This window comes from Oncorhynchus mykiss, chromosome 4 (assembly GCF_057628025.1).
Source record: "Oncorhynchus mykiss isolate SJ-2025 chromosome 4, ASM5762802v1, whole genome shotgun sequence".
NCBI classification, from domain to species: Eukaryota; Metazoa; Chordata; class Actinopteri; order Salmoniformes; family Salmonidae; genus Oncorhynchus; species Oncorhynchus mykiss.
Window position 1 is genome coordinate 34,060,007 of NC_143025.1, and position 72,089 is coordinate 34,132,095.

General features: G+C 42.7%; 2 protein-coding genes across 2 annotated transcripts; one reads left to right on the forward strand and one right to left on the reverse strand.

Annotated features, from left to right (window-relative positions):
• Positions 1 to 35,927: 35,927 nt before the first annotated feature.
• gs01 (glutamine synthetase) lies at positions 35,928 to 40,332 on the reverse strand. The gene is given in 7 exon segments (NM_001124313.1): positions 35,928 to 36,631; positions 36,857 to 37,056; positions 38,291 to 38,418; positions 38,565 to 38,711; positions 38,957 to 39,118; positions 39,390 to 39,577; positions 40,196 to 40,332. Coding segments are annotated over 6 exon segments (1,122 nt in total). The 5' UTR covers positions 39,556 to 39,577; positions 40,196 to 40,332; the 3' UTR covers positions 35,928 to 36,312.
• On the forward strand, positions 40,310 to 58,781 carry LOC110521730 (regulator of G protein signaling protein-like). The gene is made up of 21 exons (XM_090231891.1): positions 40,310 to 41,350; positions 41,525 to 41,599; positions 42,008 to 42,137; positions 45,138 to 45,236; positions 45,369 to 45,530; positions 45,757 to 46,639; positions 46,913 to 47,102; positions 47,212 to 47,274; positions 47,446 to 47,665; positions 49,616 to 49,829; positions 50,053 to 50,243; positions 50,492 to 50,609; positions 50,893 to 50,980; positions 51,133 to 51,262; positions 51,496 to 51,625; positions 57,173 to 57,311; positions 57,488 to 57,612; positions 57,800 to 57,945; positions 58,139 to 58,298; positions 58,440 to 58,481; positions 58,674 to 58,781. The coding sequence occupies exons 4-21, from the start codon at positions 45,200 to 45,202 to the stop codon at positions 58,726 to 58,728; spliced, it is 3,093 nt and encodes a 1,030-aa protein (XP_090088017.1). The 5' UTR covers positions 40,310 to 41,350; positions 41,525 to 41,599; positions 42,008 to 42,137; positions 45,138 to 45,199; the 3' UTR covers positions 58,729 to 58,781.
• The last annotated feature ends 13,308 nt before the right edge of the window (positions 58,782 to 72,089 follow it).

The following is a 72,089-nucleotide window of genomic DNA, read 5'->3' on the forward strand; positions in this document are numbered from 1 at the left end:
CTTCTTGCAGTCTCCTCCTGTCTGCGCACCTCCTCGACCACCAGCTTCCTGCGTTCAGATGTTGTTGCCTTATGGAACGTTGGTTTGCTTGCTGCCAGGCCAAAACCTCCTCTTCCATGCTGGATATTACCCACAATATCTAGGTGTCTCAGGGCTGATGTTGCTTGCTGCACAGCCTTGGATTATGTCAATTTCCGTCCAGTTTGTAGGGGAGGTGCAGCCCTGCTAATGGTCTGGTCTTTGGAGTCCTTTAATGTCATCTGAAGTCTTACTTTAGAGCACTCGTACTCCTCCGTTAGACTTGTAAGAGGTAGTTCAAGGACCCCTTTGCCATAGAGGCCGATGTTACTCAGGCATCGTGGGACACCCATTCATTTCTTCATGTAGGAGGTAATGGTTCGCTCCATCTTCTCCACTGTTGTTATTGGGACCTCATAGACGGTGAGCGGCCACATTACCTGGGGGAGAAGTCCAAACTTTAGGCACCAAAGCTTGAGCTTCCCAGGCAGTAGGGTCTTGTTGATGTTCTCAAGACTGTCGGCGATGTCCAGCCTTACTTGCTGCACTTGATCTTTAACCTGGAGGCTTTCGTTGTACCATCTACCCAGGCTCTTGACGGGTTGCTCAGACATCGTCTGGTATCGGGTCATTCCTGATGATGACTTCCATGGCCATAGTGAAGGACAGAGGTGAAATTGTACAGCCTGCCATTATGCCTACTTCCAAGCACTGTAATGTTGTTGTGAAGTCAGGTGCAATTGCAGGTCTTGGAAATAGGCCTTTACCAGTGTAGTGATGGGTTCTGGTACGTGGAAAATGTTCATGGGGAACTGAGCCAAAGGCATTGGCCAGGTCTAGGAAGATGACATAGAGGTCTGTCTTATCCTTCTTAGCTATTTGGATATGGTGCCAAATCATACTAGTATGTTCCAGTTACCCAGAGAAACCAGGAATGTCTGCTTTCTGTACAGATGTATCAATGTACTTGTTCCTTTCCAGGTAAGTGGACAGCCTCTGTGCTATTATACTGAAAAATATCTTCCCTTCGACATTGAGAAGGGAGATTGGTCGGAATTGACTGATGTCTGTCGCATCCTTCTCTTTCGGGATTAGCACACCACCAGCCCTTCGCCATGCCTTTGGTATTATTTCCTTCTGCCACACTATCCTCATGAGCCTTCAAAGAAAGCATAGAACATCCGGGGCGTTCTTGTAGAGCTTGTATGGTACTCCATTAGGCCCAGGAGCTGAGGCCGCTCTTGCTCGTCGGACAACGTTCTCTACTTCCTTCCATTTTGGAGGGTCAGTGTCCAGATTGAATTCTGGTGGTTGAATAGGTGGGATGTCATGTGGGATGATTATCTGCTCATGCCTTTTCGTGTCCTTTGTGAAGAGGTCTTTGACAAACTTTATTTTTTTAATAGAACTGTGTTCTTGAGTGTTCCTTCTTCCTACGTAGTTTCCTTAAATGTTCCGCTCTTCGCAAGGTTGCCAGCCGACATTTGATGTCTGCTTGGAGTAGCATGAGACCTTCTCTCTCTGCATCAGAGGCTTTCTTCCACTGCTTTCTCAGCTGCCTTCTCTCTCTGACAAGTATCTCGATCTCTTGCTGCCCCCTAGATTTGGCTGGCGCGGGTGTTGTCTTGCCACTTCTCCTTTCGTTTACTCCAAAGCGCTCTCTCCTTAGTGGTAGATAATGTCTCCCATCCTTTCAAGCTTTTTCTCTGCTGTTCCTACCTGTTGTTCCAAGATTTGTGTCAGATCGTTGTTGATTATTTCCCACTCTCTCTTTTCAACAGCTTTGGGCAACTTCACATTCGGTCTGTGCCCTTTGATCTTTTCCTCTTTTCGAGGTCTCTGTGGTTTGGTGAGTTCATTCACCGGCATTTCTGTACTTGTGTTATCCTCCTCCGTTACAGGGGTGCTGATGCTCTGCGAACTTTGGTTTGCGTCCCGTCGCTGTGCTTCATTCGACTGATTTGACTGGCTGCTTCGTAGGAAGTACTGGTCAATGCGAGGTCCCTGTCTCTGCTCTCCCAAGCACCTTTTCCTCCCTTGATGGATCCTTAACCCCCTTGCCGATGTTACTCTATCCCAACCACAGCTGCACACCTGAAGTGTGTGTCCTGCTGCTGTTATGGTTGTCTCATGTGCTGTGTTCCTACTCGTAGTAATTTCCGTTCCTGGGTCCGTAGCCGTGTGATCAGTCGTTGAGCCATCTTGCGCCCCAGCTCTCGCAGGTTCTAGGGGTATGTTCCTTTGTTGACTTTCAGCAGCACTTAGCGGGTGTCTCCAACATACTGAAGCAGCGTCAGAGACTGACAACATGGGTAGCTAGCCCATGACAGCCCCAGTGGGGTCTATTCCCTCCGGTCAGCTGTCTCTCCAAGCTGTCACACAGACTTTCCTATGTTGCCAGCTGTCCTTTCACAGCAGTCACTGGACTGGTCCAGATAATCAGAATCATAAAACACGGGACGAGATGTTAAAAACGGTCCATTGTGCCAATAGATGGTATGCACTCACATGAGATTTGCCGTGATGTTGACAGAGTGGCATGGGAGGTTTATTTCTTAGACTGGGTTAAGATGTCAATTTTGGGATACATCCTCAGTAGTGTGCCTTCGAATCAGTGGGTGTTTCGGCCTTTAATCACTAAACATCCTCATCATCATCAAAGGTGGCCAGCTAAAGGGTGATCAAGCCTTAGCTTGTGTCCCATGCCCAAATAAGATTTCCCACGGGACTATGCAAGGCAGGGGCGTCCTCTTCCCTGAGCCAGCCCTACAGCTGACCGCATACCTCAGACCTATATCCATATCTTACAGACCTATATCCATCCGCCCTGCATTTCTAAAGTTTTTGAAAGCCAAGTTAACAAACCGATCACCGACCATTTCGAATCCCACCGTACCTTCTCCGCTGTGCAATCCGGTTTCTGAGCTGGTCACGGGTGCACCTCAGCCACGCTCAAGGTACTAAACGATATCATAACCGCCATCGATAAAAGACAAGGCTTTCGACTCTATCAATCACCATATTCTTTTCGGCAGACTCAACAGCCTTGTTTTCTCAAATGACTGCCTCGCCTGGTTCACCAACTCCTTCTCAGACAGATTTCAGTGTGTCAAATCGGAGGGCCTCTTGTCCGGACCTCTCGCAATCTCTATGGGGGTACCACAGGGTTCAATTCTCTGGCCGACTCTTTTCTCTGTGTATATCAACGATGTCGCTCTTGCTGCTGGTGATTCCTTGATCCACCTGTACGCAGACGACATAATTCTGTATACATCTGGCCCTTCTTTGGACACTGTGTTAACAAACCTCCAAACAAGCTTCAATGCCATACAACACTCCTTCCGTGGCCTCCAACTGCTCTTAAACGCTAGTAAAACTAAATGCATGCTCTTCAATTGGATGCAGTCTATCATAGTGCCATCTGTTTTGTCACCAAAGCCCCATATACCACCCACCACTGCGACCTGTAGGTTCTCGTCGGCTGGCCCTCGCTACATATTCGTCGCCAGACCCACTGGCTCCAGGTCATCTATAAGTCTCTGCTAGGTAAAGCTCTGCCTTATCTCAGCTCACTGGTCACCATAACAACACCCACCGTAGCATGTGCACCAGCAGGTATATCTCACCCCCTTTGGCCGTCTTTCCTTCCAGTTCTCTGCTGCCAATGACTGGAACGAATTGCAAAAATCACTGAAGTTGGAGACTTATATCTCCCTCACTAACTTTAAGCATCAGCATTGTTAATTTGCTAAATTGTAATTCCTTCGCTACTATGGCCTATTTATTGCCTTACCTCCTGACGCCATTTGCACACAATGTATATAGACTTTTTCTACTTTGTTATTGACTGTACGTTTGTTTATTCCATGTGTAACTCTGTGTTGTTGTTTTAGTCACACTGCTTCGCTTTATCTTGGCCAGGTCGAAGTTGTCAACTTGTTCTCAACTGGCCTACCAGGTTAAATAAAGGTACAATTAAAATAAAATAAGTTACTTATAAATTACACAATATAAAGTATGATGCACTGACATTAAGGTGATGTAACATGGGTCTATACAACCGTGTGTTGCTACTGGGATATTTCCATGTGTTTCACCCTTTAATCAATGGGACAGGGCTCTATCACCCATAGTTAGAATGCCAAGTAACTAATGACTAGAGTTAGATGCCAGTCTTTTTCTCTCATACAGAAGATTCCAGAGAGGTGTGTCTTGAGAGGATTGGAGAGGTCCATTCTCCTTCTTCCATTGACATTTTGTGTGTGTGTGTGTGAATGTGTGTGCATACAGTTTGTGTGCATTACAACGTGAGTTTTCCACCACCTATCTCTTGTCCCTTATCTCCCAGTCAGTCAGCTACACATGCTGGTCTGTGGTGCAGTCAGTCAACTGTGTGTGTGTGTGTGTGTGTGTGTGTGTCGCGTGCGTGTCGCGTGCGTGCGTGGTCAGTCAATAGATTCCCAGCATGACACAGAGTTTCTCCATGGGATCAACACAAACACAAAGCATTTATTTATCTTAACATTCCTTCATCCTCCCTTGTAGATGTTTACAGCAGTACAACTGAGGAAAAAACAAAAAGGGATCCGGGGGTTGGTTGTCACACTTTTTTACTCTCATGTGTATTTCTCAGCACCAGTATATCTTAAATGTCTCTCTTCAATATTAGGAGAAAGGCCAAAGTATTGGGTTGACATGGAGTTATTAGCCATCAAACACTCTGTCCACTTGTGACAACCAGCCCCATCGCAGGGTTGGATTGTCACACTGTATTTTTTATTTCGACAGGGAGTCATGCTGAGACCAAGGTCTCTTTTACAGATGAGCCCTGTATACACATTAATATACATCAACAGACACAATATAGACCCATTCACTTTTTCTACATATTGTTACATTACAGCCTTTCTCTAAAATGTATTAAATTGTTTGTGTTTTATCATCCATCTACACACAATACCCCATAATGACAAAGCAAAAATAGTTTTTTAGAAATGTTTGCACATTTATTAAAAATAAAAAATGTAAATATCACATTTCCATAAGTATTCAGACCATTTATTCAGTACTTTGTTGAAGCACCTCTGGGAGCAATTACAGCCTTCGAGTCTTCTTGGGTATGGCGCTACAAGCTTGTCACACCTATATTTGGGGAGTTTCTCTCATTCTTCTTTGCAGATCCTCTCAAGCTCTGTCAGGTTGGATGGGGAGCGTCGCTGCTGCACAGCTATTTTCAGGTCTCTACAGAGATGTTTGATCGGGTTCAACACCGTGCTTTGGACATTCAGAGACTTGTCCTGAAGCCGCTCCTGCGTTGTCTTGGCTGTGTTCCTAGGATCTTTGTCCTGTTGGAAGGTGAAACTTCGCCCAGTCTGAGGTCCTGAGCGCTCTGGAGCAGGTTTTCATCAAGAATCTCTCTGTAAAAAAACATCCCCACAGCATGATGCTGCCACCACCATGCTTCACCGTAGGGATGGTATCGGGCAGGTGATTAGCGGTGTCTGGTTTCCTCCAGATGTGACGCTTGGCATTCAGGCCAAAGAATGCCAATTCAATCTATGTTTCATCAGACCAGAGAATCTTGTTTCTCATGGTCTGTTAGTCTTTAGGTGCATTTTGGCAAACTCAAAGCGGGCAGTCATGTACTGAGGAGTGTCTTCCGTCTGCTCTGACATGCACTGTCAACTGTGGGACCTTATATAGATATGTGTGTGCCTTTCCAAATCATGTCCAATCAATTGAATTTACCACAGGTGGACTCCAATCAAGTTGTAGAAAACATCTGAAGGAGGATCAATGGAAACAGGATGCACTTGAGCTGAACTTGAGCTGAATATTTATGTAAATAAGGTATTTCAGTTTTTAATTTTTAGAACATTTGCACAAAAAAAAAACTTTTCGCTTCGTCATTATGGGGTTTTGTGTGTAGATTGATGAGGGAAAAATAGGTCTGAAAACTTTCCTGCGTTAAGTATCAATTTCTGTTCATCAAAGGCTTTTTCCAAAGCAATGAAGTCAGATTGAAGCTCCGAAAGAGCCTGGTCAACCGCGGGGCAATAGCATGCACAACAGTGCCATCTGCATACAGGTGTATGGTAAACAATTCTGCTGATAGACCAACATTGTTTATATAAACAGTCAAAAGTACAGGACCTAAAATCAATCCCTGTGGGACACTTTTCATAATATTAAGGAAACCTGACTTAACACCCATCAGAAAAAAACACATTGTGTCCAGACTATCAAGTAATTTTCTAACCAATTACATGTTGCCTGATCCATACCCATTGCAGACAATCTTTGAATCAAAGAGTGTTTATGTCCTCTGTTACATAATCTAAAGCCTTTTATAAATGACCAGACATGATTGATTGTTTATGAGAAGCACATTTATTTATTGATAATGTGGGTTAGAGATGCCCTCTTGATCACCTGTTAAAGATGAGAAACATATATTAGAGTTTGAGTTTGGAGCGTCGACATATGGTTTGGCACCGAAACCAACTGTTGGTCTTCTCCTGGTAAAATGTTACTCTTCTTAATACGTTTGTAACGTTCAACAGTTCCAACTATGATGTGACCATGTTTATCAACTGAACGTTTAGGTTAAGCTGTAGAATGTTAAAGACTTACCTTGTATTTGCTTGTTTATTGAATAGGGTTGCGTCTTCTTCTTCTTCTTTGGTATTATGGCGGTCTACAAACAAATGTTATGGGTGCATGCCGCCACCTTCTGTACTGTATTCTGTAATATGAATTCATTACACTTTGTGAAAAAATTGCCCTTCCAGCTAACCCTGCACCCATTAAAACCTCACCATTATTTGACTACTTTGGCCCCATCTGATCCTGCACCAGGTCAGCAGTCTGGGAGGAGGGAACACTGTCGTTCAACACACCTTGTAACTCTTCTGCAGTAAAATCTTATACACCCAAGTACTTCTCTGCAGCTGCCACCACCACATCTATCCTCTGTGATTGAACGGCCAAAAAACTTTAATGAACGGCAAAAAAACTTAGGATCCCTGACCCTGGACTAATCTTCCTCTACTTCTCTTCACTGCCTCAGCAACCTCAGATACAATGAAGATGTGTTTTATTCGTGTCTCGTGTACTTTTGTATTTTTTTGTATTTTTTATATATATATTTCAATTTTATTTTCAATCTCTTTTCGATTTTTAATTTGATTATACCTTCCGGTAACCTGCCTCACCCAATGTGATACGGTATTGCTATTATTTTTAATTTTAGAACACATTCTAGAACCTCCAGAAGCTAACCAGCTAATTAGCTATTCAGTCATTGTTAGCCACTGCTAGTGGCTTTTACCTTCTGCACAGATACCAGCCCTGTTCTTAGCCTGGATAATACTCGCCAGTCTACGAGTATCGGACTGTCTCTCCACAACAACGCCGGATTCCTGCCGTAATCCCCGGACCACTACTTCTGATCTTCACAGCTAGCTTGCAGCTAGCTAGCTCACAGCTTGCAGCTATCTAGCTCACCGTGGCACCCTGTACCGAAGCTATCCCTGAGGCCCACCTCCCGGCCTACTCAGCTGTTCACCCGAACCCCACTCATACACGACTAGGGCCCTATACTCCACCGGATCCTTGCTGTAAACTCTGGACCTTGGCACCGGATCACCGCTGCTACCGATTGGCTATAGTGGCTAACGCCACTGCCACGAAGCTAGCACCAGTTAGCCGTGAGCCAGGCGCATCTCCCGGCCAGCAAACAACATTTTACAATACCTCTTTCGCCATCTGGCTTGGATTCTCTGTCGACCCAGCGCCCCGCCGCACCACCACGACTGGTCTGCCGACGAATACTCCATCCGCTGTGCCTTCAACCGGCCTCCGTCGGAGGGCTACTAACTTTAAACGCCTTGTCGCCTGCTAGCGTAGTGGCGGGTTCCCTGTTCCATCTACTGCTGCCCCCTGGACACTATGATCACTTGGCTACATAGCAGATGCCTGCTGGACTGACCATTAATCACTGTACTCTATTCTGTTTTTAATTTTTTTTTTATCCCAGACGCGAACTCAAGCTCTGTGTGTAGTTAATCCGACCCTCTCTGCCTAGTCATCACCATTTTACCTGCTGTTGTTGTGTTAGCTGATTAGCTGTTGTTGTCTCACCTGTTGTTTTAGCTAGCTCTCCCAATCAACACCTGCGATTACTTTATGCCTCGCTGTATGTCTCTCTCAAATGTCAACATGCCTTGTATACTTTTGTTCAGGTTAGTTATCATCAGAAGCCTCCTCCCTAAGTTTGTTTTACTCACTGCTTTAGCACACTCTGCCAACCCTGATGTCCTTGCCATGTCTGAATCCTGGCTTATGAAGGCCACCAAAAATTCTGAGATTTCCATACCCAACTATAACATTTTCTGTCAAAATAGAACTGCCAAAGGGGGAGGAGATGCAGTCTACTGCAGAGATAGCCTGCATAGTAATGTCGTACATTCCAGGTCCATACCCAAAGAGTTCAAACTACTAATTTTAAAAATGACTCTCTCCAGAAATAAGACTCTCACTGTTGCCGCCTGCTACCGACCCCCCTCAGCTCCCAGCTGTGCCCTGGACACCATTTGTGAATTGATTGCCCCCCATCTAGCTTCAGAGTTTGTTCTGTTAGGTGACCTAAACTGGGATATGCTTAACACCCCGGCAGTCCTACAATCTAAGCTAGATGCCCTCATTCTCACACAAATCATCAAGGAACCCACCAGGTACAATCCTAAATCTGTAAACAAGGGCACCTTCATAGATGTTATCCTGACCAACTGGCCCTCCAAACACACCTCCGCTGTCTTCAACCAGGATCTCAGCGATCACTGCCTCGTTGCCTGTATCCGCTATGAGTCCGCAGTCAAACGACCACCCCTCATCACTGTCAAACGCTCCCTAAAACACTTCTGCGAGCAGGCCTTTCTAATCGACCTGGCCCGGGTATCCTGGAAGGATATTGACCTCATCCCGTCAGTTGAGGATGCCTGGTCATTCTTTAAAAGTAACTTCCTGGGGAGCACGTGATGCCGCGGAGCTGAGCAGACGTTGACAAACCGAGTTCTTCAAAGTTATTCTATTTTTACCTAAATAACAACGTTGAAACATTATTCTAACATCGGCTGATAAATTGTCAAGTACTTACCTTCCCAAAGAGCCATGGACCTCCGACCGAGGCAAGAAGGACGACCAAAACGTTGTTGATTCCCAAGATAACGATAATGCTACAGCTAGCAAGATTAGCATTAGCCCTCATAACTCAGACGACAGTTCCAGACTGTTGCTCTCAGCAGCCTCTTGCGAGCCTGCCGACATGCTGGCTACTCTCCTCCGGGAAATTCAGGATGGTAACAGAGGTCTTTCTCTGAAAATTGATAAGAAATCGGCTGAACTCCATTCTTCCATTGACGACCTGAAATCCTCCATGAATGATCTCCTTTTGAGAACAACTGAGGCAGAGTTGCGCATTAGCTCAGTTGAAGATACCATCGCTAGACATGACCAGGTCTTGATACAACTGCAAAAGGACAATGCCTACCTCAAAAACAAGGTAGATCAGAAGGAGAACCAGAGTAGACGTAGTAATATCCGTGTGGTGGGATTGAAAGAGGACAGTTTCTTCACTCAATGGATCCCGGAGGTCCTAGGCAGGTCCTAATCAACTTCACCAAGCCGCTGGAAATCGAACGCGCCCACAGAACATCAGCGCCGAAACCCCGGCCAGATGAGCCCCCACGAGCCGTCCTGATCAGGTTCCTCCATTTCCAAGACAGAGAGAAGATACTGCAACTCGCAAGAGCCAAAGGGGACATCACCATCGATGGAAAGCGGGTCAGCCTTTTCCCAGATATGAGCGCGGATCTCGCCAGACGTCGCAAGCAGTTCAGACCTGCCGCCAAAGCACTGAAGGAGAAGAACATCACCGGCTACCTCATCCACCCTGCGCGGATGAAAGTTCAGTACAAAGGCCGAAGCCATCTCTTCAACACACCGGGAGAAGTGCACACTTTTCTCAAAGAACTGAGCAACGTCTGAGCCAGGACGGTCTCTCTGGGGGATAAAATGCAGTTTGTTTGTTTTCTCTTATCCGGATTGAACTGCTGGTATCTCCTGGTCACTATAATTGATTTGTACATTTTCAACTAACCGTATCTTCCCGGGGTGAGTTCTATTACATTTACAGAAGAGTATATTTTGGTTTAGTCCATATCTACTGGGCGAAGCAATAAGTGGGCTTAGGTCCACTGCTTTCCCCCTCATTTATGTTAATCTTTCGAAAAGAGACTCAAGCATCCCTTACCGTGGGCAGTAAATATCCAGCCATAAATATCTATTCACAGTTTACGCCAAGTTTTAGCTAGTAAGAGCAAGATGGAAAGCGAGCAGCAACGTATCTCTACAAGTGTATTCATGTTTGATTGTTGGGATTGTTGTTTTAGTCTGACAATCGGGGTGGGTGGGATTTTTATTCTTTTTTTCTTCCTTTTTTCTATGTTTATTGTTTCCTTCCTAAAGAGACACACAGGTCACTTTTGTGCTCAAACCAAAGTTGAAACATTTCCTAATTATCTGCATATGATAGATTTCTATTCAGTTACATATTTGAAACCCAACCTATGCTTAATCCACTAAAATATGTCACATTCAACGTAAAAGGTCTTAACAGCCCGATTAAAAGGAAAAGAGTCTATACATACCTTAAGAAATTAAAGGCTGACATTGTGTTTTTACAAGAAACACATCTTACTGCCAGTGAACACAAGAAATTGAAGAGGGAATGGGTAGGACAAGTTTTTGCATCCTCTTTTAACTCCAAAGCAAGAGGAACTGCAATTTTGATAAGTAGACACATCCCCTTCTGCATCAACAACACCATCTCTGATCACTCTGGCAGGTTTGTTTTGGTGCAGGGGCATATGTTTTCAGAGTCTTGGACCCTATTGAATATTTATGCTCCTAACTTCGATGACCATATGTTTATTCAGAATGTCTTCCTTCAGGTTGCTCAAGCACCACCAGGATGGCTACTGGTTGGAGGAGATTTTAATTTTTGCTTAGATACAGTTCTTGATAGGTCTTCTGATAAACCCTCACTTCTTACCAAAGCCGGCAAGCTCACCATGTCATTCATGAAAGATCTCAATTTACTAGACATCTGGAGACAGTTGCACCCACAGGATAGGGACTACTCTTTTTATTCACACCCACACAAGACACACACACGTATAGATAACTTTTTACTTTCGACACAACTGTTTCATAGAGTGTTAGATGTTGAGTATCTCCCCAGATTGCTTAGTGACCATTCTCCTCTGGTATTATCAATCTCCATTCCTACCAAGGTAAATGGAGCATATAGATGGAGACTAAATTCTACACTCCTAAAGCAACCTGAATTTTGTGCATTCATCAAAGAGCAGATCAATATTTTTACTTTGACAGACAAACCCTCTGCTCCTGACAGCTTCATTCTTTGGGACACATTGAAGGCCTATCTGAGGGGACAGATTATTTCCTATACGAAAGGGCTGAAGAAAAAACACGGTGCGGAACTGAGTGCCCTTGAATCTGAAATCTCCGAGCTAGAGAAAACCTACCAAAGATGCCCGACTAAAGATCTATACAGGCTTTTGGTAAATAAAAAACTTAAATATAATATTCTGAACACATATCAAGCTGAGAGGGCCATCACTAAATCAAAACAGCGTTATTACAAGCTTGGAGAGAAAGCTCACAAAGTATTGGCATGGCAACTGAAAGCAGAGGAAAGTAAGAGGACAATTAATGCCATAGAAACTCTTACTAATGAGATATATTTCGACCCTACTGAAATTAATAATACTTTTAAGAAATACTATGAAGACCTCTACACTTCTCAATCAAGCGATGATCTATCAGAGATCGACTCCTTTCTCTCCTCTCTCAACCTCCCATGCCTGTCAGGGGAAGACAGTGAGCGCCTGAGTGAACACTTCTCAGTTCCTGAATTGTTGGAGGCCATTAAATCCTTACCTTCCAATAAATCTCCTGGGGAGGATGGCTTCCCTCCAGAGTTCTATAAATAATTTAGGGAGCTGTTGGTCCCCTACCTTATGGAGGTACTTAAAAAAAGCCAGAGAAGACAACTGCTTTCCAGAGTCCTTCTCTCAAGCAGTTATTACTGTAATCCACAAGAAAGGGAAAAACCCGCTAAAGTGCGCCTCCTATAGACCAATCTCTCTCCTTAACACAGATTGTAAACTGGTCACCAAGATGCTATCTAAGAGACTGGAGTCATGTCTTCCCCTGTTGATCAACCCAGATCAGACTGACTTCATAATTAATAGATTGTCCTCCAATAATCTCAGAAGGTTCTTTGATATAATTCACCTTGCTAACAAAAACAAAATACCTAGTGTTGCAGTCTCCCTCGACGCTGAAAATGCCTTTGATATGGTTGAATGACCATACCTCTTTCGCGTCTTGGAAAAGTTTGGTTTAGGTACCGTGTTTGTAAATTTGATAAAATCACTCTACAAATCTCCTAAAGCTAGGATTGCTACCAATGGGATTACTTCCTCCTCTTTCCCTCTTTATAGGGGGAACAGACAAGGTTGCCCAATTAGCCCCCACCTCTTTGCCCTCGCCATCGAACCGTTGGCTGAGGCTATTAGAACGTGCCCTGACATACATGGCTTTGAGGTGGGCCCCCATACCCATAAATTATCACTCTTTGCGGATAACCTTATCTTATTTCTAACAAACCCAGAACACTCCCTCTCTCACTTGCAGATCCTACTACAGTGTTATAGTTCTTTCTCTGGATATAAGGTCAATTTTGATAAAAGCAAAATCTTACTGTTGTCTGTCTTTGACCATCATACCATCAAGCACAAGTTTCCTTTTAGATGGTCGCCTATGGGCTTCACATATTTGGGCATAATGGTGGATGGTAATCTGAACAACCTCTATAAACTCAATCTGGCCAGTTTGTTGCAAAAGGTGGAGGTTGACCTTTGTAAATGGATGGACTTACCTCTCACTCTACTGGGTAGAATCAATGTAATTAAAATGAATGTCCTGCCCAGATTTCTATACATGTTTCAATCTCTCCCTATCCCTGTTCCCGCAGCATTTTTTTCCTCTCTCGACAAGCTGACCAGACGGTTTATCTGGCACGGCAAAACCCCCAGGGTTGGCCTGGATAAACTGACCCTTGATTACAGTCAAGGGGGCTTAAACCTCCCCAATTTTAGAATGTACTACTGGGCTGCACAGTCTAGGTTTCTGGCTCAGAGGTTTGACAATGGTCCCTCTCCCTCATGGTTGAATATTGAAAAGCTTGAGGTAAATGATGACACTGGGGCAGATTTGTTTTACAAATGGGACAGAAAATCTATAAAAACCATCACAGACAACCCTTTAATCATACATTCTGTCCTGGCATGGTGCAAACTTCATGAGCTGTTCGGACGAGGGGGATTCCTTTCCCCTAAAACCCCTTTATGGAACAATAGATTGATCCCTATGTTTTTCCAGAATAGTAACTTTAGACCATGGTCTGATAAGGGGATCACTCTTCTGGAACATTGTTACGAGGAGGGAGTTCTTATGTCTTTTGATCAGCTGAAACAGAAATACCACTTGCCTAACAGGGACTTCTTTAGCTACCTACAACTATGAAACTGTATTAGGGTGACTCTCAAGGGACAATGGAACCTACCTAAGATGTCACCTATTGAACAACTCTGCCACGCAGACCAACCACTGTTCGAGACCATTTCCCCTGTATACGATGCTCTTATGTCAGGACTAACACTGCCTGGGCTAGATAAACCCCGACTTAGATGGGGAAAAGATCTGGGTATTGTTCTTGATGAGGGTCTATGGAGTGACCTATGCAGGGATGGTGTTACATCCACATTGAACTCCAGATACAGACTGATACAGTTTAATTTCCTCCATCAGCTCTATATCACCCCATCTAGACTGCACAAGTTCAACCCAGATCTCTCCTCCCTATGTTTTAGATGTGGCTCAGATGAAGGAACATTCCTCCATTCCACTTGGCAGTGTTCAAAACTACATGGTTTCTGGCAGGGGGTATGCAATACCATATCCTCAATTCACGGGGTTGCATTCCCTTTAGACCCGGAGGTCTGTCTACTGGGTAACTTTACTAACACCAATCTTAGGCAAAGCCATACTATAAAGCTAACAGAAATATTGCTAGCGATCGCCAAGAAATGTATTGCCTTGAAATGGAAATTGGATTCCTCCCTGCCAGTTGCAATGTGGCTATCGGAAGTTAATAGTTGTATCCCTTTGGAGAAAATCACTTACTGCTTGAGGAATAAGTTGAAGACATTTTACAGAATTTGGCAACCTTTTATTGACTATATGGAGAATCTCCCCCCACATCTCATTGATTGAATCTATATATAATCCTCACATAATGTTTCACACGTAATGTATAATATGTAGCCTGCGGCAGGTGATCCAATGTCTCGTTATTTTTATTTTTTTATTTTCTTATTGTATGTTTGTTTATATAATTATTATTATTATTTATTTTTGTTACGCTCGTCTGTTACTGTCACTTTGTCCTATCGTTGTCTAATATCTTTTCACTTTTGTTTTGAATGTCCTTAATTGGAAAATGCAAAAATAAAATATAAAAAAAAAAAGTAACTTCCTCACCATCTTAGATGCCTGGTTATTCTTTAAAAGTGCTTTCCTCACCATCTTAAATAAGCATGCCCCATTCAGAAAAATTAGAACCAGGAACAGATATAGCCCTTGGTTCACTCCAGACCTGACTGCCCTTGACCAACACAAAAACATCTTGTGGTGTACTGCATTAGCATCGAATAGCCCCACGATATGCAACTTTCCAGGGAAGTTAGGAACCAATACTCACAGGCAGTTAGGAAAGCAAAGGCTAGCTTTTTCAAGCAGAAATTTGCATCCTGTAGCACAAACTCCAAAAAGTTCTGGGACACTGTAAAGTCCATGGAGAACAAGAGCACCTCCTCCCAGCTGCCCACTGCACTGAGGCTAGGTAACACGGTCACCACCGCAACCCCCCCCCCCCCCCCGCGCAGCTGCTCACCCAAGCCTCCCCAGCTCCTCCTTTACCCAAATCCAGATAGCAGATGTTCTGAAAGAGCTGCAAAACCTGGACCCGTACAAATCAGCTGGGCTTGACAATCTGGACCCTCTATTTCTGAAACTATCCACCGCCATTGTCGCAACCCCTATTACCAGCCTGTTCAACCTCTCTTTCATTTCGTCTGAGATCCCCAAGGATTGGAAAGCTGCCGCAGTCATCCCCCTCTTCAAAGGGGGAGACACCCTGGACCCAAACTGTTACAGACCTATATCCATCCTGCCCTGCCTAGCTAAGGTCTTCGAAAGCCAAGTCAACAAACAGATCACTGACCATCTCGAATCCCACCGTACCTTCTCCGCTGTGCAATCTGGTTTCCGAGCCGGTCACGGGTGCACCTCAGCCACTCTCAAGGTACTAAACAATATCATAACCGCAATCAATAAAAGACAGTACTGTGCAGCCGTCTTCATCGACCTGGCCAAGGCTTTCGACTCTGTCAATCACCATATTCTTATCAGCAGACTCAGTAGCCTCGGTTTTTCTAATGACTGCCTTGCCTGGTTCACCAACTACTTTGCAGACAGAGTTCAGTGTGTCAAATCGGAGGGCATGTTGCCCGGTCCTCTGGCAGTCTCGATGGGGGTGCCACAGGGTTCAATTATCGGGCCGACTCTTTTCTCTGTATATATCAATGATGTTGCTCTTGCTGCGGGCGATTCCCTGATCCACCTCTACGCAGACGACACCATTCTGTATACTTCTGTCCCTTCCTTGGACACTGTGCTATCTAACCTCCAAACGAGCTTCAATGCCATACAACACTCCTTCTGTGGCCTCCAACCTGATGACGGGTGAGGGTTCCCTTTTGGGAACGACCCCTCCCACGTTCAGCTGGAACGTGGCGCATGGAACGCAGAAATATTCTTAGAAATATTTAACCTCCACACATTAACAAGTCCAATACCTCAAATGAAAGATAAACACCTTGTTCATCTACCCAGCATGTCAGATTTTTTAAATGTTTTACGGCGAAAACACACCACATATTTATATTAGACCACCACCGAAACGAAGACAAGAGGCAGCCATTTTGTCCCAGAAAATATAAAATTATAAAAGCAGGATTAAAAAATAAATCATTCACTAACCTTTTGAAAATCTTCATCAGATGACAGTAATAGGACATGTTACACAGTAAAAAAAAGTTTTTTCAATAATATGCCATTTATATCCATAAATGTCCATTGACATTGAATTCATGTTCAGAAAATACTGAAAAATGTCCGCAGAAAATATAGGTAGCGCCGCAAGATAACGTAAATAGACATCATAAACTTTGACTAAATATACATGTTCTACATATAGTTAGAAAGATACACTGCTTCTTAATGCAATCGCTTTGTTACATTTCTTTTTAACGTTACAGAAATCGCTCACTATTCAATATTCTGAGACGGCGCTCAGACATAAGCAATATTTCTCCGCTATGTTGGAGTCAACAGAAACACACAATTTCAGCATAAATATTCCCTTACCTTTGATGGTCTTCGTTCAGAATGTACTGGAAGGGTTCATACTTACCCAAAACATTGTTTGGTTTCAAGTCTTGTGTCTTTGTATTAGCATCTGCTAACATTATCAGCTGAAATGCACCCAAAATGTCCTCTGGTCCCGAAAAGTTGCGCATCAAAACTTCAAAATTACATATTATATGTTGACTAAACAGGTCAAACTAAGTGCAGAATCAAGCTTTAGGATGTTCTAAACGTACAAAACAATTTTCAATTCAACCGGTCATTGTTAGTTCTCCGGAGTGCTGGAACAAAGGAATGGATGGGACCAATTCGCGCCCTAACGCACAGGTATTTTCTCACGACACTCACTCAATTCACTCCCATAGGGCCAAAACTCGCGGGATTTGAACGATTAAACGCTCTACTGAATGAGGACATCTAGTGGCAGACATAGAAAGTGTCCCCAGATCCATAGCTGGTTGGGAAGGGTGGGGGCGATCACGTCAAAGTTGCCCCAACTTTCATGATCACAAAACTAGTTTGGAAGAATGCCTGCCCTGTGAGTTCTGCTATACTTACAGACATAATTCCAACGGTTTTAGAAGCTTTAGAGTGTTTTCTATCCAATAATTATTATTATATGCATATATTAGCAATTTTGGACAGATTTATTTTCAGTTTACTATGGGCACGCAATTCCTCCAAAGGGGGCAGTATTCTGCCTAGCCTTAAGAGGTTTTAAACGCTAGTAAAACCAAATACATGCTTTTCAACCATTCGCTGCCTGCACCCGCACGCCCGACTAGCATCATCACCCTGGATGGTTCCGACCTAGAATATGTGGACACCTATAAGTACCTAGGTGTCTGGCTAGATTGGAAACTCTCCTTCCAAACTCATATCAAACATCTCTAATCTAAAATCAATTCTAGAGTCGGCTTTCTATTCTGCAACAAAGCCTCCTTCACTCACGCCGCCAAACTTACCCTAGTAAAACTGACTCTCCTACCGATCCTCGACTTCGGCGATGTCATCTACAAAATAGCTTCCAATACTCTACTCAGCAAACTGGATGCAGTTTATCACAGTGCCATCCGTTTTGTTACTAAAGCACCTTATACCAACCACCACTGCGACCTGTATGCTCTAGTCGGCTGGCCCTCGCTACATATTCGTCGCCAGACCCACAGGCACCAGGTCATCTACAAGTCCATGCTAGGTAAAGCTCCGCCTTATCTCAGTTCACTGGTCACGATGGCAACACCCACCCGTAGCACGCGCTCCAGCAGGTGTATCTCACTGATCATCCCTAAAGTCAACACCTCATTTGGCCGCCTTTCCTTACAGTTATCTGCTGCCTGTGACTGGAAGAATTGTAAAAATTGCTGAAGTTGGAGACTTTTATCTCCCTCACCAACTTTAAACATCTGCTATCTGATCAGCTAACCGGTCGCTGCAGCTGTACATAGTCAATCAGTAAATAGCCCACACAATTTACCTACCTCATCCCCATACTGTTTTTATTTATTTACTTTTCTGCTCTTTTGCACACCAGTATCTCTACCTGCACATGACCATCTGATCATTTATCACTCCAGTGTTAATCTGCAAAATTGTAATTATTCACCTACCTCCTCATGCCTTTTGCACACAATATAGACTCTTTTTTTCTTTTTTCTACTGTGTTATTGACTTGTTAATTGTTTACTCCATGTGTAACTCTGTGTTGTTGTCTGTTCACACTGCTATGCTTTATCTTGACCAGGTCGCAGTTGTAAATGAGAACTTATTCCCAACTAGCCTACCTGTTTTAAATAAAGGTGAAATAAAAATAAAAATATAAAACCTCAACCTGCCTTTCTCTCATTGGACACCTCTGATCTTCAGCACCCTGGGTACCCCTATAGTTGATTCTACACACAAATGTTTCTAGCGATACTACACAGTCCTTTGTCTCATGTCCTCCTGCACACTTCTCACATCAATGCTGCTACATGACCATAAGCTTGACACCTTAATCACCTTAATGGGTTTGAGACAAAAGCTTTCACGGGATAACTGACACATCCTAACTTGACTTTACCCGGTAAAAACTCTGCATCAAAACGCAGTAGTACAGACAGTGTCTTCTCTGTTTCACCACGCTCTCCACCGGGTCTGCGTCGCATCAAACAACGGTCGTCACAGACACCCGGGAATCTTCAAATTCAGTTGACCCTCCTCAACACTTGACGCCATTCCAGTTATTTGAGCCTCGCACTGCTCCGGAGAGGAAAGCAAGTCACAGTTCTTGTCCCCAGTCACGTGGTTTGGCGCGCACTCTCTGGACGGCAGAAATGCAAGATTCCACTTTGAGTCACTTTCACCAATCCAACATTCCCCAACCTCTTCTCCACCCAACCTGACACCCCACATATGGATCAGACACATTCCATGTGACAACTGTCCTCAACCCCCTCATGTTAATTACTACATGGCTGGACCTAGGAACTCCGAAATAGCTTTGAAATATACAGTGGGGCAAAAAAGTATTTAGTCAGCCACCAATTGTGCAAGTTCTCCCTCTTAAAAAGATGAGAGAGGCCTGTAATTTTCATCATAGGTACACTTCAACTATGAGAGACAAAATGAGAAAAGAAATCCAGAAAATCACATTGTAGGATTTTAAATGAATTTATTTGCAAATTATGGTGGCTGACTAAATACTTTTTTACCCCACTGTAGCTCTCCCTTTCCTCTTTTCAACAATTGTTCATGGATACTACCATTATTCAAACATTTACAAAGAGAATACCAATGTATTTTTTTACTTTCACCTATGGAAAACCCCATAAATTCCCCTCACCTCAATGTTTTGTCATGATGATATGAATTGACCAGGTGGATGAGTTATTTCAAAGAATTCACACATTTTAACCTTAAAAATATTACACAGATTGGGAATAATTAACACTGTGACAACCAACCTGTGAGACAACCAACTCTGGTCTCCCCTACATTTTGTTAGATATTTAGGCCCAAATCCTAACTAAGATAGGATCATGCTTAAGTTAAGTTTGTGTAAATAATGCATTTGAGGTCAATGTGAGTCAGATGCATACAAAAACAAAAGCGACACCTGCAGATCTCAATTTGGGACTCCAGCCTTTGAAAAGTATGTAGAAAGCTTAAGTAAGAAATAAGAAACAGACGGTGGTGGTACTTATCTCTTTCAGAGACCTGAATGATTTGTTGTTCTTAATTCAAGCGTGATGTGAAAACAGCTTTCTCAGACCACTGCTGACATTGTTCGCTACGGGGGGTCCTGAGTATGGTGGTCTGTAGTGGTCTCCCTCCCCAGCGTTATAACTTTCCCTTGATCTCTCCCAAACCTCCACAATGTCTCTACTTTTACAGCTGCTGTCATTTTCCTACCCTCACTATCTCAGTGTGAGTGTGTGTGTGTGTGTGTGTGCCTGTGTCTATGTATGCATACGTGTGTGTGTGTGTGTCCTGTCTCTGTTACTGGCCGTTATCACAACATTTCCAAAAACAGGCTGCTGTAGGGGAGACTGGGAATGGGGGATATGTCACAAACACCACCAGCCCAGTCTGTTGTCAACATGGTCGGTGGTGGCTGGAGGGCTCTTTAGTTGCCCACTAGGGAAAGAGATTACACAGTGTATACTGTATGTGCGTCTCAAATGGCACTCTTTTCCTAGTGCACTACTTTTGACCAAGTCTCTGGTCAAAAGTAATGTACTGTATAAGGAATAGGGTGCCATTCAGGGTACAAGCTATGTCACAGTCATAGTAAAGCCTTTTCGCTACAATTTATGAAGTTTTTTTTATCCTGATAGGATTACAGACCCAGACTAAAGGATGGTGTCTCATTTGTGTTAAAACAGAAGCCATCAGACTTTAATTTGGACCCAGTAGATTTTGCTGTTGGGCTTTCCTCACCTAATTCAATAACAAATCATACGCCATCCACGCTGTACCATTTACACTCATTTCCAGATAAATATAGGATGTGTAGGCTTAAAAGGGCAAGGTGGAGCTTACATACATATTGTAAATATATACGGAATGTACAAAACATTAGGAACACCTTCCTAATATTGAGTTGCACCCCCTTCTGCCCTCAGAACAGCCTCAATTCGTCGGGACATGCTTTACAAGGTGTCGAAAGCGTGCTCCACAGGAATGCTGGCCCATATTGACTCCAATGCTTCCCACAGTTGTGTCAAGTTGACTGGATGTCCTTTGGGTGGTGGACCATTCTTGATACTCACGGGAAACTGTTGTGCGTGAAAAACCCTGCAGCATTGCAGTTCTTAACACACTCAAACCGGTGCGCCTGACACCTACTACCATACCCTGTTGAAAGGCACTTAAATATTTTGTCTTGGAATGGCACATATGGCACATATACATGTCTCAAGGCTTAAAAATACTTATTTATATATTATTTATATAAATATTTAACCGGTCTCCTCCCCTTCACATACACTGATTGAAGTGACATCAAAAAGGGATAATAGCTTTCACTTGGATTCACCTGACCAGTCTATGTCATGGGGGGGGGGGGGGCAGATAGCCTCGTGGTTAGAGCGTTGGGCCAGTAACCGAAAAGGTTGCTGGATAAAACCCCCGAGCTGACAAGGTAAAAATCTGTCATTCTGCCCCTGAACAAGGCAGTTAATCCCCGGTAGGCCGTCATTGTAAATAAGAAGTTATTCTTAACTGATTTGCCTAGTTAAATAAAAGTTAAATAAAATAAAAAAAACATTTCATAGAAAGAGCAGGTGTTCTTAATGTCTTGTACACTCAGTGTATGTATACATGTTCACCATCTTATAGTATTGATGAATAATCGGACTCATTCTGGATTATAAAACCCTGATACAACGCACAGATTGGACTCAGAGTGATGGTGGGTGCCATGGCAAACAAGCTTCAGCGTCCCTTCACCTTCACATTGCTGTTATGTTTACTCTCCTGGTTTGCAACGTTGCCTGAAGCTCTGTCTGTGTGTGTCTGTTGGACTGGATGGTTCTAAACGGCAGTGGATATTTTAATTGCATTTCTTCCAGCGCACGCTCTGTGGAGCATGCAGAAGGGCATGTGATGTGCACATGACTGCCACAGACCATGCCTCTATCCATTACTAATCCGCTTGAGGAAGGCAGGAGAAGACAAAGGGATTGAGCATTGGTCAAACTCACTCAGTCGGCCCCAATTCGCTCCCTATCCCTTCCCCTTGGCCCTAGCCATCCAATGTTTGTTGTGTAGGGAGGGAGAAATTTGGGACTGGCTGAGTTTGTCATCATGGTGTGTGTTAGGATTGGGTGTGATTGGCTATGGCTAGGCCACAAACTACCTCTCACCACTACAGCCTCTATACAATCTGTTTGCACAGGAGGTTGGTGGCACCTTCATTTGGGAGGATGGGCTCGTGGTAATGGCTGGAGCAGAATAAGTAGAATGAAATTAAATACATGGTTTCCATGTGTTTGATGCCATTCCATTCGCTCTGTTGCAGCCATTATTATGAGCTATCAACCCCTCAGCAACCTCCTGTGATGTTGTCTAATTACTGTCACACGTTGTCTCCTAATGATCACCGCTGTAACTGGAGCAACTCCCAATCAGTAGATTCACATATGCTTAAACCCCTTTGATCATGGTTGTCAAACTCATTCCATGGAGGGCCTAGTCTCTACAGGTTTTTGCTTTCAATTAAGACCTAGTCAACCAGGTGAGGGAGTTCTTTACTAATTAGTGATCTCAATTTATCAATGATTTGATTTATTTGTATTTTTAGGCATTTGGCAAATCCAGAGCGTCTTACATTTTCATACTTTTTTTGGGGGGGGGGGGGGGGGGGCTCTATGTAGTACTGTGCGCCTCCCATAGTCTGTTCTGGACTTGGCGACTGTGAAGAGACATCTGTTGGCATGTCTTGTGGGGTATGCATGGGTGTCTGAGCTGTGTGCCAGTAGTTTAAACAGACAGGTCGGTGCATTCAACATGTCAATACCTCTCACAAATACAAGTAGTGATGAAGTCAATCTCTCCTCCACTTCGAGTCAGGAGAGATTGACATGCATATCATTAATGGTAGCTTTCTGTGTACATCCAAGGGCCAGCTGTGCTGCCCTGTTGTGAGCCAATTGCAATTTTCCTAAGTGTGGCACCAGACCACACGACTGAACAGTAGTCCAGGTGCGACAAAACTAGGGCCTGTAGGGCCTATCTTGTTGATAGTGCTGTTAAGAATGCAGAGCAGCACTTTATTATAGACAGTCTTCTCCCCATCCTAGCTACTGTTGTATCAATATGTTTTGAGCATGACAGTTTACAATCCAATTTCAATCAATTTCCACATTATTCAATACAAGATTTAGTTAAGGTTTAGGTTTTAGTGAATGATTTGTCCCAAAAATAATGCTTTTAGTATTTGAAATATTTAGGACTAATTTATTCCTTTCCACCGCAGCTCTTTGTTAAGTGTTGCTGTCATTTCAGTCATTGTGGTAGCTGACGTGTATAGTGTTGAGTCATCCGCATACATGGACACACTGGCTTTACTGGCATGTCGTAAAGATTGAAAAAAGTAAGGGGTCGAGACAGCTGCCCTGGGGAATTCCTGATTCTACCTGGATTTTGTTGGAGAGGCTTCCACTAAAGAACACGCTCTGTGTTCTGTTAGACAGTTGTCACACCTGCTCCCGCTCTCCCTCTCCTGCGGTCGAGGGTTCCAGACTGCCTATCAATTACGCCCACCTGTACCCTTCGTTACGCGCACCTACGCCTCATTGGACCCATCTGAACTCCATCACTATTTGATTGCCTCCCTTTGTCTGTTTCCTGTGTCTGCATTGATGTTGTTACTTTGTCCCCTGTCCAGATGCAGTTCCTGGCCTGTTTTAAGTCTGTTATTCATTAAATGTTCTCCCTGTACCTGCTTCCTGTCTCCAGCGTCGATCCTCACAGAATGTAGACACCACAATTGGAAGAACCTGGGAGGCCTGGGGTTTTGTTGGTGACGTCGGGTCCGGGTGCCATTTTCGATAGAACCGGGGGTGCCTCAGCTAGCTTGTCGGGCTTCCACGCCCAAGCTGGCTTGAGACGTTTTTCTTGCCCCGGTGGGCTCGGCAGGCGTCCACCCCATGTCAGCCATCAGGCTTTCATGCCTCAACTGGATTGTCAGGCTCCCACGCCTCAACCAGTTCGCCAGGCTCCCACGCCTCTGCCGGTTCATCTGGCTTCTACGCCCCAGCTGGCTTGTCCAGCGCCCAGGCGACCCGCTAGGCTCGCCCAGATGGGACACCTGGTGGCGCCCCTAGAGGGGTCTGCTCCCGCTCTCCCTCCTGTGCTCAAAGGCGGCAGATTTCCTATCATTACGCACAGCTGTCCCCTTCATAACGCGCACCTGCGCCTCATTGGACCCACCTGAACTCATCACTATTTGATTGCCTCCCTTTTATCTGTCTGTTTCCTCTGGGATAATGTACATTTGCTGAAGCATTATGACAACTCAGCGACATAATGGTAGGGATTAAATGAGCTGGACTTAGGTCATTGTCTCAACGCAGACTTAAACTTTTTTATCTAGGCAAGTCAGTTAAGAACAAATTCTTATTTACAATGACAGCCTAGGAACAGTGGGTTAACTGCCCTGGTCAGGGGCAGAATGATAGATTTTTATCTTGTCAGCTCGGGGATTTGATCTAGCAACCTTTTGGGTTACTGGCCCAACGCTCTAACCACTAGGCTACCTACTGTCCCCACATAATGCTGTGAAAAGAGCCAGGAACCCAACTGATTTGGGTGGATCCCATCCTCTTTATAATACAAGCTTTGTTTCCAGAAAGTATCAAAATTGTCAATAAATGTTACACCCCCATTAATTAGAATCAACATAATAATTCACATTTCCTGTTGCTGCAGAATTATTTTCCTGATGTAGCAAACTGGCTCAAATGAAGATCCTTCATCTGTACAGAGACAGCACAATTCTAATATTTTTCCACTAATTGGTTTTTTGACCAATCAGATATTCTGGATCAATTGGGGGGGGGGGGGGGGGGGATCTGAATTGGGCTTCCTAGGGAATATGTTGCCATTTGGAACGCAACCAGGGGGTTGAATTAAGACCAAGAGAGAACCAGCTTGTTTTTCTTTGCCTGTCTTGCTTATGAGATGGTCAAAGTAAAACATTTAGCTGGGTGTTTGTTTTGTCATTGACCTGAGCTGCAGTAGTTAACAGCTGTGTACAGCTTATGTTCCATCTCCAGCAGTGGAGTGGCACATGTCTGGACCTGTGGGACTGTTTCTATCTATATGGGAATTTTTTTACATGGTTGTTCTTCCAAGCTTGTTTGTTTGAACAGGTCAGTAACTCTCACGCTTTCCCCCTACAGCTGGGATGATGACGTCATCATGTGGTTATCCACGTACTGTGCATTCGGAAAGTATTCAGACCGCTTGGCTTTTTGTTACAGCCTTATTCTAAAATTGATTAAATTGTTTTTTTCCTCATCAATATACACACAATACCCCATAATGACAAAACAAAAACAGGTTTTTAGAAATGTTTACAAATTTATTACAAACAAAAAACTGAAATATTACATTAACATAAGTATTCAGACCCTTTACTCAGTACTTTATTGAAGCACCTTTGGCAGCGATTACAGCCTCGAGTCTTCTTGGCTATGACACTATAATCTTGACACACTTGTATTTGGGGAGTGTTTCCTATTCTTCTCGGCAAATCCACTCAAGTTCTGTCAGGTTGGATGGGGAGGAACACTGCACAGCTATTTTCAGATCTCTCCAGAGACGTTTGATCAGGTTCAAGTACGCACTCTGGCTGGGCCACTCAAGGACATTCAGAGACTTGTCCCAAATCCACTCCTGCATTGTCTTGGCTGTGCGCTTAGGGTCATTGTCCTGTTGGAATCCCTCTGTACTTTGCTCCGTCCATCTTTCCCTCGATCCTGACTAGTCTCTCAGTCCCTACCGCTGAAAAACATCCGCACAGCATGATGCTGCCACCACCATGCTTCACCGTAGGGATGGTGCCTGGTTTCCTCCAGACATGATGCTTGGCATTCAGGCCAAATAGTTCAATCTTGGTTTCATCAGACCAGAGAATGTTGTTTCTCATGGTCTGAGATAGAGGTCGACCGATTAATCGGCATGGCCGATTAATTAAGGCCGATTTCAAGTTTTCATAACAATCGGTAACTTTCCTTTTTGGATGCCGATTATGGCCGATTACATTGCAATCCATGAGGAAACTGCGTGGCTGGCTGACCACCTGTTACGTGAGTGCAGCGTCAAAAGCACCTTGTGGCTGCAAGGAGCCAAGGTAAGTTACTAGCTAGCATTAAACTTATCTTATAAAAAACAATCAATCTTAACATAATCACTAGTTAACTACACATGGTTGATATTACTAGGTTAACTAGCTTGTCTTGCGTTGCATATAATCAATGTGGTGCCTGTTAATTTATCATCAAATCACAGCCTACTTCAACTTCGCCAAACAGGTGATGATTTAACAAAAGCACATTAGCGAAAAAAGCACTGTCGTTGCACAAATGTACTTAACCATAAACATCAATGCCTTTCTTAAAATCAATACACAGAAGTATATTTTTTTAAACCTGCATATTTAGTTAAAATAAATTAATTTCAGCAGGCAATATTAACTAGGGAAATTGTGTTCAGTGCAAGCAGAGTCCGGGTATATGCACAGTTTGGGCCGCCTGTCTCATTGCGAACTGTGAGAATTGCCAGAATGTTACATAATTATGACATAACATTGAAGGTTGTGCAATGCAACATAAATATTTAGATTTAGAGTTCGATAAAATACGGAACGGTTCTGTATTTCACTGAAAGAATAAACTTTTTGTTTTCTAAATGATAGTTTCCAGATTTGACCAAATTAATGACCAAAGGCTCGTATTTCTGTGTTTATTATATTATAATTAAGTCTATAATTTGATATTTGATAGAGCAGTCTGACTGAGCAGTGGTAGGCAGCAGCAGGCTCGTAAGCCCCCATTCAAACAGCACTTTACTGCATTTGTCAACAGCTCTTAGCAATGCTTGATGCACAGCTCTGTTTATGACTTCAAGCCTATCAACTCCTGAGATTAGGCTGGCGATACTAAAGTGCCTATAAGAACATCCAATAGTCAAAGGTATATGAAATACAAATGGTATAGAGAGAAATAGTCAACACGTCATAATTCCTATAATAACTACAACCTAAAACTTCTTAACTGGGAATATTGAAGAACTGGGAATATTGAACCACCAGCTTTCATATGTTCTCATGTTCTGGGAAAGGAACTTAAACGTTAGCTTTTTTACAAGGCACATATTGCACATTCACTTTCTTCTCCAACACTGTGTTTTTGCATTATTTAAACCAAATTGAACATGTTTCATTATTTCTTTGAGACTGAATAGATTTAGTTTATGTATTAAATTAAGTTAAAATGAAAGTGTTCATTTTTCATTCAATATTGTTGTAATTGTCATTATTACAAATATATACATAAAAATCGGCAGATTAATCGGTATCAGCTTTTTTTGGTCCTCCAATAATCGGTATCAGTATTCGCGTTGAAAAATCATAATCCAGAAACAAGTCTCTCATTGTTGCCGCTTGCTATAGACCACCTTCTGCCCCCATCTGTGCCTTGGTCACCATATGTGAATTGATTGCCCCCCATCTATCCTCAGAGCTCGTGCTGTTAGGTGACCTAAACTGGGACATGCTTAACACCCTGGCCATCCTACAATCTAAATTTGATGCCTTCAATCTCACACAAATTATCAATGAACCTACCAGGTACAACCCCAAATCCATAAACACGGGCACCCTCATAGAAATCATCAGGACCAACCTGCCCTCCAAATACACCTCTGCTGTCTTCAACTAGGATCTCAGTGACCTCATTGCCTGCGTCCATAATGACCACCACTGTCAAACGTTCCCTAAAACACTTCAGCGAGCAGGCCTTTCTAATCGACCTGGCCCGGGTATCCTGGAAGGATATTGACCTCATCCCGTCAGTAGAGGATGCCTGGTTATTCTTTAAAAGTGCTTTCCTCACCATCTTAAATAAGCATGCCCCATTCAGAAAAATTAGAACCAGGAACAGATATAGCCCTTGGTTCACTCCAGACCTGACTGCCCTTGACCAACACAAAAACATCTTGTGGTGTACTGCATTAGCATCGAAAAGCCCCACGATATGCAACTTTTCAGGGAAGTTAGGAACCAATACTCACAGGCAGTTAGGAAAGCAAAGGCTAGCTTTTTCAAACAGAAATTTGCATCCTGTAGCACAAACTCCAAAAAGTTCTGGAACACTGTAAAGTCCATGGAGAATAAGAGCACCTCCTCCCATCTGCCCACTGCACTGAGGCTAGGAAACACTGTCACCACCGATAAATCCACTATAATTGAGAATTTCAATAAGCATTTTTCTACGGCTGGCCATGCTTTCCACCTGGCTACTCCTACTCCGGTCAACAGCCCTGCATACCCCACAGCAAATTGCCCAAGCCTCCCCCATTTCTCCATCACCCAAATCCAGATAGCTGATGTTCTGAAAGAGCTGCAAAATCTGGACCTCTACAAATCAGCCGGGCTAGACAATCTGGACCCTCTCTTTCTAAAATTATCTGCAGAAATTGTTGCAACCCCTATTACTAGCCTGTTCAACCTCTCTTTCGTATCGTCTGAGATCCCCAAAGACTGGAAAGCTGCCGTAGTCATCCCCATCTTCAAAGGGGGTGACACTCTAGACCCAAACTCCTACAGACATATATCTATCCTACCCTGCCTTTCTAAGGTCTTCGAAAGCCAAGTTAACAAACAGATCACCAACCATTTAGAATCCCACCGCACCTTCTCCACTATGCAATCTGATTTCCGAGCTGGTCATGGGTGCACCTCAGCCATGCTCAAGGTCCTAAACGATATCATAACCGCCATTGATAAGAGACAATACTGTGCAGTTGTATTCATCGACCTGGCCAAGGCTTTCGACTCTGTCAATCACCACATTCTTATCGGCAGACTCAACAGCCTTGGTTTCTCAAAAGACTGCCTCGCCTGGTTTTACCAACTCCTTCTCAGACAGAGTACAGTGTGTCAAATCGGAGGGCCTGTTGTCCGGACCTCTGGCTGTCTGTATGGTGGTGCCACAGGGTTCAATTCTCGGGCCGACTCCCTTCTCTGCATACATCAATGATGTCGCTCTTTTGCTGCTGGTGATTCTCTGTTCCACCTCTACGCAGACAACACCATTCTGTATACTTCTGGCCCTTCTTTGGACACGGTGTTAACTAACCTCCAGACGAGCTTCAATGCCACACAACACTCCTTTTAAAGCAAGTAAAACTAAATGCATGCTCTTCAACCAATCCCTGCACGCACCTGCCCGCCCGTCCAGCATCACTCCTCTGGACAGTTCTGACTTAGAATATGTGGACAACTATAAATATCTAGGTGTCTGGTTAGACTATAAACTCTCCTTCCAGACTCACATTAAGCATCTCTAATCCAAAATTAAATCTAGAATCAGCTTCCTACTCCGCAACAAAGCATCCTTCACTCATGCTGCCAAACATACCCTCGTAAAACTGACCATCCTACCGATCCTTGACTTCGGCGAAGTAATTTATAAAATAGCCTCCAACACTCTACTCAGCAAATTGCAATTTATCACAGTGCCATCCGTTTTGTCACCAAAGCCCCATATACTACCCACCACTGCGACCTGAATGCTCTTGTTGGCTAGCCCTCACTTCATATTCATTGCCAATCCCACCCACTGGCTCCAGGTCATCTATAAGTCTTTGCTAGGTAAAGCCCCACCTTATCTCAGCTCACTGGTCACCATAGCCCATCTGTAAATAGCCCATCCAACTACCTCATCCCTATACTGTTATTTTTATTTTTTATTTTGCTCCTTTGCACCCCAGTATCTTTACTTGCACATTCATCTTCTGCACATCTATAACTACAGTGTTTAATTTCTATATTGTAATTATTTTGCCACTATGGCCTATTTATTGCCTTACCTCCCTTACCCTACCTCATTTGCACACACTGTATATAGACTTTTTCAATTGTATTATTGACTGTATGTTTGTTTATTCCATGTGTAACTCTGTTGTTTGTGTCGCACTGCTTTGATTTTTCTTGGCCAGGTCGCAGTTGTAAATGAGAACTTGTCTCAACTAGCCTACCTTTTTAAATAAAGGTGAAATAATGTTTGTTTTTTAAAATTAAAATAATCGGTCGACCTCTAGTCTGAGAGTGAGCTGTCATGTGCCTTTTACTGGGGAGTGGCTTCCGTCTGGCCACTCTACAATAAAGGCCTGATTGGTGGAGTGCTACAGAGATGGTTGTCCTTCTGCAAGTTTCTCCTATCTCCACATAGGAACTCTAGAGCTCTGTCAGTGCTCATCGGGTTCTTTGTCACCTCCCTGACCAAGGCCCTTCTCTCCCGATTGCTCAGTTTGGCCAGGCGGACAGCTCTAGGAAGAGTATTGGTGGTTCCAAACTTCTTCCATTTAAGAATGATGGAGGCCACTGTTCTTTGGGACCTCCACCACTGCAGATTTTTTTTGGTACCCTTCCCCTGATCTGTGCCTCAACACAATCCTGTCTTGGAGCTCTACAGACAATTCCTTTGACCTCATGGCTTGGTTTTTCTTTGACATGCACTGTCAAATGTGAGAACTTCTATAGACAGGTTTGTATGCCAGCAGCATACCACCCTGTATCCCACTGCTGGCTTGCTTCTGAAGCTAAACATTGTTGGTCCTGGTCAGTCCCTGGATAGGAGACCAGATGCTGCTGGAAGTGGTGTTGGAGGGCAAGTAGGAGGCACTCTTTCCTCTTTTCTAAAAAATATCCCAATGCCCCAGGGCAGTGATTAGGGACACTGCCCAGTGTAGGGTGCCATCTTTCAGATGGGACATTAAACAGGTGTCCTGACTCTCTGAGGTCATTAAAAATCCTATGGCACTTATTGTAAGAGTATGGGTGTTAACCCCGGTGTCCTGGCTAAAATTCCCAAGCTGTCCCTCATTCAGTCACCTAATCATCCCCAGCTTACAATTGGCTCACTCATCCCCCTCCTCTCCCCTGTAACTATTCCCCAGGTTGTTTGTTGTAAACGAGAATGTGTTCTCAGTCAACTTACCTGCTAAAATATTGGTAAAATAAAAAACTTGTACCTTTCCAAATAATGTCCAAACAATTGAATTTACCACTGTTGGACTCCAATCAAGTTGTAGAAACATCTCAAGGATGATCAATGGGAACAGGATGCACCTGAGCTCAATTTTGAGGCTCATAGCAAAGGGTCTGAATACTTATGCAAATAAGGATTTATTTTAATATTTACATTTGCAAACATTTCTAAAAACCAGTTTTTGCTTTGTCATTATGCAGTAGTGTGTAGATTGATGAGAATTGTTATTTAATCAACTTTAGGATAAGGCTGTAACGTAACCAAATGTGGAAAAAGGGAAGGGGTCAGAATACTTTCTGAATGCACTGTAGGTATAGATGCCGCGTTCAACATAAAACATTTGAACTATCATCCAACTCGGAATTCCAAGTCGGAAGCTCGGTTATCTTTCTAGAATTCCAACTTTCCGACCTGAAGATGAGTGACGTCATTATCTGACCTCGATTTCCCAGTTGTCTTATATCAGATGTATGACAAACATACAGTGCCTTGCGAAAGTATTCGGCCCCCTTGAACTTTGCGACCTTTTGCCACATTTCAGGCTTCAAACATAAAGATATAAAACTGTCTTTTTTTGTGAAGAATCAACAACAAGTGGGACACAATCATGAAGTGCAACGACATTTATTGGATATTTAAAACTTTTTTAACAAATCAAAAACTGAAAAATTGGACGTGCAAAATTATTCAGCCCCTTTACTTTCAGTGCAGCAAACTCTCTCCAGAAGTTCAGTGAGGATCTCTGAATGATCCAATGTTGACCTAAATGACTAATGATGATAAATACAATCCACCTGTGTGTAATCAAGTCTCCGTATAAATGCACCTGCACTGTGATAGTCTCAGAGGTCCGTTAAAAGCGCAGAGAGCATCATGAAGAACAAGGAACACACCAGGCAGGTCCGAGATACTGTTGTGAAGAAGTTTAAAGCCGGATTTGGATACAAAACGATTTCCCAAGCTTTAAACATCCCAAGGAGCACTGTGCAAGCGATAATATTGAAATGGAAGGAGTATCAGACCACTGCAAATCTACCAAGACCTGGCCGTCCCTCTAAACTTTCAGCTCATACAAGGAGAAGACTGATCAGAGATGCAGCCAAGAGGCCCATGATCACTCTGCATGAACTGCAGAGATCTACAGCTGAGGTGGGAGACTCTGTCCATAGGACAACAATCAGTCGTATATTGCACAAATCTGGCCTTTATGGAAGAGTGGCAAGAAGAAAGCCATTTCTTAAAGATATCCATAAAAAGTGTTGTTTAAAGTTTGCCACAAGCCACCTGGGAGACACACCAAACATGTGGAAGAAGGTGCTCTGGTCAGATGAAACCAAAATTGAACTTTTTGGCAACAATGCAAAACGTTATGTTTGGCGTAAAAGCAACACAGCTGAACACACCATCCCCACTGTCAAACATGGTGGTGGCAGCATCATGGTTTGGGCCTGCTTTTCTTCAGCAGGGACAGGGAAGATGGTTAAAATTGATGGGAAGATGGATGGAGCCAAATACAGGACCATTCTGGAAGAAAACCTGATGGGAGTCTGCAAAAGACCTGAGACTGGGACGGAGATTTGTCTTCCAACAAGACAATGATCCAAAACATAAAGCAAAATCTACAATGGAATGGTTCAAAAATAAACATATCCAGGTGTTAGAATGGCCAAGTCAAAGTCCAGACCTGAATCCAATCGAGAATCTGTGGAAAGAACTGAAAACTGCTGTTCACAAATGCTCTCTATCCAACCTCACTGAGCTCGAGCTGTTTTGCAAGGAGGAATGGGAAAAAATGTCAGTCTCTCGATGTGCAAAACTGATAGAGACATACCCCAAGCGACTTACAGCTGTAATCGCAGCAAAAGGTGGCGCTACAAATTATTAACTTAAGGGGGCTGAATAATTTTGCACGCCCAATATTTCAGTTTTTGATTTGTTAAAAAAGTTTGAAATATCCAATAAATGTCGTTCCACTTCATGATTGTGTCCCACTTGTTGTTGATTCTTCACAAAAAAATACAGTTTTATATCTTTATGTTTGAAGCCTGAAATGTGGCAAAAGGTCGCAAAGTTCAAGGGGGCTGAATACTTTCGCAAGGCACTGTATCAACAACCTTCCAGTAGGTATAGGGATAAATAGCATACTGGAAATATTCACATCAGCCCTATGTAATGTCTAAACTTACAAATATGACTAGAAAACTTGAACCTGGATAAGTATCTTTAAATCTAAACCAAGGGAGAGACAGTTTGAAAGATGTTTCCACTGTGGCTGGTTTCCAGGTTTCCTTGCCTTGCAGCCTTTAGGGTGGCTCAGGAACAGGCAGGCACCCCTCCTTCCTTTGTGACTGCAGTCTGCAGAACTAGGCTAAAGGTCCCAAAACAGACTTGTTTCCCTCACTTGCCAAGTGTGTCGTCATCTACAAGAGCAGAACGTGATTGGAGGGATGTTGGAAGCTCTCTCAGTATACTAATAATTGGTTGTGCAATTCCTTGTGTGGCTATTGTGAGTTGTGCTAAAGTTTCTCTAGAAATATGCAAAAACCTGTCAAGAATGTGTAGACAGGCCATTGTCTTCAGAATACTTCCTCCCTCACTGAATCTCCGTTTGAAATACAGATATTAAGTTAAATTGATACCTATTCAAGTGAAAATTAAGTCTGGTCTGTACCATCATGAGTATTCAGTATGCATCAATCTTATTTCAATTGTTAAACACTCAATATACACGTTTTCCTACAGTAAGTTATTAGGCTAATTTCATTCAGTCTCGTGAAACTAGTAAATTCAAGATGCCCTAAAAGATCTGAACAGCTGAGTGAAGAGGACAGGAGGGAAATTATATACTCATACTTTCATCACATTGTGGATTGATCCAAGGTTATGCTCCTGATTAAAGTCTAAATTGAGAAGCACATGTCCTCAGTGTTGATCTGACAAGGTTACCTTTACAGTCAAGTCTTACAGAATATTGCGTGTAAACCAGAATTAATCTCTGTGCCCTTGCTTCTGCTTTGCGGGGATCTAGGCCAGGTTACAGTAAAGCAACGTTAAAAGGGCAATCAGCAGTTGCTACAGCTGTTTTCTACTTAATACTGTATGTACCCACTGATTATTGAAGATTAACTTAAAAGGCCTCATGAGATTAGTTCAACTGTCGTACCCCATCAGAACCCAAAATAAGCTTGTTTTACTCAGTAAAATTGCCTCAACATTGTTAAATCTAATTTTGATTAGAGGTCGACCGATTATGATTTTTCAATGCCGATAACGATTATTGGAGGACCAAAAAAGCCGATACCGATTAATCGGACAATTTTTTTATTTGTAATAATGACAATTACAACAATACTGAATTAACACTTATTTTAACTTAATTTAAAAAATCTATAAAATCAATTTAGTCTCAAATAAATAATGAAACATGTTCAATTTGGTTTAAATAATGCAAAAACAAAGTGTTGGAGAAGAAAGTAATATGTGCCATGTAAAAATGTGTGCCATGTAAAAAGGCTAACGTTTAAGTTCCTTGCTCAGAACATAAGAATATATGAAAGTTGGTGGTTCCTTTAAACATGAGACTTCAATATTCCCAGGTAAGAAGTTTTAGGTTGTAGTTAATATAGTATTTATAGGACTATTTCTCTCTACACCATTTGTATTTCATATACCTTTGACTATTGGATGTTCTTATAGGCACTATAGTATTGCCAGTGTAACAGTATAGCTTCTGTCCCCCTCCTCGCCCCTACCTGGGCTCGAACCAGGAAGACATCGACAACAGCCACACTCGAAGCATCGTTACCCATCGCTCCACAAAAGCCGCGGCCCTTGCAGCGCAAGGGGAATAACTACTCCAAATCTAAAAGCGAGTGACGTTTGAAACAGTATTAGCGCACACCCAGCTAACTAGCTAGCCATTTCACATTGGTTACACCAGCCATTAGGCTGATAGGCTTGAAGTCATAAACAGTGCTGTGCTTGAGAAGAGCTGCTGGCAAAACGCATGAAATGCTGTTTGAATGAATGATTACGGGCCTGCTGCTGCTCAGTCAGACTTCTCTATCAAATCAGACTTAATTAATGCATAATAACACACAGAAATACAAGCCTTTGGTCATTAATATGATCGAATCCGGAAACTATCATTTCGAAAACAAAATGTTTATTATTTCAGTGAAAGACGGAACCGTTCGGTATTTTATCTAACGGGGGTGGCATCCCTAAGTCTAAATATTCTTGTTACATTGCACAACCTTCAATGTTATGTCATATTTACGTAAAATTCTGGCAAATTAGTTCGCAATGAGCCAGGCAGCCCAAACTGTTTCATATACCCTGACTCTGGGTGCCATGAACACAAGAGAAATGACACAATTTCACCTGGTTAATATAGTAGTTATAACTAGCGATTATGATTGATTGATTGTGTTTTATAAGATAAGTTTAATGCTAGCTAGCAATTTACCTTGGCTTCTACTGCATTCGCGTAACAGGCAGGCTACTCGTGGAGTGCATTGCGTTGGACTGTGCGGTTGCAAGATTGGAACCCTGAGCCGACAAGGTGAAAATCTGTTGTTCTGCCCCTGAACAAGGCAGTTAGCCCACAGTTCCTAGGCAGTCATAGAAAATAAGAATGTGTTCTTAAACTGACTTGCCTAGTTAAATAAAAGGTATAAAAAAAAAATAATAATAATAATAAGAAATCGGCGCCCAAAAATAACGATTTCAGATTATTATGAAAACTTCAAATCGGCCCCAATTAATCGGCCATTCCGATTAATCGGTCAACCTCTAATTTTGATATCATGGATGGCCAGTTAATGCAGCCATAGCGCATTCTATAAATGTGATAAAATCATATACTATTAAAGTAAAACAAGAAAGATTATGGTAAAATTATATATTTTTTTATGTTACAAAAAAGACAGAACCTGTCACTTGCAATATAAGTTCCATAGCTGGCCACTAGAACAGTATACAAATCCTTAAGAGACAGACCCCCCCCCCCCCCAATCAAAAATCTACAGCATCTTGGTTAGTAAATCATGTTAAACAAATTGATACACAACTAGAAGTAGACCTATATATAGAAAACATGTATCCCTCCAACAGACATCTGTCTGGAATTGTTAAGTCCATAGCATCAATTAAAAAGGGCAATGTTGGCAGTGATCAAAAGGTAGGGATCTACTCTACCCTGAACACAGACTGCGGAATATACCGAAGATTCTCCCATGAAAAGGGTTAAAAAGCAAGCCATACATGGATGGTCAAGACTTGCAATATGCAAGGGGTTTACAAAGCCACAGACAAAACAGTACTTGGAATGACACTTGAGATGTAGCGCAATAGGACAGGAGGGGGATTATTTCAGACCAAAAGAGTATCTAGTTCATTTGCTGTATTCTTTAGGCTCCTCCCCCTCTTCACTGAGCAAACATGTGCGTATCAGCGCTTCCGTGACTGCATATGGGTCGCAGTTAGCAGATGGACGGCGGTCCTCGAAGTAGCCCTTCTTGTCCTGACCCACCGAGCGGGGTATGCGGATGCTGGCGCCGCGGTTTGCCACGCCGGCAGAGAACTCGTGGATGTTGGACGTTTCGTGGTGACCGGTCAAGCGCCGGGCGTTGTCCAGCCCCCCTTTGGGGTCGTAGGCACGGATGTGGTAGCGGTGTCTCCTTCCCAACTTCTCAATCGAATCTTCGATGCCCCTGTGTGGATAGAAGACAGAAGGGGTTAATCCACTGCTAAAGAGACTTGAGACTTAAAAAGCTTATGAGGCCGGTTTCCCAGGTTGGATTAAGCTTAGTCTTCAACTAAGAAGCATAATCAATGGAGAATTGCCATTTGTCTAGACCTAGGCTTAATATGGGTCCAGGAAAACCAGCCCTAAAAATAGAGCAGTGGGTTTACAGCACAATTGAATCCATGCCTACCTCAATCCGCCATCTTCTCTCATCTCCTTGGTGCTGAAGTTTGTATGGCAGCCAGCGCCGTTCCAATTCCCAGGGATGGGCTTGGGGTCGAATGAGGCCACCACGCCAAAGTCTTCACACACCCGGTGGAGGATGAACCGAGCAGCCCAGAGGTGGTCACCCATGTTGATACCTTCACATGGCCCAACCTGGAACTCCCACTGGAAGACAATAAGAGTCAGAGAGATGATGGTTTTGAATATTTACAGAGTTTCATAGACACAGATTTAGCCTAATCCTGCACTAAGACTAATTCTAGGACTATGCTTAATCTGTATACTGAACAAAAATATAAATACAACATGTAAAGTGTTGGTCCCATGTTTCAGGAGCTAAAAAATTTGCCAAGAACTCTTCCAAGACGCAGAAAAAGCTTATTTCTCAAATTGTGCACATTTGTTTACATCCCTGTTAGTGAGCATTTCTCTTTTGCCAAGATAATTCATCCACCTGACAGGTGTGGCATATTAAGAAGCTGATTAAACAGCATGATCATTACACAGGTGCAACCTTGTGCTGGTGACAATAAAAGGCCACTAAAATGTGCAGTTTTGTCACAACAATGCCACAGATGTCTCAAGTTTTGTGGGAACGTGCAATTGGCATGGTAACTGCAGGAATGCCAACCAGAGCTGTTGACAGATAACTGAATGTTAATTTCTCTACCATAAAAGTCACCACCAACATCGTTTTAGAGATTTGGCAGTACATCCAACCAGCCTCACAACCACAGACCGCATTTATGGCGTCGTGTTGGCGAGCAGTGTGCTGATGTCAACGTTGTGAACAGTGCCCCAAGGTGGCAGTGAGATTATGGTACGGGCAGGCATAAGCTACGAACAATTGCATTTTATCAATGGAAATTTGAATGCACAGATCCCTATCCCAAGGCTCATTCTCATGCCATTTATCTGCCGCCATCACCTCATGTTTCAGCATCATACTGCGCAGTCCCATGTCGAAAGGATCTGTACACAATTCCTGGAAGCTGAAAATATCCCAATTCTTCCAGGACCTGCATAGTCAGACATATCACCCATTGAGCAAGTTTGGGATGCTCTGGATTGAGGTGTACAATAGCGTGTTCCAGTTACTGCCGATATACAGCAACCTCACACAGCCATTGAAGAGGAGTGGGACAACATTCCACAGGCCACAATTAACAGCCTGATCAACTATGCAAAGAAGTGTCGCTCTGCATGAGGCAAATGGTGGTCACAAGATACTGACAGGTTTTCTGATCCACCCACTTTTTTAAATAAAAGGTATCTGTATTCCCGGTCATATGAAATCCATAGATTAGGGCCTCATTTATTTAAATTGACCAATTTCCTTATATGAACTAAAACGTTGCATTTATATTTTTGTTCAGTAGAATAGTCAAGTGGTTCTTACCTGAGCTGGCATGACTTCAGCGTTGGTGCCACATATCTTAACCCCAGCATAAAGACAAGCTCTATAGTGGGCTTCTACGATGTCTCTACCATACGCCTTGTCTGCTCCCACACCACAGTAGTAGGGGCCTGTTCAAAAACACTGCATCATCAGGCTCAACAGTTTAGATGCTAAACATTTAATACTCTACTTGAATATACCGACTGAAAGTAGCTATGGATAAAATCTGATAATGAATGGTATTTTATATTTAAACTTAAACTCTCAAACTAACCTTGTGGACCAGGGAAGCCGTTGGAAGGCCAGCCAAACGGATGTCCGTCTGTTCCCAGGATGGTGTACTCCTGTTCCATGCCAAACCACGGCACCTGGTTCTCTACCATCTCCATGATCTTCTTACACATCAGCCTGAGGTTAGTTTCTGGAGGGCAACAAACATTGTACTGGTCATTCAAACCATTTCTGCTACACTGAGCCAATGGGGCCTGGGTTCAATAAGATACTTAAGGCTGGGCCATGTTCAGCAGGCATGAAATGGAAGAAAACGGGGTGGTATTATCCAAATGTATCCAATAAATCTAATTTAAATTTTCTATTGCAAAAGTTAAAATGTTTGAGCGCCAATGAATATGACCGCCCCAATGTCACTTTACTGCTTAGGTTTACCTGTAGGCTTGCGGTTGTATTTGAGCACTTCACACAGGACCAGTTTGTTGGGGTCTTTCCTGAAGGGGTCCCTGAACATGGCAGCAGGGATAAGGTACATATCGCTGTTGGAGCCCTCCGACTGGTACGTACTGGAACCATCAAAGTTCCACTCTGGGAGATCTGAAGGAGAGAGGGAGGGAACCGTGCGATAAGAGCAACTCAGGGATTCAAATACCCGTTAGGTTCAGGGTTATTAGTCAAAGCAACCCGTATTTTTGAATTTATGCTGTATTAGAAAAGTAACCCCCCCCCCCCCCCCTCCCCCAAAAAAAGTAATTTCTGCCACCCACCACTGAAAAAACATTAGGGAAAACACTGGGTGTAGCACAAAAGTTTCTTATTACCCATTTCAACAGGCATAGATCAATGCAAATCAAATGTCAGATCTTACCATCAATGTTCTTGGGTTCAGAATCCAGAGTTCTGGTCTTGCAGCGGAGCCCCTCTCCAGTCCCATCTATCCAGATGTACATGGCCTGGACCTTGTCTCCCTGAGAAAGGTCCATATAATGCTGCTTCACAGTTTTACTCAAACTGGCACTCTCTGACGTGGCCATTTTTCAATGAGCCCTGGAAAACCTTGGAACAAAGAGCAATCATTTGGAATCCACTTGAAGCGTTTGATTCTTAGAATTGAGCCATTTGAGGTCTACAACTCATTTGAGGTCTACAACCCACTGATTTATAGTAATAGTTGATCTACTCAAAACGTCGTAACAAAAAAATAAAATGTTCAAAACTTATGTATTGTAAGTTTGCCTAATTACTATTGCACCAACGTGTGATGAGAACGCAATCAACATCCTGCAATATCGAGTTAAATCCATGAACGTTTTCCACAAGAGAAAACAGTCCGGGTTACAATAAAGCACGTACGCGAGCATGCTGCTATGTCAGTTTACAATAGGTTACAATACTGATGCCTGTTTACGCCTGGTTACGATGATGGAAAATAAAAGCGCAATGGTTTCTATTGCCAGGTTATGATAGTCAAAAACGTCTGGCACGCACTATCCATACATGGCACATAATCAACAACAATAATAAATAACTAATATAAATGGAATTCACCATAATTCGGCTAAGAGGTGCGAAACAATAAAGAGAAACAGCACACCAATGACTCAATATGATGAAAATACAATGTAATTGTCGTAGTCGCTCCTAGAACTTTTAAAATAGTTTAGGAATAATGACCTTATATCAAGTAAGGAATTAGGATCAAAAGCCTGGTACAGCCTTCTGTAAATGTTCTGTGTAATTCCAAATGTTTTTGTTTCATTCTCTACCGCAAAATTTGTCCTAACGGTTCCATTTATAAAAGAGAGATATGACCCCCTCGCCTCAGATTGGCTAGAAAAGAACGTGATCCCTTCGTGATCAGGTGATGGGGAGCTCATGGTTTGCGTTCATTGGTCGTCCGGAAAAATGTGGAGTTTCATTCAATAGCCTGGCTAAAATCCTTCCAAACAAGTATTTATTTCAAGACTACTCTTTGTTTGCTAAAGGAATGATAACTATCCTTACCAAAACCTCAAATACGTTTATTTATTTGAACAGTATGATAATTTGTTTAAAAAATATGAAACGGGGAAAAAGATTATGCATGGGATAATTTATATAATATTGTAATTATAAAGAACGATGATTAAGTAAAATACGCCCCTTGACGAAATGAAAACGGAATATTCCTAGAATCAATTATGTTGTGGTGCCTCTAAAGAACAAATGTTCCTAAATGATGAAAAATAAGACCATGATGCTCTTTGACTGTTCTTTGCCTTCTATTGGCTAAAATATCGACGTTCCGTACTATTTTATTATAAGATGGACATTTGTTATGATGAAGAAACAAGAATGAAAAAAATACAGCCTACCGATTTACAAGCCAATTAACCAACAACGTAATGAATTGTAACAATTCATACAGGTTTACGTTACGATTTTATGATTAAATTATTACGTCATTGGTGATATAGAGCGACTGTATGTGAAACCACATGGCTGAATAAAGGCACAGTCTGCCTAGTAGACAACCTGCGTTTTTGAGGTATTATAGAATGAACGAATAAAAATGACCAACAACTCATCAATACTGAAACCATCTGGTATGTTCTGCATAATACTATAATACCGGTAGGCCAGCACAATGCCATTCCTTAGGCCTACATTATTTGCTGAAGCCTAACATGACGCACATAACATGATAAAATGTAGGCTTATGTTTTTTTTCAACAACACCACAATTTGTTCACATTTGTATCAATTTTAGGTGGCGATGATGACCGACTGTCAGATCTTCTAAAAAATGACGTTTTCGTGGATTTCTTTAACACGTTTCTGAACCTACCGGTGAGCCCCTTCTGCGATATAAAATAGAACACAGCTCTTTCACAGAATTTAGAATAGAATATAACTGAACAGAATAGAATAGATCTTTCACAGAATTGATACTAGAACATAACTGAGTAGAATAAAATAATTGTCACAGAATGTATGTCACATTTGAATCTGTTTTCTGCCTAGGTGTTTGGTCAAACTCCTCTCTTCTTTCTGTCGGACAACGAATGGTTAACTTGTCCTGAGCTACTTCAAGGCCAGGTAGAGAATACAAAACCTAACGAATGGCGCCCTCCTGTGGTTCATTTATGAAACAGTACTCGCTGTCCATATATATATATATAAAAAATTGAACCATAGGGTTCAAATAGAGTTCAAAACAGAACTTTTACTCTCCATACCCATGAGAAAGACAATACAAATTAATTTCTTCATTTTGAAAAAAAAATGTCAGTAGGCCTTGGTATTTTTTATTTAATATTGTAGCGACCTTAACGGAACACCTATCAACCTCAGCAAGAGGTTCAGACCACTTGTCATAAAAGTTAAGGTGTTGGATTAATAGTTGCCAGACCTGTGTTTGAGTCCTGTTCAAGGCTACCCCCTGAATTTGTTATACTTTGTTAAAATGTTATGATTTATATGCTATTCTAATTTTTGACATAACAGGAGGTGAACAGAGGAGGATTTCAGAAGTGGTTGACTGCTCATCGCTTCACCTTGTTCAAGGAAACAGAGTTGTTCCATTACTACACTCTCTGTAAAGAATTCTTGGAGTTCTCAAACCATCATTCAGAAGGTAATCCGATTAGTTATATATACAGTATATATATATTTTATATTCAGTATGATAGCGGTACTGTAAAACTAAAGCATAGAGAAACGTGACAGGGAAGGAACCATAGTTTTGGTCAGTGTTTCCCTGTTGACTCTTATTAGTGATGAACATCTAAATGGTACAAAAACACCCTTTACCTGTTGAAAGTGAAAGTATGGGGAGGGTTTCTAAGTACAAATATTTGGGTTAAGGGTACAATGAGCGATATACATGGAAAGGTAATGTCATAAATGTTGAAACAAAGTGTAAGAAGGTGGTGAATCATACGCACTCGGTCTCTGGTTATGAATGGGGGGCTGACAGACAATCGTTGATGGATATTTATAGAGCTCTGATTAGGATGACACTTGATTACGGGTGTATAGTTTAAGGAAGCGGCGAAGACCTGGCTTCAGAGGCTGGTCAGGATCCAGTATATAGCTTTAAGGATATGTATTGGTGGATTTAAATCAACATCTGTATGTGCATTACTAGTGGAGACAGGTGAGATGCCTTTGGATAAATGGCATAAAATTGTCATTAGCTTGTTGGGTTAGGTTGAAAGGCTGTGAGGTTGAGCATCCCACTGCTACTGTTCTAGATAACTAGTAGGCAGTGGTTCGTACCTTGTCAGCTCTGGGATTTGAACTTGCAACCTTTCGGGTTACTAGTTCAACGCTCTAACCACTAGGCTACCCTGCCGCCCCATACAGATATATTCAGTTGAATTGTTGGTGATATTAGTTGCCCTCCAGTGGGTGAAGGACATACAACCTGTTAGTATGCTCAGATTCTCTGTTTTGGTTGGACAGTTTTTATGCTTTTTTTAACCACTTTTCACGATGGATCCAAGGACCCAGATAGTGGGCGCACAGGAGCAGGCGTTTACATTTCTGAATTTGATGTGCAGATATGTAGAAAATTAACAGTCCATTTGGCCCAGCTGGAACAGCGTTGTGTTCTCCAATTCGTTTTTGAAATAAGAAAAAAAAAATCAAGGACACCAGAGTTGGAGGGCAGCAAAAGCAATGTGGTCGCAAAAGCAATCTAACCACATCGTCATCATTGCGTTGATCCAAAGAATTGTAGTCACATATTCAAATTATCTTTAGAACAAACATTCCTCATCTTTCGGCATTGGTGCGCAATTGCCTCAACTGCACCACCAGTCTATGTTGATCCTGGGGATGGGTTGGGGCTGTGGTCTAGCTGTTGCTACAGCTTCGGTGGCCATCTAAAGCTCAATTTTCCTAAATTCTTCGTCCGACTACTCAAGCTCAAATAAATATGTTTCGAAGACACAATCGGTGCCCCTCCAGTAGTGGCGACCCGTCAGTCAGTGCAGGTGGGGCTCTGTTTTGAGCAAAAAAAACAAAAATTCTAATAAAAATGTATATTTTTTTGGGGGGGGGGCATACTTATTTTGCATGTTATTTTGGCATTAATACGTGTCACATATCAGTTTGCAAACAATGTAAAATATATATATATATATGTCATTGAGGTAATAAAGCCTCATGGTCTCTTTTGTGTTTTCTTGAGGTAGCTCAAAAATGCTGGTGTTTCAGCCTAGCTCAGTGCTTTCTGTGGTGGTGGGGCAAGCCAGCAGAAAATAGGAGCACTGCGCCGTGATTGGCTCAGTGTTCTGTCACTCATGGGGACATTACGTCACAGGCCAAGTCTAAGTCCTTAGTAAGGGTAGACATCGAACATTTAATCTACTTTGGGTCCTGCCATAGAGTTACATTAGAAGAGCCCTTCCAAAAAGGCTCAAGGTCATTGGCCACAGATAAAATGACATAATCGCCACTGCCCTCCAGTAGTTTTCTTCATCACTCACAACTATTTCATCGTCAGACATGTTCCTAGGTTGTTCTTTACTTTGTTTAACTAATGTGTAAGGTGGTCTTCACTTCTCTGCCCAGAAAATACCCACATGAAAAAAGTGTAGTTTACTATAGAATAAATACTCCAGTACTTACTATAGAATTCTGTAGTAAATTGTAGTATACTGTAGTATCCCTCGATCATTTGTAGTACTTACTCAATAAATTTGTAGTAAACTGTAGAACACTATAGTAAATACTACAGTATTATCCGCCAAGAAACACTGTAGTAAGTACTACAGTAATCTCCACAAAACACTACATTAAAAAAAAAACAACTATATATAGCGCACATGCACAGTTGTTACCCAGCTGTGGCAGTCGGCTACATAAAATAACTATATAAAATAATCGCAAAAGTTTTAGGTGGAAAAGTACACATTTACTGACTTAAAACCAATAGTATTTTTTTTTTTTTTTTAAATAGCTAATTTGGCCGTACGCTTTCAATAAAACAACTAATTTGTCCACACCACAGATTTCTGAATCATGAATCATGAACTGGCAATGGAGCAGAGCGAGACATGCATCCAGCAATGTCATGAGTCACGTGACCCATTTTTACAGCTGTTTCAGTACAGCACTGCAGGGAGAGAGAAAGGAGGAGAGGGCAAACTCCACTGAATTAGTTTCAATGTATGAAATCACTTGGGAATTCCAGGATTTTGGGTAAACTTTTCTTTTAACCTTTTACAAACAAGAAAACCTGAGTCATTTAATAAACTTTGCTTGTTTTTTATATCTGCCTCCCACCAGGGGTGGACTGGCCATCTGGCATTTCTGGCAAATGCAAGATGGGCTGGTCTATTTTTAGCCAAGTGGGCCTGTCTAACTTGTTTGTTTTTTTGTGTGCAAAATGATCATTATCTGGCTAATAATGGGGGCCTCAATGAAAAAAATCGGCCAGTGTGGAGTCCTCGAGGGGGAAAATGGGCCGGTGTGGGGGGGGGACAAGTTCGCTACCCTGCCCCATCCGCCATGTCTTTATGGCACATGTGTTTACTGTCAATTCCATGAAGGTCTGTGTGAAAACCCTGCTGACAGATTCAGAGTAAGGTGCTGTACAATGCTAATTTGAGGTTCTTGTTGGTTAAAGTGTTGAAATGGACAACAGCGGACCAGTGGCTACTAAGGAGATGCATTGGGAGTGGGAGAGGGATGAGACGATTCAGCACTTTCATCAAGGGCACTTGTGGTAGGTGACTGGTGTTGGTGTGTGTGTGTGTGTTCCTGGCCTATGAAGTGGCATTACTCATTTATTTTCTATGCTACTGTGTATTTTCCACGTGTGGTCATTCATCGACTCATGCTTCCTGTGTGTGTGCAGGGAAGGAGCTGGTGTCGTTCTGTGTGAGAGTGTCCAGGTTGTTCAACATGGACTGTGAGGATGCAGGTCAGAAACACAGATACCGGGCCCTGCTGACTGTCATCAGAGCCATCCATCTCACAGAGGGATCCAGCATCATGGCTATCTGTCACATACCACGAGGTAAAGAGACTAAACTGGTGACAAAGTACATTACCCTGGGATCGATAGTCACCATGAATAAAGATGATTCATTCAAGAGATGGCCAGGCCACATCACCGTTACCTGTCCTGAACCTACTCACCTGCCCCTTCTCTGACCTATAGGGCTACATACTGTTTGTGCTGTGTTGATGTATTTTCTTGATTTAAATCCCTTTGTCTGTGCTCTCCTGTGTCTGTCTGGTAGATACAATGATTAGCATTCTATCCAGTGAGCTACCCGACAGTGCCAGAAAGCAGATCATCGGTCAGATGTATAACAAAGCTTTACATCGGCTGCAGCTCTATTGGCTTCCTCAGTTTCTAAGATACTGCAAGGACTCACTCTGGAGAGCTGCAGAGTGCAGCCACATCGTTCAGGAGTACAGCGCCATCGCATCCCACTCTGCTTCTGAGGATGTGCCTGGTACACCTGCTCAACTGGACCCAGGCCTGGGACAGGTGAAGGAGGCAGAGCTGACTGGGAGTGCAACTGGGACCTACTGTTCCAAAAACACCAAGAGACTCCTCTGGATGCGCCACGAGGAACCACAGAACAGATCCAAAATGGCAGCCCGGGAGACTGAGAAGATCCAAGATGGACGTCTCTGTTGCCAGTGGCTTCGTCTTGAGGGTGAAACAGGCCAGGAACGGTGCACTAATGCTGTGCATAGCAGTCAAACCAAATACCAGATTGATGCCACAACTGAACAATACCGCAACATGCCTGACGATGCAAAATCCCAAACCTGCATCAAACAAACCAGCAAAGTGGATAACCTCAAGTCCAGCCACAGAAGTGGTAACCTTCTCCCAAACATTGATGTTGAAGGGGTCCAGGAGGGAGAAGTACTTATTCCACACACCTGTATGGAGACTCCTGCCTACTACCAACCGTCTGTCTTACCAGCTCCCCCTGCACCAGCAACTCCAGAGTCCCACCGCTACAACTACCTTCAGCCTGCCCTGTCAGCTGACAGCTTGGCTGGTGGGCCCTTAGCTGCCTTCCTGAGGGCCAGGGGACTGGAGAAAGAGCTGCAGCATCTAGGGCTTTGGCAGGACCTGGACCTGGTCCTTAGCCTGGTGCTCAGGTATGGAGATATTTAAAAAATAATGTAAATAGTTGAAAAATAAATCATGAACAAATGTGTTGTGAAAATACTGAATGCAACTTTAAAAATGAAACGTCTGTGAAAATGCCCAAAGTGAGAAATATGTTTATAAAATGTGCTGTGTTAAACAGAAATAAACATTGTGGTATTGTGGTATGTGCTAATAATGATTTGTTTTTGGTATTGATGACTCGTTCACTTTTGTAGACTATCTTTTATTTGACTGTAATATACTGTATCCTCCATACTCAGGGCCCAGGGAGATGACTCCCTCCACAGCCAGAGACAGGCTGTGGCCAGGAGGATCACACACACCTACCTGGGGGAGAACGCAGAGAGGGTAGGCCTCCTGGAGAGCGACACCAGCAGGCAGCTCCGCAGACTCCTGCCCTCTGGAGCAGTCATACCGTGGATATACACAGCCAAACATGAGATCTGTAAGGTAAAGTCAGCATGTTGACATACACTTAATATTTGAATGTTTTTGAAATCCTGTGAATCTTTGAAAATGTCTTGAGTCGATATCTTAGTAATGGCCATTTTTTTTGTAGGTGCTTTGTGCCTCTTACGATTCCTTTTTGGACGAAGACGACAAACATTTCTGCTCCTGTCTGGTAACTGATTTGATTTTGTTTTATGCAAATTGATTATGCAATATAACTGTATTGTCCATGGTTACAACGGAAATGTGTACCCCCCCTTCTACATGCACGTATCTGTCCACCTCCCCTTGAACTCTGTTGATGGTTATGTTATCACATTTCCCCATATGATTTGACTACAAGGAGAGTGCCGGTGTGAACTGTGGTCAGAGGTTATCTGCTATTGGCCAGAACACAAAAGAGCAGCAGGTCAGGAGGATGAGGGAGGCTCTGGCCCTTTGTCAGTCCTTTTGTAGCCATGGAGCCACGGAGCAGCCCTCTGATTGGCAGGAGGACTGGGCCCTGATGGCTCTAGAGGACGTGAAGAGAGGAGGGTCTGTCCACCTGCACTACAAAAAGACTGGTAGGAACATAACCAAGGGCTAACACAGAAGAGTTAATGAGAATAAGGTGAATGTGCAGATTCAGTTGTAGCTAAGGCTACGAGAGAGCAATGCTGGTGTTACTACAGCGTGAACAATGAAAGCTCAATGATGAGTTCAAACTCCATTTATAGTTGCATTGTAACATTTGTATTACAGTTGAAGTCGGAAGTACACCATAGCCAAATACATTTAAACTCAGTTTTTCACAATTCCTGACATTTAATCCTAGTATAAATTATAGTCAAGGGGTCAGTTAGGATCACCACTTTATTTTAAGAATGTGAAATGTCCGAAAAATAGTAGAGAATAATTTATTTCAGCGTTTACTTCTTTCATCACATTCCCAGTGGGTCAGAAGTTTACATACACTCAATTAGTATTTGGTAGCATTGCCTTTAAATTGTTTAACCTGGGTCAAATGTTTCGGGTAGCCTTCCACAAGCTTTCCACAATAAGATGGGTGAATTTTGGCCCTTTCCTCCTGACAGAGCTGGTATAACTGAGTCAGGTTTGTAGGCTTCCTTGCTCGCACATGCTTTTTCAGTTCTGCCCACATATTTTCTCTAGGATTGAGGTCAGGGCTTTGTGATGGCCACTCCAGTACCTTGACTTTGTTGTCCTTAAGCCATTTTGCCACAACTTTGGAAGTATGCTTGGGGTCATTGTCCATTTGGAAGACCCATTTGTGACCAAGGTTTAACTGATGTATTGATATGTTGCTTCAAAATATCCACAAAATGTTCCTACCTCATGATGCCATCTATTTTGTGAAGTGCACCAGTCCCTCCGGCAGCAAAGCACCCCCACAGCATGATGCTGCCTCCCCACAGCATGATGCTGCCTCCCCCGTGCTTCACGGTTGCGATGGTGTTCTTCGGCTTGCAAGCCACCCCCTTTTTCCTCCAAACATAACGATGGTCATTATGGCCAAACAGTTCTATTTTTGTTTCATAATTTCTACAAAAAGTATGATCTTTGTCCCCATGTGCAGTTGCAAACCGTAGTCTGGCTTTTTTATGACGGTTTTGAAGCAGTTGCTGAGCGGCCTTTTGGGTTATGTCGATATAGGACTCGTTTTACTGTGGCTATAGATACTTTTTGTACCTGTTTCCTCCAGCATCTTCACAAGGTCCTTTGCTGTTGTTCTGGGATTGATTTGCACTTTTCGCACCAAAGTACGTTCATCTCTAGGAGACAGAACGTGTCTCCTTCCTGAGCGGTATAATGGCTGCGTGGTCGTCATGGTGTTTATACATGCATACTGTTGTTTGTACAAATGAATGTGGTACCTTCAGGCGTTTGGAAATTGCTCCCAAGGATGAACCAGACTTGTGGAGGTCTCCAAATTATTTTCTGAGGGCTTGGCTGATTTCTTTTGATTTTCCCATGATGTCAAGCAAAGAGGCACTGAGTTTGAAGGTAGACCTTGAAATACATCCACAGGTACACCTCCAATTGACTCAAATTATGTCAATTAGCCTATCAGAAGCTTCTAAATCCATGACATCATTTTCTGGAATTTTCCAAACTGTTTAAAGGCACAGTCAACTTAGTGTATGTAAACTTCTGACCCACTGGAATTGTGATACAGTGAGGTAAAAGGGAAATAATCTGTCTGTAAACAATTGTTGGAAAAAGTACTTGTGTCATGCACAAAGTAGATGTCCTAACCGACTTGCCAAAACTATAGTTCTGTTAACAAGAAATAAACGAGTTTTAATGACTCCAACCTAACTTCTTGGCGCACCCATCCCATTCGCAGGATCATTTTCGTCAACATCCGCTGAATCGCAGAGCGCCAAATTCAAATTAAACTACTAAAAATATTTAATTTTCATGAAATCACAGCAATCAACTGTATGTGGAGAGCAAACTTCCACGATAAGGACTCTAGGCCCTGTGAATACTGTCATTGTATCTGTCTCTAGAGCCACGTGATCTGCCGTTTGACTTGCTGGCAGTGAGGTACCCAAAGCTGGCACTGGAGAATCTGAGTGTTAACTATTTGCTGTATCAGAAGAAGAAGCCTTTCTCAGACGGCGAAAGCTCTAAGCCAGTATCCGCTGGTTCCATGATGAAGAAAGCCCCTCTGATGTTGAAGAAAGACAACAGTTTTGTTCGCATGCCGTCTATGAGGCCAAGGTACTGTTGGGACACCACCTGAAATGCTACCTTCTCATTGAGTCATTGTTTATCTAATGAGTGTATCTAATCTAGCATAACTAAGAATCTTCAGCTACCGCTGATTTTGCAGACGCCGGCTATTTTGTAGAAGGTTTTACTGAAATAAGAGCTCTATGAGCACCTTCTAAATGACTCAAATGTTAATTTGTATATGGCTGTATTGTTTGTCTCTGTGCTACAGGTCGTTTGGAGATGTGCTCCGGAACCCTGTGAGTCTGGACTACTTCAAGCGCTTTCTGCGTTTCCACTATGCCCAAGGAGCGCTGCTCTTCATACTGGAAGTAGAGAAGCTGAGAGCCATCGACCGGCCCAAACCTCAGAAGATCAAAATCCTCGCCATCGTGAATAAGTTCTTACGCCGGGAGGACCCCAGTACAGTCCTCAAATCCTTATTCATTATTCCTGTCAGATTCTGTCTAGAGTAGGGTCCTTGGTGACCTTTAGCCAAGCTGACATCAATGGTGGCGTTATTCACTTTGCTGCTGATAGTCTTAAAGGACTGTTTGTATGACGCTGAAAGAGATGTATTGAAGTGAAAAGGCTAACACGACTAGTATCCCTCTACAGTAATATATTGGAGCTATAGTAAAGTTTAAACGCTAACTAGCATCGTCCCACAGTGGGCTACCTGCAGTGCAGTGCTGACATCATCTCCCAGGCGGCTCAGATGAGAACCGTTTCCTGTGAGGTTCTCTACACCATCCAGGACCTGGTCACCAAGTCACTGGAAGGAACATGGTATTGGGATTATTTATCCTTGTGGACATGAGTTGATTTAGCCTGGTCCTATATTTATTTGTGCTAAATAGCCAACTCCTATGGTTGATGTTATGCTAAACATGACAATAACCTTAGAAGTTGGCAAGACGGAACAAACAAATCTGGGACCAGGCTATGGATGATTGATGCTACTTGACAGAACTGTGTGATTGATGTGATGTGATGTGTGTGTGTGTGTGTTTGGATGCAGACAAAACAGTGTGCGTTAATCCGATGTGTGTGTTTGGATGATTCCTTGCAGGTTCAAGCAGTACCAAGACACGTTCCCACCCTGTCCTGCTGTGGGCTCAGACTCCTGCCTGAGAGGAGCCATACTGAAGACCAAACTGGTAGGAACAACACCCGGCCTCTCATCCTCTATGTACTGTTAGACACTAGACAGTTGTACAATCACTGTATAACCCTCTTGGGCAATGGTATCTAAAATGCTCTGTCATTCATTCACTCACTCACTCACTCCTTATTGCACCTCACCCTGAAGAAAAATGTCTGGCTGGTGTTTTGCCGATTCATCAAGACAGTCTGTAAGTTTCAAACCGCCATGAAGGATCCTCGCACAAGGACTGAGTTTGAGCTGTACCTGAGAATGAGCTACCGCCACTTCTCCGAATGTAAGCTGTCCTCAGTCCCCTCTCTCCATTCTGTTCCTGGTTCTGGTGCTGAACAAAGTATAGTTTGACAGGTGCTACAGAAAAAATACATATGAATTAAAAGGTCAAAACTCCAGTACACTGATCTTGGATGTTCCACAAACCAATGTTTTGGTGTTACACCTTCATCCGGATTTTAAATCTAGTTCTGGTGCTAGAAGTACACACCAATAAGTTGACCTTGTCTCCTATAGCATGTGACTCCCGTGCCCCTCCTAAAGACGAGGGGGATACCTCCCACATGAAGAGACGGGTCATTAACGGTAAAGTCATCATCATTGACTTCCTCATCAACGACCTATCTTTTTACCTGGAGAGTGAGAGGTAAGATTGAATCGTCTCACAAGGTCATAAATATGTTTTCCTTCTTACATTATTGACATTCACTTCTTTTTACAGAAGTACTTTGCTGTGATTGTTCAATTCAAATTAAGACTGTCTGAGTGGGGAAAACTGAAAATTAGCTGTTATTGACAGAGATTTGGAACTCTCTTTCTTATTGGTCTGTAAAGAAATTTACTAGCCAAAATTCCATCCCATCACAACAGGCTGAACTTTCAGGCTATCTTTTCAAGCAGCTCTTACACCAGTGGTTCCCAAACGTTTTTGGCCCTAGACCCCATTTTGCAATGTGAAAATTCTCACGACCCCAACCATGTGGAAAAAATGATGTAATTAACAGCCAATGTTTACTTTTTTATTTGGGGCTATGGTAGTCAATTGAAATTCTAACAGCATTTATGACTGTATTCTCAACTCACCATGACATACTTTTAATGTGGGGCTAATGACAGTCAATTGCAAATGAGTCTGACATAATGCATCATATCTCAGCACCACTAATGAGATGCGTGTGCTTGATGTCACATCGGGGATTCTCAAAGTCAGAGGGTGTGGTCGACAGTACGCACCTCACCCCTTCTGTCACATCCAACCTGGATCGATATTTGGTTTTAATGAAGATGAGAGCACCGTATCACACAGATATGAGCTGGCGAAGGGTACGATGAGTTTTAAGGGAGACGGCAGGGTATTCCTTTTTATTCAGGAACCAAAACTCCTCCGTAGTGACCAGTGAATGCATCCGGTCACATGACAGCTCGGTTCAGCTGTTCGATTTCACATACCGGCATGTCAACTGAGACAGGATCAAAGTCAAACGGGTTGGGAAGTAGACCTCAAAGTGCTCTTCCAAGCGTTGGAGGTGAGCAGTCATCACTCGTGTGGGACACTTACTGATGCTGTTTTCTGTTAGAAACATACACAGCTGAGGGAAGGGGACATGGTTCAATTTTGAAAGACTCTCTCTCCAATAAGAATTTTCCCCTCTGAATCCATTGATTTGGTCACTCATCTGTAGAACGTTTTTGTATTTCCCCTGCATGGTTGCGTTCAGATCCCAAATATGTCTGTTACATAGGCAAGGATATTTTTTCTTTTCATTATACAGAAAGTCAACCAAGTCTTAAATTGTTTTTTTTCCCCATCCATTGTGAATGACAACAGTTCCTCTCTCAATACGAAAAATCAACTCAACACTCCCCCTCGATAACCACCAAGCCTCAGTGTGAAATAGAACATTGTCAAGCTCTGATTCCATATCTCCACAGAGGTTTGGGAACAGTCATGCGCACAGTTGGTGTGTTTTGATGTAGTTTACAAATGCAGTTACCTGCTGCAGTATATCTCCGAGTTCTGTGCTCAGCTCTTTTGATGCCAGTTTCTCTCAGTGTGTCAAACAATGCGCCCATATGGCAGTGGGAGACACATTCATAACTAGAGTGCAGAGGCCCCTGCCCGCTGTCCCGCCATACTGTAGATGGAGCCCCATCTGTGCAAAAGCCCACCATTCGATCTCATGGAGTCTGTTTTTCATCAATCTAGCCATGCTCGGGAATTGTGAGACAGAACCATATGTCCTTGTGAATAGCATCCCAAGACATGTATAGCGGACAAAAGTCAATGCATGGGCATCTTGGGCCCTCTCAACTAACGTCCATTTGGAGAGCATAAGTTGGGGAGTTTTTGAATCGTTCAGAGTTTCCTCTTGATTGCTAGCAATAACATAAGTTCTTTAAGTGTTATCTGACAAAGCTATTGATGGGAGTTTCTCTACCTCTGCCTCCCCAAACATTGTATTCCCCATATCAGTTGTGGATGGTAATATCAAAGTCTCTGCAATAGTGTGTGGTTTGATAGCGTAGTGGGCATAGCCATTGACCGTGGGTATGATTCAAGTGCAACGGTCAAGTGTGGCCTTTTCCCATGATCTAAGGGCGCGCTCTGGTTGAATTTAATATTTTAGATTTGAACCATTTTCATTTCGATTTTGAAGGTTAACCACATTATAATGATTTTGAGATGCAAAGAGAATATTATATTGTTTTTATATTTTTGTTCATTTTATGTTGTCAGGATTTAGGAAATTCTCCCGCAACCCCATTTTCATGTCAGCGACCTCTATTTTGGGAACTGCTGTCTTACACTTAAAGGGAATTATCATAATTTTCACAATTTCACAGTATCATTTTAACCTCATAGTGTGAAAATATATACAGTATATACACTGAGCGTACAAAACATTGAGAACACCTTCCTAATATTGAGTTACATATCTCACCTTTCGATTGGTGTGTAGCCCAAACCGTTTGGATGCTACAGACAGAAGTTGGCACATCGGCAGCACCGACTTCAGATGAGTCCTGTGACGCTTGTGGGGGTTGTAGAGCAAAACGGGGAACACCATCTTTTTGTACCCCAAACAGGACACTACAGACATTTTTGTGAGAAGCCCAATTTTTCGGATAGATGTGGTAAAGAGGTCCATGGAACTCGACCCAGACAACGGAAATGCGCGGGGAAAAGATCCTGAATGAAATGTGTATTTAACGCTATGTTGGGGTATAATGCTTCCTTACATTCTACCTGCAAACGTGCAATCTTTGGACAATAACATAGATGACCTACGTAAAAGATTAAACTACCAACGGGACATTCAAAACTGTAATATCTTGACGTGGCTGAACGACAACACTATCAACATACAGCTGGCTGGTTATACGCTGCACCGGCAGGATAGAACAGCGGCATCTGGTAAAACAAGGGGCGGCGGACTATGTATTTTTGTAAATAACAGCTGGTAACAAGATATCTAAGGAAGTCTCGAGCTATTGCTCGCCTGAGGTAGAGTATCTCATGTTAAACTGTAGACCACACTATCTACCTAGAGAGTTTTCATCTGTATTTTTCATAGCTGTTTACAAACCACCACAGTCAGAGGCTGGGACTAAGACTGCATTGAATGAGCTGTATTCCACCATAAGCAAACAAAAAATTGCTCATCCAGAGGTGGCGCTCCTAGTGGCCGGGGACTTTAATGCAGGGAAACGTATCTGTTTTACCAAATTTCTATCACCATGTTAATTGTGCAACTAAAAGAAAAAAACTCTGGACCACCTTTACACCACACACGGAGATGCATACAAAGCACTCCCTCGCTCACCATTTAGCAAATCTGACCATAATTATGTCCTCCTGATTCCTGCTCACAAGCAAAAATTAAAGGACGAAGCACCAGTGACTAGATCAATAAAAAAGTGGTCAGATGAAGCAGATGCTAAACTACAGGACTGTTTTGCTAGCACAGACTGTAATATGTTCCGGGATTCCTCCAATGACATTGAGGAGTACACCACATCAGTCATTGGCTTCATCAATAAGTGCATGGATGATGTTGTCTCCACAGTGACCGTATGTACATACCCCAACCAGATGCCATGGATTACAGGCAACATCCACACTGAGCTAAAGGCTAGAGCTGCCGCTTTTAGGAGCGGGATTTTAACCCTGAAGCTTATAAGAAATCCCGCTATGCCCTCCGATGAACCATCAAACAGGCAAAGCGTCAATACAGGACTAAGATCAAATCGTACTACACCGGCTCTGAGGCTCGTCGGATGTGTTAGGGCTTGCAAACCATTATAGACTACTAAGAAAAGCACAGCCAAGAGCTGCCCAGTGACACGAGCCTATCAGAATAGCTGTCCTACTTCTAAGTATTGCGAGCATGTGCTGACCAACTGGCAAGTGTCTTCACTGACATTTTCAACATCTCCCCGTCCGAGTCTGTAACACCAAAATGTTTTAAGCAGACCACCATAGTGCCTGTGCCCAAGAACACTAAGGATACCTTCCTAAACGACTACCAACCCCATAGCACTCACGTCTGTAGCCATGAAGTGTTTTGAAAGGCTGGTCATGGCTCACATCAACACCATTATCCCAGAAACCCTAGACCCACTCCAATTTGCATACCGCCCCAACAGATCCACAGATGATGCAATCTCTATTGCACTCCACACTGCCCTTTCCCACCTGGACAAAAGGCACACCTATGTGAGAATGTTATTCATTGACTACAGTTCAGCGTTCAACAACATAGTGCCCTTTAAACTCATCAGTAAGCTAAGGACCCTGGGACTAAACACCTCCCTCTGCAACTGGATCCTGGACTTCCTGACGGGCCGCCCCCAGGTGGTAAGGGTAGGTAACAACACATCTGCCACGATGATTCTCAACACAGGGGCCCCTCAGGGGGGCATGCTCAGTCCTCTCCTGTACTCCCTGTTCACTCATGACTGCACTGTGGTGCCAGGACGACAACCTCTCCCTCAACGTGATCAAGACAAAGGAGATGATTGTGGACTACAGGAAAAAGAGGACCGAGCACGCCCCCATTCTCATCGACGGGGCTGCAGTGGAGCAGCTTGAGACCTTCAAGATCCTTGGTGTCCACATCACCAACAAACTAACATGGTTCAAGCACACCAAGACAGTCTTGAAGAGGGCATGACAAAACCTATTCCCCCTCAGAAGACTGAAAAGATTTGGCATAGGTCCTCAGATCCTCAAAAGGTTCTACAGCTGCACCATTGAGAGCATCCTGACTGGTTGCATCACTGCCTGGTATGGCAACTGCTCGGCCTCCGACCGCAAGGCACTGCAGAGGGTAATGCGAACGGCCCAGTACATCACTGGGGCCAAGCTTCCTGCCATCCAGGACCTCTATACCAGGTGGTGTCAGAAGAAGGCCCTAAAAATTGTCAAAGACTCCAGCCACCCTAGTCATAGACTGTTCTCTCTGCTACCGCACGGCAAGTGGTACCGGAACGCCAAGTCTAGGTCCAAGAGGCTTCTAAACACCCCCCCCCCCCCCTACACATATTACTTCAACTAACCGGAGGTGCCCCACCCACATTGACTCTGTACTGGTACCCCCTTGTGTTTAGTCTCTCTATTGTTATTTTACTGTTGCTCTTTAATTACTTGTTGCTTTTATTTCTTATTTTTTTCTGTATTTAAAAAAAATGCATTGTTGGTTAGGGGCTCGTAAGTAAGCATTTCACTGTAAGGTCTACACCTCTTGCATTCGGCGCATGTGACTAATATAATTTGATTTGATTTGTATGGATGTTCACCCCAATCAGTTAAACAACGACTGCCTACCACCACCGATTTCTGTACGCTATTTTTGTTAGCAGCTTATACGAACGGGGGTTAGTATTTAGCAGTCACTTCTTCTAAACCTGAATATAGGGACTACTTCTAAATGTTATGCAGGGAAAACAGCCAAATACTGTATATCCAAATCGGAGTTTAGTAACCACATTGTAGGCCTATACCCTTTAGATCAGATTTGTTGAATGTGTGCCAATCTGGCAGCTTTCTTCTGTACCCCAATAAAGACAGATTTTTATTGTGATGTTTTTATCATGCCAATTAGATATCCGCGGGGGCGTGGACATCGACTCTTTAATGTGGGTTGTGTCCTGATACCGCTAAGCTGTTGTGTTTGTTGTTGTTGTGCTGCAGGTTCAGGAACCTGGCAGATTCAGGCACAGTGATGGCATCTGCAGGGATGTATGGAGAGAATGACCATGCTATGCTACACCAGAAGGCTGACATGATCATTAAGATTTTCCTCAAGTCAGAGATCTCTCCCAAACTTAGGGTAGGACTACTTAGTTCAGATGTCTATACGGTACTATGGTTTTATATGATATCACGTTTTATATGATACTTAAAAATATATATATTTCCATCTGCAGTCCCATTGGCTGTCTTTTTATATCCCATATCGTGTTATGGTTAATATCATATGGTAACTCTATGCTGCTTTGTTTGTAGATAAACATAGCTGAGACCCAGAGGGATGCCATCCTGCAGCAGTGCTCCACTGGGAAAGTAGACAGAGGACTGTTCCACCCAGCTATCGTAACCATCTTCCCCAACCTTGTCTTCTGCTGGAAAAAGTGACCTATAGCTAGTGTTATTATTGCTTTCACTTATGTTGCAATGATATTACAGTACATGCTTGTTACACATTTTGGTATTTAGGGAGACCTCTGTATCTGTGAGCTTATTTAATAAAACATTTCACGGGGCAACAGTCTGATATTACTTTGAGTGCTGAGTGAACTGATCCCTCCCCTGCTTTAGGTTCTGTAATCAGAAGTTGACAAAGAACCTGGATGGAGTCAAGGCTACTAAGAAGCAGGAGGTTTCCTCCACCCCAGACTACATGGGCCCGCTGCTCATAGACAACGACTGGTACCGCAAGGTCAAAACCATCATGTCCATAACAGGTCAGTTCCACTGTCCAAGACAGTTAAGAGAGCAGAGTAGGGAATCTTTATAAGCCCAGACGAGCAATATGGTGCACAGCTTGGAGTAAATAAATGTACGGTACATATAGATGATACAAGACATGGAGTACAAACAGTTTGGCTAAAGACTCTCCGGTTGGTTGTTTGAGAAGTGACACCTCTCTGTACACAGAGGACCACACCACTCTGAGGTTTACAGTCCACCATGGACTCAAACTGATCCTGCCTCAAGCCATACTGGATCTGAAGCGGTCACACAATAATATGCCACTGCCACACAAGGCCCCCAGTCCCCAGAGATCTGTGCCATCCTACAGCGGGCCACACGCTGAGTATGTATTTCTGTATTAAGTGGAGAAATAAAATGTGCTTGATTGATGTCAAACGGTTGTTCCACTATTTGGAGACAGACACCTGTGCATGTACAGTATGTAAATATACACGGCTTATATGTGTGATCTGTCTTTTTCTAGCCACCTAGTGTTGGACGCATATCACAAACCCCAGCGACACAGGTGAGTGCTTTCTTGTTTGTGTTTCATCTTATGCATAGCACCGGGGGATGCAGTCGCTCCGCTCACAACCCAGACCTATATAATACGTCAGCAGGAGGGAGAAGATTATTTAGACCTCTAAATGAGTTACTTGTCTGATTTTGTTTTCGAGGATGCCAAAATGATTAGTCAAATTCGTTGCCGTTGTTGTAGTTTCCACCCACCACCAGCAGAGAGCAGCATAGGCCAAGACGGATCCTCTTTCTGATCAGCGAGGACGACTGGAGCGGCCAGTTGCAGTGAATAAACAATACTAATTTACTCATGCGTTAGATCTACTTATTGATTTTTTTTCTTCTAAAAAGCTAAAATCACAAAGGTGGCACTTATTTTTTTCTAATTTGTTACACATAATTTTTACGAAGAAAACAACAGAGCAACCAATACAATGTTTATGTAACCCATGTAAGATCGCAAGTATGTAGTTCTAAAGATTATTTTTAAAGGCAGAGTAAAGAACTGGTAAATTGTTTGCTCTGCTCTCCTCCTAGGCTGTGTTTCTAAAATATATATATATATATTTTAGGCTTAGCTCAAAGCCATTAAGTCGGGCACTTAAATGGGAATCGAGTCTCAACATTGGTATTCCTCCCGCTAACAGAAAGGGTACAGTAATTGGCTAATTTCAGCTCTAACGTGTGCCATAAAAGCCCTTACGATCTCTTTTAATTAAGCCTCAGTGAAAAGCCTTGCTTTGCAACATTAAAAACGGTGTCAAATCAGTATGTAGAACAATGCTGTACATATCAGAAAATTGATCTACACAGTAGTTGAATTAAAAAGTTTCCAACAGGGAATAACTAGGGCAGGCCAGTATAATTTTTTTTATTTTATAGGGTCTGGACTCGTTGTATATTACCTCCTTTGTTACCACTGTAGAAAAGCAATTAAAACGGAAGATTTGTGTTTTTATTCCTAAAGAAACTGTCGGCTCCGCTGTCTTAATAAAAAAAAGAGATCCTCATGCACACTCTGCCTAAGTATTAGGGCAGGCTAATTTACATTGTGGCTTGGAGTGAATGAAGGTCTGGGAGGAGGAAAATGTTCGGCTGAGGGCGAACAAAGGCACTGCCTGCGCTAATTCTTGGCGACGGAAATCCTGTTTCTGCATGTTATTGTGACAGAGAATATGAGTCTATCTGAAACCTTGTCAGAGTTATTAAAAATGACGGTCTGCACAGTGTGAATCTGAATGCTGCCTTAGGCCCTGTTTTTATTATGTATTGTGAAGTTAGTCTTTTCTTTCAACTCCCTCACATTACACTTTCAAGTGGCGCTGCTGCTGTCATTGTTCAGTTTGTTTGTTTGTTCTCTGACTATGAGAGCATTAAAATGTTGCATTTATTCTGATAAATACATTTAACATTAGGAATTGATTAGTGCCACTTGTGGTTTTAACTGAGAATGTTAAATCATCAAAGGTTAACACTATCATTACAAATGTGGACTTAAACCTTAGTAATACTGAAATGTTCAGAATGAGTACACAATACAGTATATTTCTATAAAGATCCCTACACTCATGAGTGTTTCCTGTGCGACCTCTTGCCTCAACTCAGTCAGTCTGCCATGCAACCCCCTTTTATTTCCTCTCCTCTTCTCAGCTAAATGTCAACAGTCTCTAGTTTGTAGTCTTGGTGAGAGGGGGGAGGGAGGTGGAGAGTGAGCGAGAAGGAGACCTGCCAGAGGCATTAGACAACGAACGGCTAATTTCCCTAAAACACACTTTTAATTAAACAAATGGCCATGAAGAGGGGAGAGGAAAATATAAATGGTGAGAGACTGTCAAAGAATTTCCTGTGTGAGGAGGAGTTCATTAATATTTACAGACCCTGTGGTGTTTCCAGTCCTTATTATTGGCTGCGGCCCAAATTGCACTGTGTTCCCTATATAGTGCACTACTTTTGACCAGAGCCATATGAGTCCTGGTCAAAAGTAGTGCACTACAACAGAATAGGGTGCCATTTGGAATGTGACCATTGTCTCTGGTTCCACTCACCAGCACTACCAGAAACCAGACTGTTATGGTCTTTAGAACTAACAGTAATGAGTGTGCTGTGGCCTCTGTGGAATGGTTACACAGTAGCAGGAGTTATTGGTATAGACCTGGTCCAAATTTCGGCCTACTTGACCCTGGTAAATGGTGGAGGTGATGCTGACATGCGCAGGACCAAGATACTAGGTAGCGCATGTTTAACTCATTCTGTCGTGTTCAGCTATTAGCTGATTAGATTGGGTGTCAAATCCAATCTGTTGTGTTTAAAATGTAAGATGTGGCTTTGAGGCTGCCTTGAGTTTGTCTCTCTTCAGACCCAGTCATATGCTTCATTAAACACATTAGGATGCAAGGTGCAGGAGGCACGCTACACACACACACATGCAAAATGTCTTAATTGTGTTCTGTGGACTAGAGTTACAAGGCAGTGAATACACGTTGAGAAAAAAGGGTTCCAAAAAGGTTATTTGTTAAGGGGATAGGGTTCTAACAAGAATTGTTTTCATCTGAAGAACCCTTTTTGGAAGCCGAAGGTTCTTTGTAAGACAAAGAGTTCTACCTAAAACTTTTTTCATCCTAAGTTTTTAAAGAAATGGTGCTGATGATTATTTGGAATGCAAGAAAGATTCATTGGAAGGCAAGGATTCCACATAGAACCCTTCTGAATGTTTTTTTTCTTCTTTTAAATAGTGCCTGAGCATTAGTGTTTACCTCAGTGTTTAAAGAGCAACTGCCCCCCAAAACACAACTAATCATTTAAACAACAGCCTATGTTGCATCCATATGAGTCAGAAACATTTATTATACTGTCAAAATTGACTACAATGTGTAAATATGATAATTTTGGCCATGAAGTCAGTCTCGTCCAAAACAGAGTTTTGTGAGACTTGTGGTCGTGACCGCCTCACAATGTAAATGAAGGTTGGGTTTGTTTCAGTCCTGCCCACATACCAACAGCTGGCAGCACACAAGTAATCGTCAATTTGGAGTCCAGCTCAATGCGACCCAATCATAATGTGGTAAATTTGGGTTGACTTTGGATATAATTTGGGACCATCAGTAAATTACAGAATGTACATTTCCAACTGCTCCAAATTTCAATGACTTAAAAACCTCAAAATAACTATACATTTTTTAAAGTTAATATACAAATATTGAAAGCATTTAATGAGAACTAAAAGGTGTGCAACATGAAAATATTGTCTCATTTACATAGTGTCATTTATTTACGGTCATTAATTAGCCCTGGAGATGGGCTATCTGAAGTTAAACCTACTTTGCCACGGTTTCACACCAGCCTGCTGAAGCTAATTGGCAAAATAATTTGGCTAACTCTTCCCACTTGCGAGCACACACGAGTCACCCACATCAAACCACACCCTGAAACCAACTCACTTTTGAATTCAGTCATGGTTCTTAGTATTTCTTAATGAACCAAATCTTCAGTTGCCCGTTACATTTTAAGGGTTCTGAACAGTCAAAATCATGTTTTTCATGAAATTGGATGGTATTTGGATGAAACCAGAACAAAAGCACGTGAAGGATTTCCCCAAACTCTTACTCAGTTTTCATGTCATTACATCAAGAGACATGCCAAACAGGTGATTTTATACAAACGTCTTGACATCATTGATATTTATGATATACACTATACATTGTATACTTGGGGGGGGTGCAACTAAATATTAGGAAGGTGTTCCTAATGTTTGGTATACTCAGTGTATGAACATTGTGTGGCAGTCAGTGTATATATATTTATTGAAATGTACGTAGACCTCACCCTGTAAAGTTTCAACTGAAATTGTCCAAGATGAACTAGCTAGCATAGGTGGTATGTCCATAAGGCTTCCCCCCAAAGTAAATGTAATTTAATTGCCAAAATGATATGGCCTAACTATCTGTAGATAGTTTTAAATGGCATTGCCCTCAGTCGGAAAGGCCCGCAATTTGGGCAGCTCGCACGGCAAATACCAAATATACTCAACAAAAATATACAAACAACATGTAAAGTGTTTCATGAGCTGAAATAAAAGATCCCAGAAATGTTCCATACATACAAAAAGCTTATTTCTCTCAAATTTAGTGCACAATTTTGTTTACATCCCTGTTAGTGAGCATTTCTCCTTTGCCAAGATAATCCATCCGCTTGAAAGGTGTGGCATATCAAGAAGCTGATTAAACAGCATGATCATTACACAGGTGTAACTTGTGCTGGGGTCAATAAAAGGCCACTCTAAAATGTGAAGTGTCACACAACACAATTGCACAGATGTCTCAAGTTCAACCTAATAATTTCTGCACAAATGGTAAAAAGAACGTCTCAGGGAAGCTCATCTGCGTGCTTCTCGTCCTCCCCAGGGTCTTGAGCTGACTGCAGTTCAGCGTCGAATCCGACTTCAGTGGTTAAATGCTCACCTTCGATGGCCACTGGCATGCTGGAGAAGTGTGCTCTTCACAGACGAATCCCAGTTTCAACTGTATGAGGAAGATGGCAAACAGCGTGTATGGTGTTGTGTGGGTAGCGGTTTGCTGACGTTAACGTTGTGAACAGAGTGATGCATGGTAGCGGTGGGGTTAGTGTATGGGCAGGCATAAGCTACGGACAACAAACACAATTGCATTTTATCAATGAAAATTTGAATACACAGAGATACCGTGACGAGATCCTCTGGCCCGATTGTCGTGTCATTCAACCGCCGCCATCACCTCATATTTCAGCATGGTAATGCACGGCCCCATGTCGCAAGGATCTGTACACAATTCCTGGAAGCTGAAAATGTCCCAGTTCTTCCATGGCCTTCATACTTAACACCAGACATGTTTGGGATGCTCTATATTGACATGTACGCAGCGTGTTCCAGTTCCCACCAATATCCAGCAACTTCGCACAGCCATTGAAGAGGAGTGGGAAAACATTCCACAAGCCACAACAGCCTCATCAACTCTATGCGAAGAAGATACAGTGCATTCGGAAAGTATTCAGACCCCTTAACTTTTTCCACATTTTGTTTAAGTAACAGCCTTATTCTAAAACTGATTAAAAAATATACACAATACACACAATACCTCATAATGACAAAGCAAAAACAGGTGTTTAGAAATATTTGCTAATTTATAAAATAAACTGAAATATCACATTTACATAATTATTCAGACCCTTTATTCAGTACTTTGTTGAAGCACCTTTGGCAGTGATTACAGCCTCGAGTCTTCTTGGGTATGACGCTACAAGCTTGGCACGACGCTACAAGCTTGGCACGTCTGTATTTGGGGAGTTTCTCCCATTCTCTCAAGCTCTGTCAGGTTAGATGGGGAGCATCGCTGCACAGCTATTTTCAGGTCTCTCGAGAGATGTTCGATCAGGTTCAAGTCCGGGCCCTGGTTGGCCCACTCAAGGACATTCAGAGACTTGTCCCAAAGCCACTCCTGCTTTGTCTTGGCTGTGTAATTAGGGTCGTTGTCCTGTTGGAAGGTGAACCTTCGCCCTAGTCTGAGAACTTGCTCCAGAGCGCTCAGGACCTCATCAAGAAACTCTCTGCATTTTTCTCTGTTCATCTTTCGCTCGATCATGACAAGTCTTCCAGTCCCTGCCGCTGAATAACATCCCTGCAGCATGATGCTGCCACCACCATGCTTCACCGTAGGGATGGTGCCATGTTTCCTCCAGATATGATGATTGGCATTCAGGCCAAAGAGTTCAGACCAGAGAATATTGTTTCTCATGGTACGAGAGTGCTTTAGGTGCCTTTTGGCAAACTCTAAGTGGGCTGTCATGTGCCTTTTGCTGAGGAGTGGTTTCCGTCTGGCCACTCTACCATAAAGGCCTGATTGGTGGAGTGCTGCAGAGATGGTTGTCCTTCTGGAAGGTTCTCCCATCTTCACAGAGGAACTCTGGAGCACTGTCAGAGTGACCATCGGGTTCTTGGGTTTGCTCTGACATGCACTGTCAACTGTGGGACCTTATAGACAGGTGTGTGCCTTTCAAAATCATGTCCAATCAATTGAATTTACTACCGGTGGACTCCAATGAAGTTGTAGAAATATCTCAAGGATGATCAATGGAAACAGGATGCACCTGAGCTCTATTTTGAGTCACATAGCAAAGAGTCTGAATACTTATGTAAATAAGGTACTTCTGTTTTTTTCATCTTTATTAAATTAGCAAACATTTCTAAGAAACTGTTTTTGTTTTGTCATTGTGGGGTATTGTGTGTAGATTGATGAATTATATATATATATATTTTATCCATTTTAGAATAAGGATGTAACGTTTCAAAATGTGGAAAAAGTAAATTGGTCTGAATACTTTCTGAATGCACTGTATCTTTTTTTGAGGTGTCTGTGACCAACAGATCCATATCTCTATTCCCAGTCATGCGAAATCCATAGATTAGGGCTTAATGAATGTATTTCAATTGACTGATTTCCTTATATGAACTTTAACTCTTTGAAATTGTTGCATGTTGTGCATTTCTATTTTTGTTCATTGTAGATGGTTGGGTTTAAAAATACAACCGTGGGAAAGTTTTGAAAGCAGATGGCTAATGCTGTAAAGAGAAGAGAAGAGAAGACAATGAAAATACTGTCTTTTAGTTATCAAAATTCTCAACTTAATTTTGTGAACAGTGTAGCCTATCATATTGGCACCTGTGGAGAGCACCGGCCCGGTGAGTGCACACATTCATTCTTTATTATTGTTGGGTCATTGGCTCTTGAAATGTTTTGTTGCTGGACAATCATTTCCTCCTCCAGGTTAGATGGATGTCATATTTTATTTGTGTCTCCCCTTCTCATACGCCTATTATATAGATCAAACTGCATCTCTTTTATTGATATGTTTGTCAGTGGCAGCACTACCCTGTAATAGTTATATTATTCGCCTAAATTATGACTATGTAAGCTACTCATCACCTTAGGAATAGTAGCCTATCTTTCAAAAAAAACGTCAAATGTGATTCTGCTTTCTTATAAAACTGCATTCTTATGGTAAAAATGTGCTTCCCCAAACTTGAAACTCACATGCTGCCTTTGCTAGCTATTTGTAGCTTGATAAAACAGTGGTGACATATTCATTTGGGGTAGCTAGCTAAATTATACAGCCAACATGTTGTCTGTTAACTGTTACAATAACCCAGCAGTTGGATAAACAGAATTTCTAAAATGAAGAATTTATGTATGACAGAATTGGATTGTTGCATGCAATTTCAATGTTGTTTGAGTTGCTTTGTGTATCAGAACATTTTCTTGATATAATATCACTGCGACACTGCTCACTGCGTGTATGTTACATGACATACAGTAGGTGTTTTCAAAGAACTGTCAGTCACGGTGATCTCCCCGCCCACTCAGCGTACTAGCTCCCCACCCACTCGGTCTGTATTTTCAGACGTCCTCGTAGTTTGACACAAAGAAAGTCATTTTTCTAACATTTTGAGAATTTCTATCTGGGAAAAGATATTATGAGTGATGTTTTAGTCACTCAAAGTCTATTTAAAATGGGAATCAGAATGACTGTTTGGGACTTTCAACTTTTTAACATGAGTTTAAGTAACCTGATCAGTTTAGAAAGATGGGTGTGAATGTTTTAAACTGTACCTATATGGGAATATTTGTGCATGTATATGGTATTTCTTTAATAATTGTATATATACAGTACTGACATAGTTTGTCTCATCTAATCAAATTGTATTACTGACATGCGTCGAAAACAGTGAATTGCTTACTTACAAGCCCTAACCAACAATGCAGTTTAAAAAATAAGATTTAAGAATAAGAAATAAAAGTAACAAGTAGTTAAAGAGCAACAGTAAAATAACAATAGCGAGACTAAATGCAGGGGGTACCGGTACAGAGTCAATGTGCGGGGGCAATGGTTAGTTGAGGTAATTGAGGTAATATGTACATGTAGGTGGAATTATTAAAGTGACTATGCATAGATAATAACGGAGAGTAGCAGCGGTGTAAAAGGGGGGAAATGTAAATAGTCTGGGTAGCCGTTTCATTAGATGTTCAGGAGTCTTATGGCTTGGGGGTAGAAGCTGTTTAGAAGCCTCTTGGACCTAGACTTGGTGCTCCGGTACCACTTGCCGTGCGGTATCAGAGAGAACAGTCTATGCCTAGGGAGGCTGGAGTCTTTGACCATTTTAAGGGCTTTCCTCTGACACCACTTGGTATAGAGGTCCTGGATGGCAGGAAGCTTGGCCCCAGTGATGTACTGGGCCGTACGCACTACCCTCTGTATTGCCGTGCGGACAGAGGACGAGCAGTTGCCATACCAGGCAGTGATGCAACTAGTCAGAATGCTCTCGATGGTGCAGCTGTTGAACCTTTTTGAGGATCTGAGGACCCATGCCAAATGTTTTCAGTCTCCTGAGGGGGAATAGGTTTTGTTGTGCCGTCTTCACGACTGCCTTGGTGTGCTTGTTACCATGTTAGTTTGTTGGTGATGTGGACACCAAGGATCTCTCAACCTGCTCCACTACAGCCCCTTTTCCCGTAGTCCACAATCATCTCCTTTGTCTTGATCATGTTGAGGGAGAGGTTGTCTTCCTGCCACCACATGGCCAGGTCTCTGACCTCCTCCCTGTAGGCTTCTTGTCGTTGTCGCTGATCAGGCCTACCACTGTTGTGTCATCGGCAAACTTAATGCTGGTGTTGGACTCGTACCTGGCCTTGCAGTCATGAGTGAACAGGGAGTACAGGATGGGGCTGAGCACGCACCCCTGAGGAGCCCCTGTGTTGAGGATCAGCGTGGCAAATGTGTTGTTACCTAACCTTACCACCTGGGGGCGGCCCGTCGAACTCCAGGATCCAGTTGCAGAGGGAGGTGTTTAGTCCCAGGGTCCTTAGCTTATTGATGAGCTTTGAGGGCATTATGGTGTTGAATGCTGAGCTGTAGTCAATGAATAGCATTCTCACATGGGTGTTCCTTTTGTCCAGGTGGGAAAGGGCAGTGTGGAATGCAATAGAGATTGCATCATCTGTGGATCTGTTGGGGCGGTATGCAAATTGGAGTGGGTCTAGGGTTTCTGGGATAATGGTGTTGATGTGAGCCATGAACAACAGGGAAGGCACTTGCCAGTTGGTCAGGGCATGCTCGCAACACACGTCCTGGTAATCCATCTGGCCCTGCGGCTTTGTGAATGTTGACCTGTTTAAAGGTCTTACTCACATCGGATGCAGAGAGCGTAATCACACAGACGTTCGGAACAGCTGGTGCTCTCATGCATGTTTCAGTGTTATTTGCCTCGAAGCGAGCATAGAAGTAGTATAGCTCGTCTGGTAGGCTCGTGTCACTGGGTAGTTCTCGGCTGTACTTCCCTTTGTAGTCTGTAATGGTTTGCAAGCTCTGACACATCCGATTAGCTTCGGAGCCGGTGTAGTACGATTTGATCTTAGTCCTGTATTGACACTTTGCCTGTTTGATGGTTCGTCGGAGGGCATAGCGGGATTTCTTATAAGCTTCATTCAGCTTTATATGCCATAGGGAGAGAATCCCAAAACATTTTCCAGTCTGTGCTAGCAAAACAGTCCTGTAGCTTAGCATCTGCTTCATCTGACCACTTTTTTATTGACCGAGTCACTGGTACTTCCTGCTTTAATTTTGGCTTGTAAGCATGCTAACATGCTGTTAGAAATTTGGTAAAACCGATTTAAGTTCCCCTCTATTAAAGTCCCCGGCCCCTGGGAGTGCCACCTCTGGATGAGCGTTTTCCTGTTTGCTTATGGTGGAATACAGCTCATTGAGTGTGGTCTGAGTGCCAGCATTGGTCTGTGGTGGTATGTAGACAGCTACGAAAATACAGATGAAAACTCTCTAGGTAGATAGTATCATGAGATACTCTACCTCAGGCAATCAAAACCTTGAGACTTCCTTAGATATTGTGCACCAGCTGTTGTTTACATATTTGCATAGTCCTCCACCCCTTGTCTTCTCAGACACTGCTGTTCTAAGCTGCCGATACAGTGTATAACCAGCCAGCTGTATGTTGATAATGTCATCGTTCAGCCACGACTCCGTGAAGCATAAGATATTACATTTTGTCCCGTTGGTAGTTTAACCTTTCTCGTAGGTCGTCGATTTTATTTTCCAGTGATTCCACGTTAGCTAGTAGAACAGAGGGCAGGGGGGTTTATTCAATCACCTACGAATTCTCAGAAGGCAGCCCGATATCCATCCTCTTTTTCTCCGTCGTCTCTTCACGCAAATGATGGGGATTTGGGCCTGTTCCCGGGAAAGCAGTATGACGTTCACATCGGGCTCGTCTGACTTGTTAAAGGAAAAAATAGCTTCTGTCAGTTCGTGGTGAGTAATCGCAGTTCTGATGTCCAGAAGTTATTTTCGCTCATAAGAGACAGTAACAGCAAGATTATGTACAAAATAAGTTTAAAAATAAGTTACAAACAAAGCAATAAAATTAACATAAAAACACAATGGGTTAGAAGCACGTAAAACATCAGCCATCTTGTCCGGCACCGTATCATTCTTTGCCATGATTTCTGTCTTTCCAAAAAGTTTTTTTTTTTTAGCAGAGAGTACAAGAATCGAAGGGAGTGTGAGTGAACCAGCAGTGTATTGTATGGTGCACAGCCAATTGGCCTGTTTTACCTGTTGATGTTTCAGTGTAACATTTCTAGTGTTCTCTCAGTGGTGTAAAATAACCCTAGTGTTGTTGTTAATAATAACCAGAGTTGAGTGTGAGATGATTGGTCCTGTGTGGCTCAGTTGGTAGAGCAAGGCACTTGCAATACCAAGGTTGTGGGTTTGATACCCATGGGAGACCAGTATGAACAATTATGGAACTGTATGCACTCACTACTGTAAGTCACAAAATGTTATTTTTTTTAATGGTTATCCCATTAATCAATCTTCCCTACTCTGGCAGTCATTCTGAATGCAGGTTGCGGGCGATTAAAGGTTCTAATTGTGTATGTTCTCACTGCCTGGATTCCAATAGGAATTACACATCACTTTGCTAATCCAACATAATTTGACTTGCAGGCTTGATGCGGCCTGTAAACCAGGAGTTTCATAACACCACTGTGTTAGGGTATAACTAGGCCTTCAAAGAAAGGCCTTATGATATATGTCATGTTTTGTCATAAAGAGTTTAATTTTAAAGGCTAATAAGGCTGGTGGAACCGTTCATAGAGGGTTCTAGGAAGAGACCTTCAAAGATAAAATGGTTCTTGGTAGATCCATTTCCAAAGGGTTCTTCCTAGCACCAAAAAGGCTTCCCCTATGGTGAAAAACCCTATATGGTTCTACTATGCACCTTTTTTTTCTAAGAGTGCACTGCATGTTGAGGCCTTGTGTTACCATCTGAATATTAGGGCCGAAGAATTGTGGGCAGTATCTCCAGTCTGGCACCCATCCTGAACTATTTTCTTACTTTGGACCCAGCTAGGGGCTGTGGAGGCCAGGGGCCAGTGGATGGGTCTCCTCCTTACAGCCCTCAGTAGTCAGGTGGCCCTCAGCCATTCCAGTTGTCTGTCGAGTGTCGGCCTCAATCAGTGTCATGCTGGGGCAGGAAGGAAGACCATCGTACCATTTTTAGATACTACATTGCTTTTAATTGCAGGGTAAATCGCATCATACGACAGAGACACTAAGCCAGATTAAGCCTCAACACTTGTGTTGCATATGTAATAAGCACAGTAAAACCCCTAATTAGCTTGTTGTCTTGTTGTCAGTGTGTTGCGGCCGGTCAGGATAGAAGGAAGGAAGGAGGGAGGGACAGCGGCAGGGCTGAGGCAGATGGCTACACGTTTCCTCGCAGGCACAACCCAGCCCTGCAGAGGAGGAGAGGGAGGAAGAGAGGAGGATGGGAGGGAGGAGGGAGGAGAGAAGAAAGGAAGCCCATGTCAGACGATGCTCTGTCAAGCAGGCGACCAACCGCCATCATCCCCCCTCCCCCCTCACCTCCCCTCAACAGCCACAGGAGCAAAAGTTAAGAATAGAAGAATCTTGTCACATTGCATGTAAATACATCTCATGTTTAGAGGGGTGATATATACAAGGGCAGATTCCCGAAACAAACAACTCCCGCCTTGGATCTGGGATCTGTAATCCAGACTGTGTTTCCTCTAGTTATTAGTCCCTGTTGGTCAGACCCTGTCACATATCTGTACCTCTTAGAGTTGAGCTCGGGGACCCAAGTTGACATCATCCGTTGTGGGCTGTATTTTGGCCCCGTTTATTTAAGCTAATTTCATTACAGTGTGAATACGCTACTGGATGATGTGGAACTCTGATATCATCCTCAAAAGTATTTCAAAATACTTTGTGCGTTCAAAACATCACATTCAATTTCTCTTTTATGACCCAAGAGCGTGACCAGAATATGCTAATAGAATGAGTAAGAGCTTTGTTCCACTACTGAAGAAAATATGTGTAGTGTGTTATACTGTCTTCTCTAGTCCATTCTGACCTGACCTAGGAAATTCCCTAGAAAATATGATTCTGTAGCCTGTCCATTTCCATCTTTGTGTGCCTAGGAGATTAACATGCTTTTAAGATCAGGACTAGGGTTTAAACTGGGCCTAGGAAACTGGCCCTGAGTCTTTAAGTGATAGAGAAATGTAGAAACAGTACAAAAGGCAGTACTGTATAAAACCCTGATTCTAGAGAGGGAAGGCAGGTGTAAAAGCCAGTCTACCTCAAAAAAAAAAGCCAGTCTACCTGACCACTCCTAAAACTCATCCACCCTATTAGGGCTTAAATATGGCTCTTGTGGAGACTCAGCTTCCCCGAGTCATGGTGTGCATCTCAAACGACACCTTATCCCCTATCTAGTACCTATGGGTCCTGGTCAAAATTAGTGCACTGTATAGGAAATAGGGTGAGCAGCGGGCCAGGGAACTTGTCTCCCCCCCCTGTGTGTGTGTGTGTGTGTGTGTCTGTGTTTATTTTATTTATTTTTTATATTTTATTTTTTGCAGCTCTGGAACAGGAAGCGGCCAGCAGGAATTTTTGTGTTGCCAAATGGTGAGACATAAATCTGGGGATAATTCCGTGTCTGCGTCGACCAAATAATGGAATAAAAAAAAAAAGTATACTGTTTGTCAGATGTTGTTGTGGTTGATGAGACCTTTATGAGAAGGGCCCCCTTATTATTTTCTTTAAAAAAAATAATCCTGATCCCTGTCGACGACGGGAAGCCAACAACTAATGCTATTGTTGTGGAACATGTTGGCTTTGATTGATTCACACTGCTATATCTATGTTGGCTGTAAATACATATGTACGTTGGGTCCACAATTATTGGATCCCTTGATAAAAATTTGCCAAAAAGACTGTTTCAAATGAACAATACAAATACTGTGCTATATTTATTTTTCTAAAATGTTTTATGAGATTGGAGCACACATTGGTAGGAATCTTAGAACATTCCTCTACACAGAATCTTTCCAGATCATTGATATCCTTTGTCTGCGCTTCGAGACTGAGACATAAGTAGTACTTCTAGGTTTTACACAGTTAAATGTTACAAATAACTAAAAGATTTTTTTGTAAAGAAATAAAATTGTATTGGTCATGTAAACAGATTTGCAGATGTTATTGCAGGTGCAGC

Bases quoted from the DNA above. Each gene is read 5' to 3' on its own strand.
- LOC110521730 (XM_090231891.1), top strand. From the start codon at position 45,200: ATGAGACGATTCAGCACTTTCATCAAGGGCACTTGTG. The intron at 49,830-50,052 runs GTACTGTTGGGA...TCTGTGCTACAG, and splicing joins ATGCCGTCTATGAGGCCAAG to GTCGTTTGGAGATGTGCTCC. The intron at 57,946-58,138 runs GTCAGTTCCACT...CTCTGTACACAG, and splicing joins AACCATCATGTCCATAACAG to AGGACCACACCACTCTGAGG.